Source organism: Prionailurus viverrinus, chromosome A3, assembly GCF_022837055.1.
Source record: "Prionailurus viverrinus isolate Anna chromosome A3, UM_Priviv_1.0, whole genome shotgun sequence".
In the NCBI taxonomy this organism is placed as follows: domain Eukaryota; kingdom Metazoa; phylum Chordata; class Mammalia; order Carnivora; family Felidae; genus Prionailurus; species Prionailurus viverrinus.
In genome coordinates, this window is record NC_062563.1 from 28,764,591 (window position 1) to 28,835,285 (window position 70,695).

At 49.5% G+C, this 70,695-nt stretch overlaps 1 protein-coding gene, 2 long non-coding RNA genes and 1 gene segment (V, D, J or C); all 4 read right to left on the reverse strand.

Moving 5' to 3' along the window:
- Window positions 1-5,007: 5,007 nt before the first annotated feature.
- Window positions 5,008-19,552, reverse strand: LOC125161923 (signal-regulatory protein beta-1-like). 4 transcript variants are annotated; one of them, XM_047852258.1, is made up of 5 exons: window positions 19,250-19,545; window positions 11,720-12,073; window positions 8,223-8,249; window positions 7,909-8,046; window positions 5,008-5,406 (listed from the first exon to the last, which is right to left on the reverse strand). In XM_047852258.1, exons 1-5 carry the CDS (start codon window positions 19,413-19,415, stop codon window positions 5,294-5,296), a joined length of 798 nt encoding a protein of 265 aa, XP_047708214.1. In that variant the 5' UTR covers window positions 19,416-19,545; the 3' UTR covers window positions 5,008-5,293. The 4 variants fall into 4 exon arrangements, with proteins under 4 accessions (XP_047708214.1, XP_047708217.1, XP_047708215.1 ...); XM_047852259.1 differs by having other exon boundaries at window positions 5,292-7,436; window positions 19,250-19,552; XM_047852260.1 differs by having other exon boundaries at window positions 5,323-5,406; window positions 7,888-8,046; window positions 19,250-19,552.
- Window positions 19,553-21,603: 2,051 nt separating this feature from the next.
- On the reverse strand, window positions 21,604-37,430 carry LOC125161918 (Ig gamma-2A chain C region, A allele-like). The segment is given in 7 exon segments: window positions 21,604-21,782; window positions 25,058-25,167; window positions 25,283-25,609; window positions 30,253-30,561; window positions 32,991-33,311; window positions 34,859-35,170; window positions 37,166-37,430. Coding segments are annotated over 6 exon segments (1,500 nt in total).
- A 5,487-nt stretch (window positions 37,431-42,917) lies between these two features.
- Window positions 42,918-53,804, reverse strand: LOC125162697 (uncharacterized). The gene is made up of 3 exons (XR_007151137.1): window positions 53,566-53,804; window positions 44,617-44,738; window positions 42,918-43,049 (listed from the first exon to the last, which is right to left on the reverse strand). It is a non-coding gene; the product is annotated as an uncharacterized LOC125162697 (long non-coding RNA).
- Window positions 53,805-55,887: 2,083 nt separating this feature from the next.
- Window positions 55,888-60,870, reverse strand: LOC125162592 (uncharacterized). Its single transcript, XR_007151091.1, has 3 exons — window positions 60,701-60,870; window positions 56,756-56,830; window positions 55,888-56,614 (listed from the first exon to the last, which is right to left on the reverse strand). It is a non-coding gene; the product is annotated as an uncharacterized LOC125162592 (long non-coding RNA).
- Window positions 60,871-70,695: the final 9,825 nt, after the last annotated feature.

Here is a 70,695-nt window from a genome sequence, read left to right on the forward strand (position 1 = left end):
GGAAAAGCCTGCACACTACGTGATTCCAAGTATATGACATTTTGGAAAAGGCAAAACTATGGACACAGTAAATACATCAGTGATTGTCAGGGGTTAGGGTGGGAAGAGAGAAATAGAACACAGAGGATTTCTAGGGCATCAAGATATAATACTGTATACTCTGTATAATATGTAAAGGAGGATATCGCTATACATTAGTCCAAACCTATAGACTATACAATACCAAGAGTGAACCGTATTGAAAACTATGGACTTTGGACGTTAATGAAATATCAGTACAGGTTCATTGTTTGTAATATATGTACCACTCTGGTGAAGGATATTGATAATAGGAGAGGCTGTGATGTGTGGGGTCAGGGAGCAGTATGAGAAATCAACTGTACCTTCTGCTCCATTCTGATGTGAGCCTAAAACTGCTTTAAAATATGGTATCTATTTATAAGTAAAAGTCATTTCCATATCAAAGATCATCTAGATTTTCTTCTATGATAGCTTCTAAGTATTTTATAATTTTGTATTTTCCATTATATTTATAAAGGCTGTTACATCTGTGTCTAGATTCAGTTTTTTTGCATATGGACGTCCAGATGTCCAACTGTCCCAGCAACATCTGTCGAAAAGGCTACTTTTGCTCCTTTCCCAATGATCATTTTGCTGTATTTATGTGGGTGTTATTTCTGGGCTTTCCATTCTATTACATGGATCTGTGTGACTATTATCTCACCAATGCAGTGTTTCAATAACTGGAGATTTCTAGTAAGTCTTGTAATCAAGTGGTGTCAGTCTTCTGACTTTGCTCTTCTCTAGCATTGTGTGGCTATTCCGTATCTTTAATGCCTCCATATAAACTTTAGAATCTGTTTGTCAATACTCATAAGATAGTTTTCTGGTATTTTTATCTGGATTACAGTTAATTCATAGATGAAATCGTGAAGAACTTGCATTCTAACAATATGGGTCTTTCTATCCATGAACATGGCATGTGTCTTATTTAGTTCTTTTTTGGTTGCTTAGAGTGAGGTGTTTTGTTTTGTTTTGTTTTGTTTTGTTTTGTTTTTAATGTTGGCTTCATCCCCAGCACAGAGCCCAGTTCAGTCTTGAACTCACAACCCTGAGGTCAAGACCAGATCTGAGATCAAGAGTGTAAAATTTAACCAACTGAGCCACCTAGGCACTTCTGAGAGCTGTAGGGTTTTTTGCAGATGTTTTAAATCAAGTTGAGGAAATTCCCTCCTATTTCTAGTTTGCTGAGAGTTTTCATCACTAATGGGTGTTGGATTTGTCAAATACTTTGCATCAATTGTTATCATCATGCAATTTTTCTTCTTCAGCCTGTTGTTGTGAAGGGTTAGAATGATTGATTTTCAAATGTTGGAACAGCTTTGTATGCCCAAGATAAATCCTACTTAGTCACATATACATAGCTTTACACTTTGTGAAATTCTGTTTGCCGACACTCGGTTGAGAATTCTTGCATTTAGATTCATGAGAGATATTGGTTGGTAGTTTTCTTTATGTACAGTCTATGAGGTTTTGCTATTGAAATAATAATGGCCTCATCAAATGAGTACAGAAATGTTTCCTCTTCTGTTTTCTGGAGACGACTGTATAAAATTGGTCTTAATTCATTTTTAAAAGTTTGCTAACTGGGCCTGAGTGTCTCAGATATGTTACTCATTCCTAAAACATCCAAACTTTATTTCTCCTTCCTTCTACTAAGATAATGGTCTTGGTTTCCTCTTTCATCTGATCTAACCCCCTGCAGCCATCTGCTCTATCAGAACTCAAGTCCTCTGCCCAGATAGATCAATGGCCTTAGGGAAGAGACTTCACATGCTTGCTTAGCAAGCAAAGGCAGAACTACTCAGTGTTGCGGAACCTGCAGGGTTCAGCTCCCGTCACTTACCTAGTGAGACCCAGTGACCACTTCCAGCTAACGTTCCCTGAGCACACAGACCTCTGCCATCTTTTAACAGTGATTCTCTTCAGATGAAGCATTTGTGGATCCTTTCCTTGCTTCATAATTTCATGTTTTCCAACATGTTTTTGTCCATTGAGAGGTGGTGTCTGTGTAGTGGTAATAAGTGTAAAACTCAGGTTTTACACTTCCAATATGGTTCACTCTTGGTATTGTATCCTAGGGGTTAAGGGATGAGAGCTCTCAGGTGTGCTGTGTTGAGCACTGTAACCATGGGAGGTGTGTCCATTATCTGAACAAAAAGGTCTGGAACAGACGTGACCACTGGGAGATTTTGTGAGCTAAGGACCATTCCAATTTAGTTCTGTAATTTCTGGCTGGGAAAGAGAAAACCCTCCCCCAAGAAATTCTAGGGAAACAGGTAAGGAGAACAGTAAAGAGGCATGGAAGAACCCCCACCAAACATACCTGAGACCCCACTCACCTGTGAATCCTGCAGCAGAGTCAGCAGCAGGGATGGCAGAGAAGGGCAGCATAGGGAAGAAGGGACAGACATCATGGTGGACCTTGGAGGCTTCTCTGTCTGAGTGTTGTCCTGGAGAGACCTGGGACTCTGTGCTTCGAGAAGAGAAGACACTCCCTGCTTCTATGATGTCAGAGGAAGGGGATTGTGATGAGAGGAAAGACCATGGGACTGTAACACCTTTTCTGTGTTGAGCAGACAAGGTGGTTACAAGCTGAGCAATTGCTACTGGAAATGTGTGGGGTTTCCAGAGTTAAGACCATGACACCCCAGGCTTGCGCTCATTCCGAGCCTTGTCCCATCTGAGGTTCTCGCCAACCCACAGCCCTGCCAGTTTTAGAGGCCTCAGAGACATGGTGTGGGGAAGAGGTTAGAGTTTTGGACATGGCAATGATTTGTGCTGTAAAGGATGGAGGAGACTGCAAGAAGGTGGGGCTCAGGGAACACTCTCCAAGAGGGAAAGCAACATACCTAGAAACACACTCAAGAAGGTGAGGACTGCCTTTGCTGTCTGTGCTGGGTCCTAGGCCAGCTTGGAAGGAAGGGAGTGGAGGGATTCAAGAAATGCTCTCAGAAAGAGAAAGGAACCAGCATGCTGGCCTCCGTCTCTCTCACCTCTGGAATGAGCTATACCCAAGCACCAAGGTTGTGTTTGGAGGCTCTTCTAAGTCCACACTCAGCTGGTGACCCTTTAATGTCCATGAGTCCATAGTCATGCACTGACGGCTAGGGCTATTTTGCTACTGCTTCCTTTGAGCCCTGCCTCCTCTTAGGGATATACAGGATGTTAAGGCCAGGAGGGGTGGTGGAGGAAGAGGCGAATGCCAGGCAGGCCCAAACTGCCTATAGGAGATGCCAAGACTCCCCTCCACCAGTGATGTCACCATTGTATCACATTTTTCTGGAAGGACGAATTCCATGCTGTGAAGCTATCCATGCCCCCTGCTGAGAGTTGGACAGAATCTTTCCCCCAGTCGCCAGCATCTCTGCCTTCCCCCCACCTCCAGGAGACTTCACACCTTCCATCAGACTCTAAACTCTTCAGAGACTGGGATTTTTAGTGCCTTGATGGTCAAGAGCACTGGCTTTGCAGCCAGATGCAGTCAAGCTCCCAATCCTGAATCCACTTCTTGGTGATTGAGCTATATATCCTTTGACTTTGAAATTTTCATTTGTATGGCTCAGACATTCCAAACTGAGTTCATAGTCTGCTCTCAGACATTCTCTTCTCCCCTCCCACCATGTTCAGTATGTGGCACATCCTCTACCCATTTGGTCAAACCAAGAAGGGACCCATGTTCTACACCCTCACTTGTCCACTCTTGTCTGCCTGCTCGAGGCCCTGCTGGTTTTACCTCCTAAACACCTGTGGAATCTGTTTCTCCATCACGATCATCTCTTGCCCGAATGAAAACTATTACTTCCTAAATGGCCACCCCCATCTTGTTTTGCCCAGTGTCAGCTCTGCCTTCTCCTTCATCCAAGGTGGTCTTCTACGACACAGATCTGATTATACCCCTTTCCTGCATAAAGAGTTTTGTGGTTTCTCATTGCTCTTGTAAAGTCAGAGTGCTTGGTATTTTGTAAATGGTAATGGTGTATATTACACCAATATACATATATTACATTGGTAATATACATCCTTTAAAGCACAAATCATTGCCATGTCCAATATACAATGGTATATTGTATATGGCATGAGGTATATGGTATATGGACTATGGCTTATAGTGTATGGTATATGATATGTGGTCCATCCTTCCATGACTGGCTTGGCCCCTAGAGTCAAAAGGCTTCCCACCTTTACTGGTACCAATGACCACACGGGAAACGGTTATTAAGATGAATATTAACAGGCGGGTCTTTTCAGGGAGTACTTTCAGGACCAAACATGTGGAAGGGAGGAGAAGGGAGTAGGAATGTGTAAAAGAAGTTGAGCTGCCGTGAGGTCCCAATGAAGATTCAGCCGATCTCCTATGTGATCTGGTGCTAGGATGTGATTTCAGAGTTGTCCTGAGCTGGGGTGAGCGGGCTGGGCCTCTATATCCCCATGTTGAAGAGCCCCTGGATGTGGCAGGTTACCGGGCATGACCTGGGGCAAGGTGGCTGTCCTCAGCTGAGGCCATCTCAGAGAGGGTCACAGCCCAGGGCCACCTCCTGAGACCTGGTGCATCACAGCATCCACCTTGCTCTGCAGAGCCCCTTCGAACTCTGTTCCTTGACGTCAGCACATGGATTAACCCCCCTTCCCCGCCCCCCATTGAGGTCCTTAGAACTACCCCACTCATCCAGGGGCCTAGAGGTCTCTGAGCACACCTGGACGAACTGGGCTTTACCACTTGGAAAAGTTTAGGATGAATATCATGGGGGACTGAGAAGTAGCTCCTTCTGGGATCTCTGAGTGCCTGGCTCTGGAGTGAGCTGTGGCAGAGGACAGAGGAAGGAGGAGAAGAAACCTCAGACCTGACGGGAGATAAAACCTGGATATAAACACAAACCCCCCCCACCACTCATTTCCTTGCAGTGTCCCCCAGCGGGGTGCAAAAGGAAGATAGAGAGCTGAGGACAAGATGTTAAAGTTTTTTTTATTGGACTCAATTTTGTGAAACAGTTTTACATTTAGAAAAAACTTGGAACAATCCTTCAGAGTTTCAATATACAGCTGCACACAGTTTCCCCTCTTATTAATGTCTTACAGTAATCTGGTATATCTGTTATAACTTAATGAACCAATATTGGTACATTATTATTAAGCAAAGTCCATAATTTTTCTAGATTTTACTTGACTTGGGCTACTAGAAGAAAACACTGTAAACTAGATGCCTTGAACAACAGGAACTTCTTTCCCACTGTTAAGGAGGCTGGAAGTCTGAGATCAGGGTGCCGTGATCATTGGGTTGGGATGTGTGTTTGCCACAATAGCAAAGCAGGTGGTTATGTAGTCTCCTGGTTTCCCGCGATAAACCTGCGTGACATTGTACAAAAGTGAAGAAATGGCAAAAGGGAATGGGCACAAAGCTGAAAGTGCACAGGAGAAAGGAGAAAAGATGAGGTTAGAGGTCAAGTTCAAACTGAATGTAAGAGGGGTTCATGAAGCCATGGCGGCCTTCATGGGAATGCTGCCGGGAATACCGTTGCCCGAGTCTAGATATGCACCCAGAGGAGCAGAGTGAAGATAAACTTACCACGTACCTGAGGAGGTGGGGCTGGGGGTGGGGGCGGGGACAGAGAATGTCCCGGAGGGAGTGACACCAGCATATATTCACATTAATATTGTAAAGATATCGCAGCATTGGAAGTGCAAGGGATGGAATGTTAGAAACTGATCCCAACTGAGAAAGGAGTGACACTGTGGTTAGAAGAAGGCAAGCCCTCTGCAAACTACTCTTGATAAGTCTTTACAAAAGATAAAACACTTCCCTTTTCAACATTTCTAATGTTTGCAATGACCCCATACCAAATGAATAACAGCTTTACTTTTCTTTTTTCATGTCCTTATGTCCTTATACATTCCTAACTGATAGTTGGAGGGCTTCTAATATGTTGAAAGAAGTTTTTAAAGGTCACAGAAAAATTGTTACTTTTCCCCTCTGATTATTGAGATCACTTCGCTTGCTTTCAGTGGCGCTGTCATTGCCTAAGTCCTGCGTCACTGTGCAAAGTGAGCACTGTCTCCGTTTATCGTGTCAGCTGATCTTAAGTTCTAGGGAAACAACTCAGTTTGGGTTTGAGCTGTGAAAGCACACAGTGAGAGACAGGAATTGGCATTTTATGTGGGTGGTTTAAGGAAGGTGCTTTTCATAAAGTGACTGGTCAGCAGAGCTTGAAAGGGGGAGAGACCAAGCCGTGCACATCTGTAGGGGGAAGAAGCACAGAAGGGAGACAATTTGACCTCCATTTCCAAAGGGTCACTGAGGCGGAACCCGGAGAGTCTGTTAGGCACGTGGCAATGGCCCAGGAAGGGATGCTGGTGGCCGGGACCAGGGGCCAGCCCGGGAACGAGCAGTGTGCAGGTACTGGGTGGAGCTCCCTGGTGGGCGGGAGGAGGCTTGCCCTCGCTCCTGAGAGCTTTCCAGGAATTTTGCAAGCTAGTTGTTCCACTGTTGGCAGCTTGAAATTGGCCGCATTGGAAGTGTAGACACTGCAGAAGTGGACAAGCACTACAAATCGGGCTTCTTTTTCCCCCTGAGAAGTGGATTGTTGAACATTTACCATGTCACCACTGGACATAGCATTATGAAGGCAGAATTGAACACGGGGTATGAAGAAGGAAACCAGGGAAGGGTCCAGGTTTCTGGACTGCCAGCACCTATACACGAGCGGGGAGGTCAGGAAAGATGAAGCTGAATGGGGAGCTGGTGTCCCCGTCACAGGGAGAGGAAGGAAACCTCTCTACTTTGAGTAGAAGGACATGTAGGCAAAGCGGAAAGAGAATCATTTCTCTTCTTCCACCCAGGATGGGATTCATTTGCATTCAGGAGGCATTGGAGAACCTCACTGAGGCTGGCGAGTCTGGGGGTTGGCAGGAATGGCCCATGAGAGCACAGCCTTGAGTGTGTACTTAATGGCCACGGTCCCCAGGAAATGGATGAGAGATAGCCTGGTACACGTACACGTGACTTGTTTCTCACATTCTAGGAAGATACCCGTGTGTCAGTTTCCAGAGCACGTTCCCATGGCCCCTGCTCAGGACCAGGTATGAAGACCAGCTCTGGGGGCATCAAGGACTGGGAGAGGAGCAGCAGGAACTGTGGGCAGGTGGGTCTCTGGGGAAGCAGGCATCTGGGGCAGGGTTGTGGAAGCTTCTAGTTGTTCCTTGTCTTAGGCTGGGCCCCTCAGGGAAGGAAGGAGGCAGCAGAGACCGAGGATGGCATGTAGCAGGGGAGGAAGGAAGGAGCCGTGGACCCATGTTCACATTTCATTATCTGCTCATCATTCCAGAAATGTTCTCCCCATGTCTCCTATGTCCTTGGTGCTATTTTCCTCCTGGGTCACCTGTAGTGAGAGGACAGGCAGTCCCTGACATGGACTGTGCCTCCTCAGCCTTCCTCCCTAGGTCCTGATCCCCCTTCCCCATCCTCTCCAGTCTGTCCCACGGAGGGTCAGAGCGGGAGCCGTCCTCAGAGCAGCCAGCGGGCACCTGTCACATTCCTCTAAATGTGGACACCTTGCGCCCAAATAATCTAGAGATGGTCTCCACGGGGTTTCCCACCATCCAGCCCCTCTACCCACTTCCTTCCAAGAAGCCCTAGGACTCTGTGCACATCCTTTGACAGCCCTTGACCCCACCTACTTCCTGCAGGACCCCCACGGTCTTCTTGGGAGTTGGGAACCTCTCGGAACAATCCCTGAGGCTCCAGAGGGTGTGGACGGAGATGCGTCACCTGCTCTTTACTCCAGGTGGGCGCTGACCCTGTATGACCTGTGGGCTGCCCCTTCCACTGACCTGGCTCCTTCTAGGACTGACCTGGCTCTGTCCTCCTTGTCCATGACTCACAGTCAGTCCATCGCTTCCTGTGGCCATAGATGGCAGAGACAAAGACGAGTAGCAGCAGCTTGGGGCCCAGGGAGAGAGCCACCAAGAGTGAAGGAGAGAGTTCTAGGTCTGAAAATGAAGGGACAGGAGGCAGCATCAGAGAGGGATCCAGGAGTCCACTCCCAGGGGCCTCCACTTACCCCAACCTAGGGAACCTGGGCCCATCAATGGTCTGAAGCTCATGAATTTCCCCTGTGAGAGCCTCGAGGCAGAATTCAGGGTAAGAAGTACTTCCTTTCACTCACCTTTTCCCGGGCTGCCAGCTCTCCTTCCTGAGGGAAGACATGGGGACAATGAGAACTCAACAACATGCAAGTGAGCTTTACTGACTTGTTCCCCACACCCCATGGGGCAGGTCTGACACTCTCCTTCTGAGGAGGGAACAGGCTCATAGTTTACGGAGGGTCACAAGATGAGTGGGAAATCACTCACTGCTGTCCCGTAGGGTGAATCTGTGACCTTGTCTTTGGACCAGGACATGTCCAACCTTTCAGGGTCATAGCAACGAATATCAGCCCAGCCTCGAGTACAGTTAAGACAATGTCATGGTGAATGAGGTGCAAGGCTGTCCTGCTTTCTTCCACGCACAGGCCTCGATGACCCCGTGTTCTCACGTGTTGAAGGTGCCCTCAGGGTGACCTGACCTCACAAGACCTGCTGCTTGGACAACACCCTAGAGAGGTAAGAAATGGGGCTTCAAACACCATCCAGCCCACACAGACCCTGGTGCCAACATCAGGGAACATCTTTCTGTTGCACATAGATCACTGTTCTGGATGCATAGCTTCAGATTCTTTGCCTTTTTATGATGATTGCTTTTTGCTCTTAGATTTACATCAAGAAGTCCCAGTAAGTTTTTGAAATATACGGAATAATCTTTGAGGAAGAGGCCGAGACACCATTTTTACCCCTGGCATGTTGGCAGATGGTGGGTCCTAGCTGGGTGGCCGTCTGATCTTATACTCAGTTGAAAGAGGTGCATTGCCCATGTTTGCACCTGCTTCTAGAGGGCAGCCTGCAGCAGAGGCCTGGAGGAAGAGCGGGTACAGAGGTTTCGCCCCTCCGCTCCATTTTAAAAAGTCAAAAATAGCATCCGGCTCGTCCAAGTATGACTCTTCTGTGCTGCCTTGTGTTCACTATCTCCCTTTGCCAGTCTTGCCTCCTTCCCTGTCTCACACGCATGTGAATCGGGCAGCGCTCTACAGTGAGCTGTCCCCTTTCTCGTATATCTTAGAGGCTGCTTCCCAAGGCAGGTGACCTGCGGAGTTTGTCTGGGAGGGGTCTGGAAACCCAGCTCTAAGGTGCAGAGACAGACCTGGGTCTCAGTCAGCTGACTGGCCAAGAGGTCCCCAGCCTGGTAGTGGGGCAGGGGTAGGGCCCAGCCGTCCCTGCTATTGTCACTGCTAAAACCTCACAGTGGTGACCTGGGATGATGTGAGCAGAGAGGATGGGAGTACCCTGGCAATCTGGAAATGAGTTGGGAATTACAGGAACTATGGGATTGGATGGGTGTTGCTGGGCTGATGCCTTTCAGAGAAAGACGATGCAAACTAAGACCAGTGAATCACACCTGAAAGGTCAAGTGTGAAAGAGGACATCCGGGCAACATTGTAGACTCACACCTCCTAGAGCCGGAGGGAAGAAAAAGCTAAGGACCTAATTGGGTCCACCATCACCACAAGAGCGTCGGCACTAGAGAAGATTGGATTCTCAGCTTCAGTGCAGCTGCTTTGCCAGAACAGGGCCATGATGGGGAACGATGGGAGACAGATACTGAGATATGTGGGATAGGGACTTTGGAGACAGGGCATTCAAAGCCCTCAGGGCACTTGTGTCTGCTGAGGACAAGGCAGCACCTTAGTTACTCATCTCTGAATAGAACTTCTAAACCCAAAGGAAAAAGAATAAAAGGACAGTAAATTCTATGGCAATCTGGTTCTCAACAGTCCTCGAAGACAATGCCCAACCTTCAAAATCTCTGGGAGACAAAAGAGAAAATTCACCAAATCCAAAAGCTCAGTCACCTACACTGCTGCCTTCCCACCCTCACCAGCCAAAGGAAAGGGCAGGTGAAGGGGCCAAGGAGGCTGAAAGTTATTTAGAAATCCCACTGCCAATATTAAATCCAACTTAAATTAGAAAATATTGAAATATGTTCCGCACATCAGGACACAGATTATAGGAAACTGTTTCAAAGTATGCCTGACTTGGGACTTGGGATGGTTGGCCAAGATCCCTCAGAGTCTGTGAATAGGGTACATTCCATGGCAAGAGAGACTTGTGTGGTCATTAGGTAGGGTTTTCAGTGGGTCGTTATTTTGGATTATCAGAGTGGAGCCAACTTAATCACAGAGACCTTTACAAGTGAAGGAGGGAGACAGGAGAGTGGGAGCAGGAGGCATATTGACCGCAGCAGAAATAGGTCAGGAACGGGACCCTAGGCGCTGGAACAGCAAGGACACCGACTCTACCCTGGGGCGGCCAGAAGGAACACTTCCTGACAACTCATTTCAGACTTTCTGCCTCTGGAAATGGAAGAAAGGAATGTGTGTCATTTTAAGCCACTGAGAGTGTGCTCATTACTATTGTAGCCATAGGAACCTGAAACAGGGAGGCAGGGATATTTTAAGAGAACCGTGCCAGAGTATCAAGAAGACGGTTGGAGCTTTCTTCCGCTGTGACCAGGACAGTGAGTGTGCAGAGAGAGCAGGGCTGTGCCTCAGGCTGCTTGGCATTTAACCTTGGCTCCTTGTTTTCCTGCTCGGGTCAGATCCCCTGAGCCTCGGTGTCCCCATCAATGAACAGGGAAGACGAGGCCCCTCCCTGTAGCTCTGGTGATACGGAGTAGCTTTCATGATGAAGATACAGTATCTGGCCTGGTGCCCCCCAGGGTCCTCCTTCATCGGTTCTCACCTGAATGGGAAGCTTGGGGAAGAGGAAGAAGCAATCTGCTAGAGGCACAGGTCTTCCTGGTGGTGGAGCCAGGTACTAAGCTGCAGTGCTGAGACAAAGGATGCACCCCTGGGACCTTCCGTAATACCTGCACCATCAGAAAAGCCACCTTCCCTGCCTATGGCCAAGGGATGTGCAAAGACTCAGTTGCTGTTATGTGAGTTAGCGCCTGAATCGCACGAGGGTTTTCTGGACAGACCCACAGCCAATACCCAACCTCTGGCCTCTCCTCCAAACTGGACTGTCTGTGGAAACAGGGAGCCTGGGCTGCTTCTCACTGTGACTTTTCTGAAGGTGAAACAAAGACGTTGTCCTGCATCCCTTCCCTGACGTAAGCTTCATGAGACAAAAGCCGTCGCCTGTTTTGTTTCCTGCGACTTCCACAGCACCCAGAGCAGGGAATGCACCCAGCAGGTGCTAAGTGCTGAGTAAAGGGAGTGCTGGCCACATGAAGCAGAGGTCTCTCCAGAGGCAGGGGTGAGGTGAGGCCTTGTAACTGGGAAAGTTGCTCAGACTTTCGGTCCCTCATCACTGGAACCAGAGGGCTGGTCAGGATTGGAAAAGGGAAGAGCTGGGAGCCTGCAGGCTGAGGTTCCAGATTTTCCACCAATTACCAGCCATGGGGCCTTGAGCAAATAGCACAACCTCTCTAGGCCTCAACGTCCCTGATCCATGGAAGGGGCTGATTCAGGGGCACCCATAACAGCACCTGATCCTTATCTGTTGCTCAAGTGATGGAGGACATTCTTATTGACTTGTTGTCACAACCAGGAGACGGAGTGATACTCACCGCTCACAGTGACCTGGGTGCCTGGTCCAGACTTAAACTCCACCTCACGGGCCCCTTTCTGGAACTTCACACAGTAGTAGGTTCCAGCGTCTGCTGGGGTGATGTTACTGATGCGGATGGAAAAGTCCATGTTGTTTCTTCTTGTGGCGTCTGAAACATTTGTTACGCGGGGAAAGTGGCCTCCTCCGAAACTGAAGATTAACTCCCGGTCTGGCCCCGTCCCCCTGAACCATCTGATTTTCCCAACGGGGACCAGGGAGGTCAGGGTGCAGTGCAGAGTGGCTGTCTCTCCGGCTGTGACAGACACCAGCTTCTCCGGCTGGATCACCTGCAGCTCCGCCTCACCTGCCACACCTGGAAGGAGAACAAAGCAGGTATTTAGCACCCTTGTGCGATCCTGTCCATCTGCTCAAGTGTTTATCCACAACAGCTTTCACTGAGTGCCACCGTGAGCCCAGCCCGCTGCGTGTACACGGCATGTAGCCCTCGCGATGAGCCTGTGACATGGGACCCTGTTACAGACGAGGAAGGAAAACACAGAGAGATTCAGTGATACATATATCACATTTTCTTTATCCATTCATCAATAATGGACATTTGGGCTCTTCCCATACTATTGTTAATAGTGCTGCTATAAACACTGGGGTCCATGTGTCCTCCAATCTGTGTTTTTGTATACTTTGGAGAAATATCCAGTAGTGCAATTGCTGGCTAATGGGGTAGCTCTGTCTCTAACTTTCTGAGGAACCTCCATACTGCTTTCTAGAGTGGTTGCACCAGGTTACATTCCCACCAACAGTTTGAGAAGGTTTCCCTCTGTCCGCATCCTGGCCAACATCCGTTGTTTCCTAAGGCGTTACTTTTGGCCATTCTGACAAGTGTGAGTGGTATCTAATTGTAGTTTTGTTTTGTATTTCCCTGGCGATGAGTGGTATTGAGCATGTTTCTTCCCGTATCTGTTAGTCGTTTGTACGTTTTCTCAGCCATCCAAAGGAATGCAATATTGCCAATAGCAATGACGTGAATGGAACCAGAGTGTGTTATGCGAAGGGAAATAGGTCAGTTGGAAAAAAGATACTGAATGATTTCAGTGATAGGTGGAGTTTAAGAAACAAAACAGATGAACAGAGGGGAGGGGAAGGAAAAGTAAAATAGGATAGAAATAGAAAAGGAGCGAACCATAAGAGACTTTTTAGCTATAGAGAACACTGTGGGTTTCTGGAGGGGAAGTGGGTGGGGGGATGGGCTAATTGAGTGATGGGCATTAAGAAGCAGAATTGTCGTGATGAGCACTGGGTGTTATATGTAAGCAATGAATTATTAAATTCTATTCCTGAAACCAATACTACACTATATGTTAACTAACTTGAATTTATTTTGTTAAATATAATTTATTGTCAAATTGGTTTCCATACAGCATCCAGCGCTCATCCCAACAGACATAAATAAATGGAAAAACTTCCTCTGTGCGTGCATTGGAAGACTTCATATTGTTAAGATGTCAATACTACCTAAAGCGATCTACAGATTCAATACAATTGTTATCAAAACCCCCATGGCATTTTTTTTTTTTTTTTTTGCAGAAATGGAAAAGCCCATTCTAGAATTCATATGCAGTTTCCAGGGACCTAGATCACCAAACAATCCTGGAAAAGAAAATAGTTGGGAAACTCATACTTCTTGATTTAAAAGCCTACTACATAGTATAATAATTAGAGTACTATAGTACTGAAAAGAATAGAGGGATAGAGCAATGAAATTGAATAGAAAGCCTAGAAATAAACCCTCACATATATGGTCAAAAGATTTTCAACAAGAGTGCCAAGACCATTCAGTGAGGGAAAGAGTACTGTTTTCAACATGAGATGCTGGGAAAATGGGATATCTACATGCAAAAAAAGAATTTGAACCCTCATTTTACTCTATATAGAAAAATGAGCTCATTGGATGAAGGGACCTAAATGTAAGAGCTAAATGTATAAAATTCAGAGAAAAAACCGTAGGCAAAACTCATGATATTGGATTTGACAATGATTTCTTGGATAAGAAACCAAAGGGACACATAATAAAATTAAAATATCTGTAAATTAGACTTCATCAAAATTACAAACTTTTGCGTAGCAGGGGACAATATTAAAAGTGAAAGAGGGACACCTTGGTCGCTCAGTCGGTTAGACATCCAACTCTTGATTTCAGCTCAGGTCATGATCTCATGGTTCATGAGTTCAAGCCCCAGGTTGGGCTCTGTGCTAACAGTGCGGAGCCTGCTTGGGATTCTCTCTCTCTCTCTCTCTCTCTCTGCCCCTCCTCCACTTGCACTCTCTCTGTCTCTCTCAAAATAAACAAACTTACAAAAAAAAGTGAAAGAACTCACAGAATGGGAGAAAATATTTGCAAAGCATATGTCTCAGAAAGAATTAATAACCGGCATATATAAAGAATTCCTACAATTCAACAAAAAAATGTCAAATAGCCCTGTTAAAAAATGGACCAAAGACTAGAATAGACATGTCTACAAAGAAGATACTCAAATGGTGAGTAAGCACAAGATATTGAACATCACTAGTCATTAGAAAAATGAAAATCAAAACCACAATGAGATACACTTTCATCCCTGAGAATGGCTTTTATCAAAAACAAAAGAAAGCAAAACCAAAATACAAGAAAATTAAAAATCAAAAAATAAGGATTGAGTAAGCTGTGGAGAAACTGAAACTCTTGTATGTCGATGGTAGAAATATAAAATGGTGCGGCCGTTGTGGAAACAGTTGTGTTATCATTAATCATTAAAATTTAAATGTAGAATTTGTATGATCCAACAATTCCACTCTTAGGTAAATATTCCCCAAATTACAGGTAAGTACTCAAATACTTGTACATCCTTGTTCATAGCAGCATTATTCATGATAACCGAAAGGTAGCAGAAAAAATTCATTTCTATCCATAGATGAATGGATAAACAAAATGTTGCTGTATGTATGTATGTGATATATATATATATACACACACATACACACACATATATATGTATATATATGGAATTTTATTCGGCCTTAATAAGCATTAATAAGCAATGATAGTCTTGGGGTGCCTGGGTGGCTCAGGTGGTTGTGCGTCTGACTTCGGCTCAGTCATGATCTCACAGTTTGTGAGTTCGAGCCCTGCATGGGTCTCGCTGTTGTCAGCAAAGAACCTGCCTCGGGTCCTCTGCGCCTCTCTTTCTGTGTCCCTCCCCAGCTCACACTGTCTTTCTCAAAAATAAACAAACAACAATAACAGCAGCAACAACAAACAAGAGCAGTGATAATCTGATATATACTATAATCTGGATGAACCTCAAAAGTATCATTCTAGGGTGACATATGCCAGACACAAAAGGACAGATATATGGTTCCATGTATATGAAGTACCTAGAAAAGACAGATTCATAGATACTAAAAAGTAGTTGCTGTGGGGGTGGAAGGAATGGAGAATTCTTGCTTAACGGGTACAGCGTCTGCTTAGGATGTTGAAAAAAATCCTGAAATGTGCGGTGGTACCAGCTTCACAACTATGTGAACGTACTTAATGCCACTGAATTGTATCCTGAAAAATGGCTGAAATAGTAGATTTCGTGTTATGTATATTTTAGCACATAAGAAATATCTACTCAAACAAGGTGATCCCCCCCATGTAGAGCCTTTCAATTGGACTAAATGACTCAAGGAGAAAGAAAATGTATCGTTCCAGGGGGTCATGCATTTGAGAAATCTGCCCCCGAAGGGGGAGATAGAACCATGGGAATGTCTAAGCAGGGGAACTAGTAGGCTACAAAATTGTTCATGTTCTGCAAAGAGTTGTGGGACGTTGCCTATGGCTGAACATTGAGTTATGCATTGAAAGGATGCGAGCCGCCTTTGGAGCAATCATTGAGCTGCGTGTGCCAGACTTTGCAGGTGGATTTCACTGCCTCAGTGACTAGCCAGTCTCTGAAGACACAGAGAAATACAAAATTATTCCTTATTACTGGAAGTGTCCTAAAAACTAGGCAGGGATATAAATCAGAGAAACGGGCTGTTCTGGCACCACACACACACCTGTGTTCTTTTCTATTGTTCAGCTACTCCTCGGGGAGAAAATTTGTGGTTCACTCTTGCAGAGTGTGAGCTGGTAAAACCCATGCACTTAGCACGATTTGCGACCGAGCATGTCTCCTCAGGAGGGCACGTGTTACCACAGCCAGGTCTTGGGTGTGCCAAGAACATCAAGTGGTTTGGTTTATGAGTTTGGACGAGGAGATTGGGGTGAGGAAACTGAGCTGCTAAGACAAAAATGGGAAGACACAGGAATGCATTTTTGGAGGAAGACATGGAGGGACCAGGAGAGGGAGGAGGTAAGAGGGATCAGAGCATCAAGAGGAACCAGGGTGGGGCGCCTGGGTGGCTCAGTCGGTTAAGCGTCGGACTTTAGCTCAGGTCATGATCTCACGGTTTGTGAGTCTGAGCAGTGCGTTGGGCTCTGGGCTGACAGCCCAGAGCCTGGAGACTGTTTGGATCCTGTGTCTCCCTCTCTCTCTCTCCCTGCCCCTCTCCTGCTTACACTCTGTCTCTCTCTCTTTCTCTCTCTCAAAAATAAATACTTTTTAAAAAACCTTCAAACAAACAAACAAACAACAGGAACCAAGGAAAGGTGTAAACTCTGCCATCTGTGAAATCTATATTCCTCATAGATTTCCATCTCTGGCCCAGGTCTCGTCTCTGAACTCTGGATTTGTATGTGCAATGAGCCACTCAACAATTTGCATAGATAGAAGCAAACCTCTCACTGTTCACACTGCCCCAACTGAACTCCTCGGTTTCCCCCACATCCTTGTACATCTCAGATGAGGCACCTTTATTCTCCAAGATGCTCAGGTCCAAGCCCTTGGGAACCTCTCTTTCCACTCCAAATCCTATGTATCAGGAGATCCTGTTGTCTCCCCTTCTGCATGCACCCACAATCCGACCTCTTTCCCCTTCCTCTCCTGGCTGCTGTCTGGGTGCAAAATGCTTTTCCTTGTTTGCACGTACACGACGAACTCTTGAATGCTCTAGTCGCTTCTGTCTGTGCCCTATGGTGTCTAATCTCAACCAAATGCTAGCATAAGTTAAAACTCATGGTGGATCATGTCATTTCTGTCTTCAGAACCTTGCAGTGACAACCATTTTACTCAAGAGTGAAAGCCCAAACCCTTGAACAGAACAGGAGGATTCTACTCTCCTGCTGTTCCCGTGCTGTTCGGGAAGGCTCTTTCCCCAGAAGATCACATGGCTCACACCCCAAATTCTTGTAGTCTTTGCTCTAATCTCCCTGTTCAGTGATGCCCACCCAGGCTACCTCTTTAAATACATCCCACCCTGAAGAGTCTCTCATTGTCTTCTCCAGCTGTACTGTCATGTTTTTCCTTAACACTCATCACTTTCTAAATTGTTTTTTCAATATATGAAATTTATTGTCAAATTGGTTTCCATACAACACCCAGTGCTCATCCCAAAAGGTGCCCTCCTCTATACCCATCACCCAGCAGCCCTCCCACCCCCCATCAACCCTCAGTTTGTTCTCAGTTTTTTAGAGTCTCTTATGCTTTGGCTCTCTTCCACTCTAACCTCTTTTTTTTTTTTCTCTCCTTCCCCTCCCCCATGGGTTTCTGTTAAGTTTCTTAGAATCCACCTAAGAGTGAAAACATAACACTCATCACTTTCTAACATACTATGTTATTTCCTTATTTGGTATGTCTGTTGTTTCTTTTCCTTTTCTCCACTATGATATAACTTCCACGAGGGCATCTACTTTTTCTCTTTTAATAACCAGTATGCCCAAAGCTCATATAACAGTTCTTGGCACCTAGTAGTTACCCAGTAAATATTGGTGTAATGTGTGAATTGCCCAGTGTGATCCCTGTCTGAGACCCTGCCCTCTATTTTCAGTGGAGAATTTCTCAGGAAAATATAATGAGAAGCTGAATTTCCCATGAAGATGACTGTGGGGGAAAAAACTAGTTGCATATACTCAGAAAACGGAAGAGCCCAAAAGAAACAAACCACAAATGCTCTTCCTCCCCACCTTACCCTTCCCCCCCACCCTACCCTTCCTACCCTTCTGCAGATTTGCAGAAATCTCATGGGATGGATGTGGGGCCATAGGGTTCGAGAAGAGCAATGGTTAGACCCGTGAGATCTAGAATCAGACTGCCTGAGTTCAAATCATAGCCCTGCCTTCACCACTGAGTGACCTTGGGCTTTTCTGTGCCTTCTTTGCTTATCTGTAAGGTAGGGGGACAGAAATGTCTACCTTGGGTACAAAGATCACAGGACATAACAGACACATGCATTTCCAAGTGGGTGTAGCACATGGTGAGTGCTCAGGAAATTGGAAAGTGATTACGCATGAGATTTCCTGAGGCCTGGAGGCATCAGCTGACACTAGATGGTTGGGATCAGGATATGATTACAGGTGCAGATCATACAGGCAGGATCCTCGGTATCTTGTACCCCCTTTTATCCTCCCCACTCCGGTCCAGCATGGAGGACCTCCAAGGTAGTAACGCACAAAGTTCTACTCCTTCTACCCAGAGAGAAGTTTGCTTGTCTTAAGAGCTTGGTGGATAGTGAGCAGTACTTTAGAGAAATAGAAAAAGTGGGTGAGGAGCTGAGAGACAGGGAACCAAACATCTGTTCACTGTGCATTTCACGTAGAGTGGACGTGGCGTGAAGAAACCAATAAGAAAGCGTTTTCAGATATCCCATACCCACGTGTGCACCCTTCCTCATGCCCAAACATGTACACACACACATACACAAGTGCATTCCCAAGTATACATGAAGTGTGGCCCAGCATGCTAGCATACAGATCACTTTGAGGATTCCATGAAATTGTCATACATGTTAAAAGCCGAGTAAAAGATTCGGCGTGTAGGAATCACCCAACACATCGTTAACCAAAGTCTGGGAGGATACACAGCAGAACTGGAACTCTGGAGACCTCGGAGTGTGCAAAATGATGCCTCTTCTTCTGTTTCCCTCCCTGTATTTTCTGATGTTTGTTTAGTTAGCCTCCACCGAGAAGCCGAGCAGCATAACACGGTGAAAAGAATGAACCGTGGAGCTGGGTGGCCTGGACGTGAATCCCGGCAGATGCACTGACTTAGGTAGCTGACATTGGGCCATTAACTCTCTCTGCCTGAAATTCCCCATCTGCTGATCAGCAGTACAGTCCTAGCTATCAGGCAGGGGTGTTGTGAGAATTAGATCATTTAATACCTACAAACTTGTCCTTGTGACAGATTGAAGCCTCCACTGTCTGGATGCCTCTGGTAACAAGCTGTAGGTGATGGATGCATAGAGGAAATGCTCAGATCCCCGACTTCCTGCTCTCAGATGACACCCAGTCCTTGGTCTTCTGTGGCAGCCCTGGGTAGCACACCTCTGGTTACCTGGAAGCCCTTGATGTCCAGGGACATGGGAAGTGTTGTAGGATCAGGAAGAGGGGATTGTACCCCAAGGCAGTGCTTACCTGTGAGTCCCAACAGCAGAGCCAGCAGCAGGTAAGGAGGCAGGTGGGGCCCGGAGGCAGGGGCCAACATTGTGGAGGCCTGGGGGCCCTGCTCTGTGCAAATTTGTATGCTGGGTAGAATGGGCCTCTGTTCTGTAGAGAGGAAAAGCCTTCCTTCTCCTGTCATTAGGGGAAGTGCCTATGATGGGGTGACATGGGTGTGGGGCAACAGTCTGCTTCTAGATTGTGAAAGAGAAGTCAGGCAGAGAAGACCTCACTTGGTGAGGGGTCCTCTTCTCTTTTTCAGAGAGTGGAGAGGCCCAGGAGAGATAATGCTTCCTGCCTGCATGGGGTCTCAGCCCCCCCAGTGGGCCCTCCCCCCATCTTGAGGTCTTCATGGTGATTCCCCACTTGGGAGCCCCAGACCAAGGTGGATCTGCAGTTGGGGGCTGTGTCCCAAGCTCCTGAGCCCAGAACACTTAAGGGTGGCTGGCTTGTGGCCTCAGGCTCCACCAGCCTGCCAAACGACAGGGGAGATGTCTAGAAGTGAAGTAACTCCATGCTTTGGAGTTACTCAGCAGGAAGAAAAGTGGTTCACCAGAGCCTGCCCAACTTTGTGATTGAACGAGGTCTATTCCAGAACTGACTCCGCATTCCAACCCTGTATGTTGCAACTGGTAAAATTTCACCCAAAGGCATAGTACAGTGTGGACCTCTGAAGTTGTCTGTGTTTGGGGCACCTGGCTGGCGCAGTCCGCGGAACGTGTGACTCTTGATTCGGGGACTGTGGGTTTGGGCCACACCCGTGTAGATTACCTAAAAAAAAAATATCTGAGAATAAAAAAAAGCAGTTGTATGTGCTTACATCATTTTCGCTCCTCTTTCAGGAGAGGCAGTGGGTTATAGGTCCTAGAAATCATCACACTCCCAGGCATTTATCTGAGTGAAATGAAAACCAGGACCTCACAAAAACCCAAGTGGGAATGTTTACAACATTCTGTAATGACAAAAAGCTGGAAACATCCCGAACGTCCAGTAATAAGGGAAGGCTTGAACGAACTATAGTGCATTCATAGCAGGAACTACTTCTCAGCAGTAAGAAGGAATAAATTATTTACATGTGCACAACTTGTAAGTTTCCGAAGGCATTATGTTGAGTGAACAAAATCAATCTCAAAATGCCACGTACTGTGGGAATCCACTTACACAACATTGTCGAAGTTATAGAGAACAGATGGGCATGTGCCAGAGGTTTGGTGTGGTGGGGCAGGTGGGCACTATGAAAGGGTAGCACAAGGCAAACCTTTGCGGCCACGGAGTTGTTCTGTACCCTGAATATGGTGGTGTTTACACCAAATACACATGAGCGGAAAGACGCAAACAAAAGCTGGGAATGTTACAAGACTGAGCTATAAAACACAGTGCCGTTGTCATTCTAAGGTGGACACCCACTATGCCGTTATCTAAAATTAACATATTAAGATGATGGGATAGAAATGTGCACGCAGGGTGTGGGGTCCGGAATACCAGAGCATTGTATCCCCATCATTCATAGTGGGATGTCAGTGAACAATGCCTATGGGGGAGATGTCTAGAAGTGACAGTGTAAGCATGCTATATGAGATCTGGCTATGACATCTAGAATAAGCAGTTAAAGATAATCAATTAAAAGAGTGGAAAATGGTTGCCTCTGACGGGTGGAAAATAGTGGAAAGTAGGGAGATTCCGGTTTTAATATGTAGAACATACCGAACTCTTTGCCTCTTAAACCACGTGCATATGTAACTTTAATAAAGGTAAAATCTAATCTAGGTGAGTAGATCGATAAGAGCTACTCATAAAAGAATGTCCACACGATAAGCGGTAATACAGGCTTGATAAGCTTTCTGAATATAAGATCGATGTTCAAAACTCAATTACCATCCTACACAGAGGCCCAAAACCCAGTGCAAACAATAATAAGAATTTTTAAGGATTCCATAAACTAGAAAGTTAATACTCTAGTTAATAGCTCTAACTAGGGATGCATAAGAACCATAACGGAACAAAAAGCCCTATAAAATGGTGAATTAAAAGTCATCAAAGAAAACCGAACTTGAGGTGTCTCATGTCCATGAGTGGCAAAACTCATTGGAAGATGTCAGTGCGCCCAAATGAGTACATAAAGTCAGTGTAACCAAATCATAATCATAAAGGTGTTTATAATGAAAGTTGACAAAGTGATTCTCAAATGCGTGTGGGTCAAGGAGAGCCTGGCCGTTCTGAGAAACCAGGACCAGGTGGGAACGTTTGCCCAAAAGAGGTATCGAAACATGTTCTACAGCTATTCTAATGAAGACAGTTTTTTGTTTTTGTTTTTTAACGCATTTTATTTTTTGTTCTTTGGCGGAGCGGCTCGTCAAATCTTTCATGCACTTATAAAATGGGATTGTTTGTCTTTAAATATTGTCTCTCAGGCGTTGGCGAGCTTTGTCTTAGATGGCCGGACAGTAAATGCTTTATGCTTGTGGACCGTCAGGTCCGGATGGCAATTACTTCTCTCTGACGTTTCAGCCTAAAAGAAGCCACAGAATAAAACTTCACTCGCACAAACAGGGGGTTGTACCTAGCCCACCTGTGTCCCAGATACAAGTCCTTGAGTAGATTCGTTTGACAAATACTTTCTCATCGGTCACCTTCCTTTTCTTTTTATCAACAGTATCTTCTGAAGAACAAGGTTTAAATTTTTATAAAGTCAAATGGATCAATGTTTTCCTTTCTAGATTGTGCTTCCCATGTCTTACCTAAAAGAGTCTCTGCTTACCCAAGATTATAAAGATTTACTTTTGTTTGTTTGTTTGTTTTCCTCCAGTTCCGTCCAGAAGCTTTATAATTTTAGGTTTCAAATTTAGGTCTAGAAAAAAAATTTAGGTCTGTGATCCCACTGACCACATTCATTTGTTCCGAGTATTTTTGTGTGTATTGTACGATAATCTTTCTATAAGGTAATATTCTTTAAGACCGTATTAAATGTTGTGTATGTTCTAAGGAAATGGTCACATCAAAAGTTGGGGCGCCTGGGTGGCTCAGTCGGCTAAGCGTCTGACTTTGGCTCAGGTCACGACCTCACGGCTTGTGAGTTTGAGCCCCACCTCGGGCTTTCTGGTGTCAGTGCAGAGCCCGCTTCGGTTCCTGACTGCCTCTCTCTCTGCCCCTCCCCAGCTCGTGTTTTCTCTCTGTCTCAAAAATAAATGAGAGCATCGAAAACTTTTTGAAAAAAAAAAAGTCATCAAAAATGAAGAGCTTTGGGGTGCCTGGGTGGCTCAGACGGTGAAGCGTCCGGCTTCGGCTCAGGTCATGATCTCGAGGTCTGTGAGTTCAAGCCCCGCATCGGGCTCTGTGTTGATGGCTCAGAGCCTGGAGCCTGCTTCGGATTCTGTGTCTCCCTCTCTCTCTGCCCCTCCCCCGTTCATGCTCTGTCTCTCTCTGTCTCAAAAATAAACGTTAAAAAAAAAAAAACGAAAAGCTTTTTTTTTTTTTTTTTTTTTTGTACTAGAAAAGCTCCCAAATGACACTAATACAGCTGCTGTGTGGACCACAGCAGGGGAACAAGAGGGACTCTCCCGCTTGTGCCCACAGAAACAGAGAGAAAAATGCTCATTGCAAAGTTGTATTACCCAAACAGCAGATAGAGCTTTAATACTATCCTGAGAGCCAGCCCTAAGTTGTAGAATGTTCTTATAATATTTTTTTAATGTTTATTTATTTTTGAGAGAGAGACAGACAGACAGACCATGAGTCGGGAAGGGGCAGAGAGAGAGAGAGGGAGACACAGAATCTGAAGCAAGTTCCAGGCTCTCAGTTGTCAGCATAGAGCCTGATGCGGGACTCAAACTCATGAGCCGTGAGATCATGACCTGTGCTAAAGTCGGATGCTCAACCAACTGAGTCCCCCAGGCCTCCCAGAGTATTCTTAGAATAGAGAGCCATGGAGCTGTGCAAAGTTAAGAAAATGGAGCTACATATACCAACGTGAAGAAATCCCACATGCTACGCTGAGCCCAAAAAATAAAAGTTCCAGAGTGCTGTATACCGTATAACAGCATTTATATAAAACTTACAACATGCAAACTAAAATTGTGTATTCCTTAAGGATTTATAACACGTTGTAAAATTTTAAAATCCACTTTGAGAAGGATAAACATGAAATTCAAGACCGTGTTTTTAAAAGAAACACGAGACCGTATCAGCAATATGTTACTATTTCGCAAAGACAGGATGGGTAGGACCAAGGATTTCTTACATATTTCCTATATGTTTCGGAACCAAAACAGGCTCATTACATGCAGTAACCTCAAAACATACAGGCGTCAAATGAAATCGTACTTGCAGAAGGTGTGTGTGAAAGTAAAATGCGTTCCTCCAAAATAAGGAAGCAGCTCAAGTGTCTACCAAGAGATGAATGGATAAAGAAGATGTGGGTATATGTCCACATATACACTGCACATATACACACATTACTCAGCCATAAAAAGGAATGAAGTCTTGCCACTTGCAGCAACATGGATGGGTCTAGAGAATATAATGCCAGCTGAAAGAAGTCAGGGAAAGACAAATACCATATGATTTCACTCACATGTGGAATTGAAAACAAAACAAACGAACGATTTAAAAAAAGGAGGCAAACCGAAAAACAGATTCTTACCTGTCGAGAACAACCCGATGGTTACCAGAGGGGAAGGTGGGGGGTGGGGGGTGGGGAGGGGGATGGGAGAAATAGGTGAAGGCAGTAACAGTACACTTAATCGTCATCAGCCGTGATGAATGCATAAAATTGTTGAATTCCTATGTTGTGCACTTGAAACTGATATAACACTCTATGCTAACTGCACTGCAATTCACATTTTAAAAAGAAAAAAGGAAAGTAAAATGTGCTCTGAAAATGAAGGGCTGTTCCTCATCACAGACAGAATAGGAACCTTCTTTTCTTGACCCTCTTGATTGTCTTTGGGGCAGAGTCAGGGCCAGTGTGAAGCTCAGTGCATCAGGGTCTCTGGGTCCCTGAGACCAGGGTCCATCCTTGACTCTGCTCTGAAGAGAGCGGAACATCAGGACTTGGCTCCGAGAGAAGGAACATCAGGAGGGTGTGGGGAAGGGGGCATGTCCAGGATGGAAATGGGGGCGGGGGGCAGCTTCTCCCACCATGTGAGCCTCCTGGACGGGGTGGGAGGAAATTCACTGCAGAGCATGCAAGAGCGATCGTGGAAAAATCATTCATTCATTCATTCATTCATTCTTGTATTAATTCCCCCAATACTGCCTGGATTCATGGTACAGATCAGAAATAAGACCCCTAGTCACTACACCCCAGCCCCCTCTGTCTGGTATTCTGAACTCCCCCAACCCCACATTCATGTTTGCCAGTAGTCTGAGCCTCCCTGTGCCTCGATGGGCTCCATTATAGATTTTAGCAATACTTTTCTAATTCATTCCAAAATAAGTCCTACGAAAACTGGCGTATATAACAGTATATGGGGGCACTCTTTGGAGCTTGAGGCTCAAAGCTTTGACCTTCATCCCACCTCCACTCCTTGGATCCCCACCCAGGGTTCCAGGGACTTCATTTAAAAGCCTCCAAACCCAGGGCACTGCTGGATGGGTGAGAGTTGGAAGCCTCTGAGATTTCCAACAGAACTTTGGAGAAAACAAGTGTTTCCAGCCTTTTCTTGAGCCTGGATCTCCCTGGGAGGCACAGTGTGAAACAGTGGCCTTACCCTGGACTCCTCTTGCCAGCCCATGATGGTGACCATGACCTCTCTCCTTATGTACTAAGACCTGCCCCCAACTCACCTGTTACCGGCTCCGCCACCTGCAGATGTAGGTGACTATGAAACTCATCGCCAGCAGCACCTTGAAGCCCAGAAGGAATGCCACAAAGATGAGCGCAGGCATCTTGGGACCTAAGTACCAATGGGCAGAAGGAGACAGCAAAGGGGACACTGTGAGTTTAAATACTTCACTCCACTCAGGAGACAAAGGTGACCTAGTTGCTCAGAGCAGTGGAGGTGGGCTTACCTGAGCTTCCGATGGGCTTGTATGTGCCGTGTGCTTCCGCAGACAGTATGAGGCTGGCCTGGATGGGAGGTTGGGTCTCGTGCTGCACCTTACAGGTGAGCACCTGTTCGGACCCCGGCCCTGACATGTTCACCAAATGCAAGCTTTCCAGGGTGTAGGTCCCATCGCTATTCTGCTTGGATTTGAGCTGCTCAGCTCCCTTGATCGTATGGCAGTTCTCCGTCCAGGTGAGATGCACACTCTGTGGATAGAATCTCTGCACGCGGCAGGTGACAGCCACCAAGTCCAAGGAGCGTGAAGACTGGGACACTGTCACTGTAGGGGGAACTGACACAGCCCAGAGAAAGCAGACAATCACTAGAGGAAGGCCACTGTGGGAGCGTGGGAGCTGCCTGAAGATGGGTCATCTGCCCAGGGTCTGCCCCAGAGGAGGATCCAGGTACTTGTGAACAGATTCTTGCATAGGTAAATGCATGGCTGAATGAGAGTGTGCTTTGAGTGAATGCATGCTTGGTGCGTGGTCGGATCGAGGAACGCATGAAGAAAAGAATGAGTGGGATTGATGAAAACCTCCAAATCTTGCTCTCTCTTTTTCCGCTTTGGCCATGAAAGATGCAAAGATGAACATTAAATGCCATTTAAGAACCTACAAGGCAGGTGACCCACTCCATGACTTGATGATTCTACGAGATGAAGATTCACGGACTCTACATCTTTACGACTCCAAGGTCCTGAGATTTTACATTGGAAGGAACTAGGATTTGGAGAGGTTCAGTAACCTGCCCGAGGTCACAAGTGGCAAAGCTGGGGTTACACCAGACACAGCGTGTTTTACTGTTGTGCTAGTCGGACACCCCAACTTTCAGGCTCTATGCATTTATGATTCCCGGCTTCTGAAATCATGATCCAACGACTTCTAGACCTCTTTGCAACTGGGTTTTCAGCTGGGCAGTAGAATGTATTCACAATGAGGAGACTTTGGAATATGTTTCAATAGGACACAACCTTGTATATTTCAGTGGAATTCGTATGACGGCCCAGCGTCTAACACTAAACAAAGGGCATCTGTCCCCTAAATGTCCTCCCTTCATACTCAGCCCATCCAGATGGATCATTTCTGTCAGTGCTGCTTAAGAAATGGGTGGGACAGGGGCACCTGGGTGGCTCAGTTGGTCAAGCATCCGACTTTGGCTCAGGTCATGATGTCGCGGTCCGTGAGTTCAAGCCCTGCGTCGGGCTCTGTGCTGACAGCTCAGAGCCTGGAGCCTGCTTCGGATTCTGTGTCTCCCTGTCTCTCTCTCTCTCTCTCTCTCTCTCTCTGTGCCCCTCCCTCCTCATGCTCTCTGTCTCTCAAAAATAAGTAAATGTTAAAGTTTTTTTAACATTTAAAAGATGAGTGGGACAGCCAAGGCAGGACGCCGTCTCCAGAAGTCATTATCTGTACTCAGCCTTTCCCCCCTCAGCACACAGGCAAGGATTACTCCCAAGCAAAGAGGAAGAACTGGAGAAGGGAGCATTCAGGATGGAGGAAGCCTGGGGTCCAGGAAGGATTGGCCAGGGTAAGTAAGAGGGCGTTAGAGGATGCCAAAGACCACAGAAAGGAGGGACAGGCTCAGATGCCCTTTCTAGCCACCAGGGAGCTCTCCTGGCTGTGTGGTATCCAGGCAGCGTCCGGAGGACAGAGACCCAGGCCCAGCAGATGATCACTGTTTCGACACACAGAATGGCAGCGCATGTGTGGTCCCCTCTAATCCTCACAAAACCACAAGAGCTGAACAGGGCATATGCTACCTAGTATCAGAAAACAACAACAAAAAGCCACTTAGAAGGAACCTGTACCAAACAGGCCCCGATCTCATAAAAATTCTCAAGGAAGAACTGGTTGAAACTTCATCTGGTAAAACGTTTCAGTGATGAAACTAATTTTGTTTAATTTACATCTTAATTCAATATAAAATATAACCACAGCGATGCGCCGACTCTTGGAAGCAGCGAGTGCTGCAAGTCTAAGGAAGTAGAGATAATTTCCCCCCAAACCTGACTCTACGTCCTACCAGTGAAGCCATATGGTACCTGCACATTTCACATTTGCGGCACCATCATTAAAAGGTCGTTGAAAAATTATTTGAATGTCCTGTCGATTTTCACAGGGGCCTCTTTCAATCAATGCGTTCTCTCTTTAAGTTTTTAATGCTTATTTATTTTTGAGACAGAGAGAGACAGAGCACGAGCAGGGGAGGGGCAGAGAGAGAGGGAGACACAGAATCCGAAGCAGGCTCTGGGCTCTGAGCTGTCAGCACAGAGCCCGACGCGCGGCTCGAACTCACGAACCTCGAGATCATGGCCTGAGCCAAAGTTGGATGCTCGACCGGCTGAGCCACCCAGGCGTCCCAACAATGTGTTCTCTTTTGAAGTGCCCACGGAATGATGAGTATCACGGATCTTCTTCGTTTTCCATCTGGAAGCACTCAGAGGCTTTGCCTGTGATGCCTGCGGTCCCCCCCATCATTGGCATCAACTTCTCGAAATACAACTTTTGCAAGATCTCTGATTTCATTTCACAATGGATGCAGATTCCTTCTGCATAGCGCGGTCTCTTGCTTGCCACGCTTCAATCAAGGCAAGACTGATCTAGAGCAGAGGGTTTCTAGACTACGCACCGCCTCCCCCAGCTGCTGGTTCAGAGCGGCCGTGCTGGGAGACTTGTCCCTCCTCGAACTCCCATGACACTTCCCGCATTCTCCGCCTTGGGATTTCTCCATAACCACAAAATGTCACCCAGACCATGCAAGCACATCCCAGTTTCCTTCTCCCCACCACCCCCCAAGGAAGAATCCCCAGGAATGGTCTACCCAGTTCCTGAGAGGGTCCCAGTGGGGCTGAGCCTCATTTGCCCACAAGGGCAACCATTCAATAACTCACCCTTTCTTGAGTGTCCTGCCTTCCCTGTCTGACCCTCCCCACCCCTTATCCCAACCTCTGTGCCTCTGTGGATCTCTTCCCAAACACCTGCACCTGGTCCTGGTTTCAGGCTCTGCCGTCAGGGGAATCCAGATAAAGACACCCACAGTGGCATTTCTGGGACGGGAAACCCAGCAGAGGTGCAGCCAGTGTTGAGCAGCGAGGGGTTTGAGTGGGGGCTAGTTTTACAAGTAATTCATTTGTGAATATCTGTATTTTCTAGGATTTTTGCTTTCCTACACAATTGTCCTAACTCCAGGGAGTTATATAATAAATACTCAGGTAATGAAGAACCCTCTGAATTATCATTTTCCTACTTTACGCTCAAATATACTGAGTCTGGGAGAGCCTAAGTAACTAAGCAGGCAATCCCATAGATGGTAAAGAGTGGACAGAAGCCTGAGTTTACCTCTTGCACTGCCGGTGGGAATGCAAACTGGTGCAGCCCCTCTGGAAAACAGTGTGGAGGTGCCTCAAAAAATTAAAAATAGAACTACCCTACGACTCAGCAATTGCACTACTAGGCATTTATCCAAGGGATACAGGTGTACTATTTCGAAGGGTCACATGCACCCCCATGTTTATAGCAGCACTATCCACAATAGCCAAAGTATGGAAAGAGCCCAAATGTCCATCGATAGATGAATGGATAAAGAAGATGTGGTATATATATACAATGGAGTATTACTCACCAATCAAAAAGAATGAACTCTTGCCATTTGCAACAACGTGGATGGAGCTAGAATGTACAATGCTAAGTGAAATAAGTCAGTCGGAGAAAGACAAATATCATATGATGTCACTCATGTGCAGATTTAAGATACAAAACAGCTGAATGTGAGGGAAGGGAAGTAAAAATAAGACAGAAACAGAGAGGGAGACAAACCACAAGAGACTCAAATACAGAGAACAAACTGAGGGCTGCTGGCGGGGTGTTGGGTGGGGGGGAAGGGCTAAAGGAGTGAGGGGCACTAAGGAGGGCACTCGTTGGGATGAGCACTGGCTGTTACATGTAAGTGATGAATCACTGAATTCTATTCGTGAAATTATTATTACACTATATGTTAACTAAGTTGGATTTAAATTTAAAATAATAATAATAATAATAATAATAATAAAAGAAGCCTGAGTTCATATGAAAAATCTCTCACTCACTGGCTTTGCAACCTGGGGCTGACTTTACTTCTTTGAACCCGAGTTTCCTTCTGTAAATCCTCAAGGGCACAAAGAACACGAGGCAGTGGCACACCTTTAATTCGTCAACCCACATGAGTGTGCTTTACTGACTGTGTGGTGTGCTCATTTGAGGTGTTAATGTCAGTATTTTTATTCATGTAAAATGATGTCTTTCCTGCCACAATAATAGCGAAAATATTGAGGAAAATATTTTGTAGACTTTAAAATCCGATGCACATTTAAGGAATTAAATATTACTGCTGTGCAACTTTAGACCACTCACTTGCCTTCTCTGGGGGTTAGACTCGTCATAAACAACGGGATGCTTGCTATAATTCTTCCTAGGCATGATGCCCATGACCTCACCAAATTCATAGACCTGCCAAGCATGGGTCCAGGCCAGGAAAATCGACAACAACAAAAAAAATCAGATGACACATTGGGCCCTTACCTAAGTATGAGTAATCGTCCAAAGACGACACAGTCCCTAAAATTTAGAAGCTGCAAACACTTACATCCTCTTCATATAAAACAGCAATAATAAAAACATGAACTTCCTGGAAGATACTGTTCCCCATTTTACAGATGAGGAGACTGAGTTCAGAGAGGTGACGTGAATGGTACAAATAATAATTCGTAGCCACCCCAGCGACTGCCACCCTGAACGGTTAGTATGAGCAAGGCACTGTGTTGTGCGCCTTACAGGTGTCATTTCACTGCACCTGTGCCACCACCAAGTGAGGGCTGTGCCATTTTCAGAGGAGGAAACGGAGGCAGAGACATCCACAGCCCAACTCTGCACGGACCCACCTGAGCAGTGAGAACGCCCTTACCACGGAGGTACTGGTCCAGGCTGATGGCTTTCTGGAAGACCAGTGTGGATTTATGACTGACGTGGCATTGGACGAAGGAGAGCACATCGTCCGCTTGCAGCGGGACGAGCACTCGGCTGGTCACATTGTGTGTGTCCCCACTGGGGTGGACGTAGGTCTGCGTCTTTGGGAGCTCGTGGTTCTTTTTAAACCAGGTCACGGTAATGTGGCGCGACGGGAATCCGGAGGACACGTAGGTCAGCTGGATGCTCTTCCCCGGCTCAGATCGCTGAAGGGGGCCTTGCAAGGAGTAGGAATAGGTGCTCCGGCCTGCAGGGAGAGACCACCCCTCCCATGAGAGGCACGGAGGTGCCCAGAGACCACGGCTCCATGAGAAGCCCCATCGCGTCCCCCCCCTTAGGGTGTAAAGGTAAATTCCAACAGGAGTCGGATTCTGAAGCCGACATCGGAGGCCCGGCAGTGACTAGACAGGGAGCACAGCAGTGTGTATGGGGCCGACTCCCACCCACACCCCCTGGCCAACACCCGCATCGCTGGATTCATCTCCATTTCACAGATGAGGAAACTGAGGCCCAGACAGGCAAGGTAACTTGCCCACGGTGCCCAGCCAGTCAGTGGCAGAGCCGGGGTTCTTAGCCAGACAGTCTGGCCCCAGGGTCTTTGCGGTCTCAGCTCAGGCATGTCCTCTATCCCTGACAAGGGAATATCACGTCCATGCGCAAAACTCCCGGGTCATAGAAAAGCAGGTGGCACAGAGAAGACCTTAAGAGCACAGGCGTTGGGGGGTCACACTGGGCTGGGCGCCCCGGCGACTGCAAACAGTCCGGATGCCAAGCAAAGGTCAAGGAAAGGAATCCCCAGCAGGCCAGGCGAGCCCCACAGGTGTCAGGACACAGATGAGGAACTGAGCTCTGGGCAGGCGATGCTTTGCCCGAGGGCTCAGATGGTTGGTGGCAGCCTTGTGATGGGACACCGATCTGCTCAGCTCCAGAGTCTGGCCACCTCTAAACACAAGATCCAGAGTCCGCTTCAAAGGAGCGAGGGTCCCGTCAGCAAGCAGACGGAGCCCCGTAGCAGGAGGCCCCACGGGAAAGTGCCACTGTGATGACTGAACCATGGTGCACAGCGGGGCCGTTCAGGGACAAGGACAAATCAGAAACAGAGCACGTAAGCCTGAGTTTGAGAAGAGACGTGAGGTAACACTGAGGTCTATCTTCTCCGGCAGGATGGGGGAGAAAAATACAAAAGAGCACAGTGAATTTGAGACAGACTGCCCTGCCTTTTGACCCCAGCTCAGACCTCTCAGACCTCGGCCCCTCCGCTGCCTGTCCTGTCCTATGTCAGCCAAGCTACGCGAGCACGACTGGGACACGGTAAGTGTCCTACAGACGTCAGCCAGATGCAAACGGAGGGCCGAGGTGGGGATACCGAAGAAGGGCTCTGTGGGCCAGACCGGGGAGGTGCTGCTGTGCAGGGGCACTCACACCGAACGGAAGGGGCCCTGGACGCCAGAAAAGGAAGAAAGATAAGACAGAGAGAGGAAAAAACTCGGGAGTGAGTAAAGAAGTGATTCAGAATGAAATAACGATACTTGCTTTTCCGAGGACAAAAGACCAGTTTGGAGTTTTCTATCCAGATCTGTGTATCCCACTGGGGGGTGGGGGGGGCACTTCTCTTATTTCTGCTGGACGTGGACAAAAAAGAACCTGGAGAAACTGAATGGTGAGTAGGATCATTCCCCAAGAATTCTTACAGCAGGCAGATCAAGGCCGGATCTGTCCGGGAGAGACAGGATGCAGGGTTGAAGCCCTTGCTGGGAAGACGGGCTGTTTTGCCGGCTCGGCCTCCATCCACCCTTTGCTGGGAGCGGCAGGGACCCTGAGACATGTGCACAGACGCAGCCGTTCACACCTGCGCACACCTCCTGTAGGGAGCTGTCCTCTCCCACTTAGGGCGGTTCTGGAGAGCTGTCAGTCCTCACTGGGGCTCCCCTAGGCCAGGCCAATCACGATACTCTCTTCTCTTCCCATCCCCACATCCCCTCCTGGCCCGTCATTCATTCTCCCGAGCTGATCCAAGCTGGTCCAGGAGAAGCAGCTTGCGTGGCTGGTGTGGGTCTGAACTGCGAGCAGGCAGCTCCCCCTAGTGGACACAGTCACGCGCGGCCACAAAGGGCGAGAGAAGGGGAGCTTGGAGAGGATTAGGATGGGCGGAGGGAGGCGAGGAGGAGAGAGAAAGGAGGCAGAGAGAGAGAGAGAGAGAGAGAGAGATTGAGAGAGAACAGAATAGGAGAGAGGAGAATCTTGCTCCGGCACCCACTCTGTTTCCCAGCTAAGGGAGTTGAGAATTCTGGCCTCTTTGAAATTGACTCTCAGAAACTTCCAGCTGAACCAGTCTTGATTAAAAACCTTTGGTGCCCAGCAGTCCATCATCTCTGCCATTTCCTGCACTCAAGTGTGAAGGCAGCAAACTTCCTACCAGAAGAGTGCATGGGACTGGGGAAGGGAAGTCCTGCTCCTTGTTGGGGGGGGGGGGAAGGAGGGAGGGAGGGAACTTAGGGGTGAATGGCTCCGAGTTTTATCGCCAGCCCAGGGAACCCTCCCTTCCGTCACCTTCATCCAGTGCCACCCCGAGCCCGTGACCTAATACAGCCTGCACCCCAGGCCCATGCTTGGTGTTTTCATGCCTGGCTCTCCCAGCCATGCCGCCCAGAGGGGCCAGCAAGAGACTGCACCCACCTTTCCCCAGCCTGGGTGCCTGGGCCCGCAGGGTGATGTTGGCCCGGACGGGTGGCTGCTCATCCTGGACCACCCAGCAAGCAAACTCGCTCCCGTCCAGTGTGGCCTCCGCCTGCCACGTGTGCTTCAGAGAGTAGGTGCCATCTGGGTTTCTTGTGACCTGTGGGGACTCCACCGTGTGGACCTGGTGTCTGTTTTCCATCCAGGTGAGACGTAGGTGGGAGGGGTAGAAGTGGCTCGCGTGGCAGGTGAGATTCACTCTCTGTTGCATGTGGATGTACGTCCCGGAGGTCTTGGTGGTGATCTTCAGGGTGGGGACAACTAGACAACCAGAAAGAAACATCTGTTGAGATTACCCCTGCCCATCTGGCCTCTTTCCTTCTCCCAAGAACCAGACACGAGACCTGTCACTCTCATCCGTTACTTTTCTTGTATGCTTAATGTAAGGCAAATAAAGTGAAGTGTTAACATCCATTAAATATGAGTAGGGGTACCTAGGTGTCTGGTGTGTTATTTTTTGTATGTTTGAAATATTCACTACCATGAAATACAATTTTAAGAATCACTGGGGCACCTGGGTGGCTCAGTCGGTGAAGCGTCCGGCTCTTGATTTCAGCTCAGGTCATGATCTCACTAGTTCGAGCCCCGCATCAAGCTCTGTGCTGACAGTGCAGAGCCTGCTTGGGATTCTCTCTGCCCACCCCCTGCTTTGACTCTCTCTCTCAAATTAAACAAACAGTTAACAAATCAAATTAAATTAAGTTAATAAAAAGAATTACTGGGGCACCTGGGTGGCTCAGTTGGTTAAGCTTCCAACTTCAGCTCAGGTCATGATCTCACGGTTCGTGGGTTCGAGCCCCGTGTCGGGCTCTGTGCTGGCAGCTCAGAGCCTGGAGCCTGCTTCTTCCTCTCTGCCCCTCCCTTGTTCGTTCTCTCTCTCTCTCTCTCTCTCAAAAACAAACATTAAAATTTTAAAAAATATATTAAAAAAAAGAATTGCTAAAATATGATGCCCACAAGGACAAGGATTTAATTTTACTCGTTGCTGTATCTTCAGCACCCAGAACAGTGCCTGGCACGCAGTCGATATTCATTATTTATTGAATGAATAAGACATTTAAAAAATTTTCTTTAAATTTACATTTATTTATTTTTGAGAGACAGAGAGAGAGGGCACAAGGGGGGGAGGGGCAGAGAGAATGAGACACAGAATCCGAAGCAGGCTCCAGGCTCCAAGCTGTCAGCACAGAGCCCGACGCGGGGCTCGAACCCACGAACCGCAAGATCATGACTTGAGCCGAAGTCAGACGCTTATCTGACTGAGCCACCCAGGTGCTCCAGGACATTTTTTAAATTTAAAAATAATAACAATGATATTAATAGAGCAATGATATTAATAGATGCAATGATAGTAGCAGTGATATTAATCGCAATGATATTAATAAATATTAATAGAGGTGTTTAGGATGGAAAGTTGAGACAAGATCATGAGATAATAGTAAGATTATCATCATTATAATGATGATGATGATAAATGGAAAGTTGGGGCCAAACATTCATCAACAACTTCCTGTGTGCCAGGCACTGTTCTAGGTACTTCATAAGGAATGACTCATGTAATCCTCACATGAAACCTACAAGGGCTTATTTTTATTCCCACTCTAGGAGGGGACTGAGGCCCAAAGAAGTTAGGGGACTTACCCAAGATCACACACGTCGTAAAGTGATACAGCCAGGATTAAACCCAGACGGCCGCCCCCGGTCTCCCGGGGGGGTTGGGGGGGAGAATGGGACTTTGGGCAGAAGACGCTGAAAGCCGATGCTGCTGGGAGATGACACCCCTCCCCCCACACTTCCTGCCCACCCACCTTGGAGCACTTGGGAGAGGTTCATGGTCTTTCGCAGAGGTTCTCCCAGCGCCCTGTGGGTGACTTCGCAGGTGATCTCCAGTAAGAGATCCTGGAGGGTCAGTGTCACCCACACCTTACTGGTAACGAAGTAGTTGCCTTGGTTGTTGGTCACCAGGTGCTGGGCTGAGGCTGGATGCTCATCGCTGCCCTTCATCCAGGTGACATTGAAATCCCAGGAGCTGAAGGGGCCGGCCGTACAGTTGAAAGGCACTGGGTTTCCCGGGGTCGTCCTCCGAGATGGGCCCGTCAGAGAGATGAAGGGCCGCCCGGCTGTGAAAGAGAGCTTGTGACCATACAAGGCGCATCCGACACTCAACAGCCTGTAAGGGCTGCCGGTGGCACGTCAGGCCTTGGGGACTGACTGTGTGCTGTGTCTTGTTCCGGCCTTGGGGAGCATAGGATGGATGATGACAAGTAAACAGACAAACATAGCATTCTAACTGGGGCTCAACCTCAGGGAAACAGAGTGCTGAGGTTAAAAAAAAAAAAATGCCAGAAGGCTTATTCTAGAAGAAAATAGTAGTCTATGGCCATACCACCCTGAACGCGCCTGATCTCGTCTAGAAGAAAATGAGAGAAGGCTTCCTGGAGGAGGTGACATTTTGAGCTGAAGCTGAGAGATGGATAGGAGCCAGCCATGAGAAGGGGCATGGGAAGAACATTCTAGAAAGTGGGAATGGCAGGTGAGAATATGTTGAGAGGCTGAGAGATCTGTAGGACTCCAGCATCATGGGCAAAGAGGTCCAGATGGGGAAAAGCCTGTGGTTCAAGGTAATGCTGCTGACTCTATTCTGAGTGCGACCGGAAGCCATTGGAGACCGTGAACACAGGACCAGGTGGCCTCGCCGACGTGGTTTAAAAGGATACTGTGGTCGCCGTGTGGAGGATGGAAAGCAGGTGGCAGGATGGGAGCAGCGACAGCAGTGTGGAGGGGACCCAGGACTGCCTGGGCCAGGCCGGTGAGCGATGGGGGGGACCTGAGACCCGTTCGGCAGAAACAGCCAGCAGGACTCGGTCACAGACTGGACACAGCGGGCTATGGGGAAATGTGTCCCAGGCTTTTCTGTCGGGCATCCGGGCGGACGGTTCTAGGTTCGGGGAGAGGTGTGGCGAAGACACAAAGATCTCCCTTTTGGACACCAGTGTGACATCGAGAGCCACTGCGGGCAGGGATGGCCGGCCCTCCCAATCCGGTCCTTCCCGTCCACATCTCTGCTTGCTCAGCTCTGGGGACGCGGCACTCTCTCCACCTGAGGCAGCATCCCCCTTCCTCTTCTAGCCTCCAGTCTGTGCCCTAGAGTCATCCCAGGGCACCTGCAGGACCGGGCTCCCTTCCCCCTCATGACAGCTTGCAGGGGTGTGACAGCCGTGACCTCTGCAAGTCTTCACTGCCCCCAGGCTCCCCCCCCCCCCCCCCCGCGCCCCTGCGCTGAGCCGGTCTGTGAGCTGGGTGCTGGGGACACAGACAAGTGTCAGACAGGACCCCTGTGCTGGAGGAGCATCTGGTCAGGTGTGTGGGTGTGGGGAGGATAGATAAACCAGCACTGACAACGCAGGGTTCTGGGTGACGGAGGGCAGCTCGGGCGGCTGTGGAGCGTATCCTCTCAGCACCCAGCTCCGGAACCTTCTGCATCATGCTCTCTTCTCAGTAGACCCTCCTGATCATCATCACCCCACTGCACCGGACACCCTGTGGCTCATAGAACGTTTCCAGGTGTGTGTTTATTCTCATCCGCATCCCACTGCGGGAGGCTGGTACTGTTGTCCCCGCTTTCCAGAAGAGGAGACAGCCACAGAGAGGTTTAGTGACTTGTACGAGGTCACACAGCCTGCGGGGGGGGGACGCTAAGGAGGGAGGTTAAGCAGTCTGACTGAGAACCCTGCAATCTTCCTTCAAGGCCAGAGGCGCCATCACTCGGGGGGGGGGGTCCTCCCTTTCTGTCCCTCCCACCTCACACCCTCTCTGACCTAGATGTGTTAGCCACTCGGACCAGAGCTGACATCAGGGAGACCGGGTGGGAGGTGGGCTCCCCCTTCACCCCCTGCCCTCCCCCAGTCTGTCGTCCTTGTGGCCTCCTGGCCCCAACCCCCCATCACCTTTGTTTCTCACAGGTGAGGACAGGACACGCCCTGGCAGGTAGGCAAAGGGCCCCGCTAGGTCCTGTGGGCCCCAGACCCCTGCAACCCAAGGCAGCTGCATGTAGTAATCCCCGAGGGCCTCCCTGCCAGGTCTGAGGGTGTCTCGGGGCAGCACCCAGGACTTACCTGTGAGTCCCAGCAGGAGGGCAGGCAGGACGGAGGTCAGGACCTGCCCACACTTAGCAGCCATGGCGAGGAGGCTCCGGGTCCCTGGTCGTGCTGGGCACCAACCCCGGATGAGCCTCTGCATGAGCCCAGGAGCCACTGCCTGGTCTCCCGACAGCCGAAGGCGGGCCACACGCTTCCTGGACACTCTCCCACCCCGGGCCTGAAGCAGTGGCTTGAGCCACAGGGACAGAAGTGGTCACTGTGGCCCAGGCCTCTTTCCAAACCCCAAACCATCAGGCCTGGGGTGTGTAGCTGGGGAGGCGTCTATTGCCTCTGGCCTGGGTGCTGACTGTCCCCAAGGCCCCACGAAGGGGACCCAGAAGGGGCTGGGCTCCCCCCACCCTCACCCCAAGCTGGGAGCCACACAGCTCCCTGTGATGTGGTGAGAGCCTCCTCCGTGCTGAGCAGATGTGACTGACAGCCTGCTGTGGCCAGCCCATGGTGGCTCCTGGGTCTACAGAACGGGTTGGCTGGTAAAGTGAGCTGGGACATCCATGACCGAATAAAACCAAGTAAGTGTACAGACTTGGAAACCCAGCCCCCCACCCCACCCCCGCCCCGGGGCTGGCACAACGTGGCTGGGCTTCTCTTGTTGCCCAGAATCCTCTAGGAGCCCCTGGGGTGGGGGTGGGGGGAGCTGAATGCTACCAATGCCCTGACCTCTCCCCTGGGTCACGCCCGGTCCCCTTACGCTGCTAGATTTGGCTTCTCAGTGCTAGCCCTGACATGTTTACTTACTTATTCCTGATCCCTTTCCCCCATTAATAACGATTGGCCGTGGGGTGCCTGAGTGGCTCAGTCGGTTAGGCGACCGACTTCGGCTCAGGTCATGATCTCCTGGCTGGTGAGTTCCAGCCCCACGTCGGGCTCTGTGCTGACCGCTCGGAGACTGGAGCCCATTTCGGATTCTGTGTTTCCCCCCTCCCCCTCTCTCTCTGCCCCTCCCCTACTCACACTCTGTCTCTCTCCCTCCTTCAAAAAATAAATAAAATGATGATTGGCCGTGACGATTGCTGTCTTTCATTCATTGCTGTGACCAGCACCTCACGCTGTGCTGGGCACATAGTAGGTACTCAACAGTAACAAACGGGACCGGGTATGTTCTCCGGCCTAATAAACAGCCGAAAAGTCTGGCTGGGCCCCAGCCCTCCCACCTCCCCCATGCTCTGTTCACCCAGCTAACTGTGGGAGGGGAGATGTCAGCCTGGGGGAGACAGATTTGGAATCTGTCCCCTCACTGCCTCCACCGAGCAAGGCGCTCCCCAAAAACAACTCCTCGGGACTGGGGTGCCTGCGGGAAGAGGAAGCCGGTTTTCTCCCCTCCAGATGTCTCCTGTGGCTGGCCACGCTGGCAAGAGAAAAAGGAACTGAAACCAGACAGGATGGTGGAGGTGCGGCCTGAACTTCCCCCATGGGGAGTGGCGGCGGGGGGCGGGCGGTGGGGGGTGGGGGTGGAGGGGGCGGAGCCTAGTCCTCGCCCCTCACCCCCACCAGGGAGGACGATGGCGAAGCTTAGAGCATGAGGTTAGCAACCTACTCAAGAAGGCCCCAGAAGCTGCGGGATGGAGTCTGGGGACGCGGGCTGCAGAGCGGGAGCAGACCATGCAGAGGGGGCTGTGCCGTGGGTCCCCCGCCACCACGCACACGTGCACGCTTGCCCACGCATGCACGCACACGAGGCCCACGCCTGGGACCCGATGCAGGGGGCGGGAGGAGAAACCGAGGAGCCCCTTTGCCTCCGCGCCTTCCAGATCCCGAAGCAGAGACGGGGGGGGGGGGGGGGGGGTGCCGGGCCGTAGTGAGGGAAGGTGTGATATCCCTACACTGGACGTAGTGTTGGCATCTGGAAACGGCTCTGGTTGGGCTTGGCTATAAAATAGGGCCTGCCTGACACAGGAGAGCTTTTTCATAAAAGTTTGATGAAACAGTTGGTCCATGATCATCCATTCGTTCAACTATGGCAGAGCATCTTTCAACACGTGTCCAGAAATGTGGGCGCTGCCTAAGAGACAGAGGGGCCGGCAGAAGAAATATGATAGAGCCAAGCTGGAAGCAGGGAAGAGATAAATCAAACCGGTTCAGGCTGGCGCCCCTGAAACGTTCAGGCTGTTCAATGAGGGCGTTGCACCAACCACAGGACCTTGGTCAAACCCGGGCCTCGGTTTCCTCGTCTGTAGCAAGAGGCCAGTGATACCTGCCTGTGAGTGAGTCTTATGCATGTAACGTCTGAAGTCCTGAGCATAAAACAAAAGCTAAGTAAACGTGAGTTTCCATCCTGAGAAACGAGACCCCATCCTGATAGCTCTGATGAGTCTTCTACCTGTTAACCCCTCCTACTCACCTTTCTTCTCTGAGCTCAGCTGTCTCCATGGAAATACAGCAGGAGCCACAGGGAGTTTTAGATTTCTAGTATCCACGTTGAAAAAGTAAAAAGAAACATGAAATTAATTTTAGCTAACACATTTTAACCCAACATCTGAAATAGTATCATTAACACATGTAAACACTAGAAAAATGCTACGATATTTTACATGAGTTTTTCTTCTAGTGTTTGAAAGTTTCAAGTGAAATGTAGCCCTATTAAGGCAATAAAGCTGTGTTAATATAATAGACATATTTTTACACTGCTTCAGTTTTTAAATTTAAATTTAAATTAATTAAAATGAAATACAATCAGGGGCGCCTGGGTGGCTCAGTCGGTTAAGCGTCAGACTTCAGCTCAAGTCATGGTCTCACCGTTTGTGGGTTTGAGCCCCGCATCGGGCTCTGTGCTGACAGCTCAGAGCCTGGAGCCTGCTTTGCATTCTGTGTCTCATTCTCTCTCTGCCCTTCCCCCACTTGGGCTCTGTCTCTCTCATCTCTCAAAAATAAATAAAAATGTAAAAAAAAATTTTTTTTAATATTTAAAGCAATACAACTAGAAATTCAGTTTCTCCACCAACCGCATTTTTCACAGAACTAGAACAAATACTAAAATTTGTATGGGACCACCAAAGACCCCAAATAGCCAAAGCAGTCTTGAGAAAGAAAAACAAAGCTGGAGGTATCACAATCCCAGACTTTAAGATATACTACAAAGCTCTAGGAATCAAAACAGTATGGTACTGGCACAAAAACAGACACATTGATCCATGGAAGAGGACAGAAAGCCCAGAAATAAATCCACGCTTATATGGTCAATTAATCTACAACAAAAGAGGCAAGAATATGCGAGGGGAAAAAGACGGTCTCTTCAACAAGTGGTGTTGGGAAACTGGACGTCTACGGGCACAAGAATGAAACTGGACCACTTTCTTACACCATACACAAAAATAAACTCAAATGGATTAAACACCTAAATGTGAGACCTGAAATCATGAAACTCCTTAAAGAAAACATAGGCAGTAATCTCTCGGACATCAGCCTTAGCAACATTTTTCTAGATCTGTCTCCTGAGGCAAGGGAAACAGAAGCAGAAGTAAACTCTTGGGGCTACATCAAAATAAAAAGCTTTTGCGCAGAAAAGGAAACCACCCACAAAATGACAAGACAACCTACTGAATGGGAGAAGATATTTGCAAATGATATATCCGATAGGGGGTTAATATCCCAAACATATCAAGAACTTCTACAACTCAGTATGAAACCCTCCCCCCACCCCCCGTTAAACACTCTGATTTTAAAATGTTTGGAAACATTTTTTTCCAAAGAAAACACCCAGATGGCCAACAGACACATTGAAAAGATGCTCAAATCACTCATCATCAGAGAGAAGCGAATCAAAATAAAATGAGATATCACCCACACCTGTCAGAATAGCTAGCTAGTATCGACAGGACAAGACTAGTATCAACAGGACAAGACGTAACAAGTGTTTGTGAGGATATGGAAGAATAAGAACCCTTGCTCGCTGTTGGTGGGGATGCAAACTGGTGCAGCCACTGTGGAAAACACTGCGGGAGTTCCTCAAAAGATTAAAAATAGAACTATCACACCATCCAGTGATTCTACCATTGGGCATTTACCCAAAGGAAATGAAAACACTAATTTGAAAAGATAACTGCACCCTTATATTTATTGCCTTATTTACAATAGCCAAGATATGGAAATAACCCAAGTATCCATCCACAGATGAAGAGACCAAGAAGATGTAATGTATATACACAATGGAATGTTACTCAGCTGTAAAACAGCATGAGATCTGGCCATTTGCAACAACATGGACAGGCCTAGAGAGTATGGCGCTAAGTGAGATAAATCCGACAGAGGAAGACAAATACGATACGATTTCACTCGTATGTGGACTTGAAGAAAGAAAGCACATGAACGAGTTAAGGAAAAAAAGACAAACCAACCAACCCCAGACTCTTGAACACAAAGAACAAAATGGTGGTTGCCGGAGGGGAGGTGGGTGAAATCCGATGGGTGAAATCGTTAAAGAGGATAAGAGGACGCTTGTCATGATGAGCACTGAGTAACGTGTGGAATTGTTGAATCATGACATTGCACACTTGAAACTAGTATAACGTTATGTTTGCTTCAAGATATATATACATATACATTTAATTTCATTTCCTTTGTGGCACTGGCCACATTTCAAGTACTCAGTAGCCCCATGCAGCTACCGGCTGCCATTGTGGGCAGTGTCGTGTTGGGTGAAACATTCCTTCCTCGGGAAAGCCGTCCCTACACTGACGCCCACGCCCACCCCCGCCCACCACATAGGTTCAGGTACATGTTTCGCATAGCATTTATCACAGCTGTGATTCGTTTTTAAATTTGCAACTAGCCGCACAATTCCCCTTTTTAGACTGTAAGCTCTGTGAAGGCAGCGGCCATGTTTTTGGTCACCACTGTGAACACGTGCTGGGAGCTTAGTAAGTGCTCAGTGAATGTTTGTTGGTTGGATGGATGGACGTTTGGATAAACAAACAAACAAGAGAGGATGTGCACTCTGGGCGTAAGGAAAAGGAGGAGGCACTAGTAATGAGAAAGCACAGAAGGCTTCCCGGAGGAAGTGATTTTGTCTTCAAGGGCCCTGCTCTGCCCTTAGGCTTCAATCATGCCATCTACAAGAAAGGGAGGGACTGGCAACACCAGGCTGGGGCTGTAGGGGGTGGGTAGACATGGGCAGGGTGTCATGTGGAGCTGGAAGGCTTGAGGAGAAGTGGGAGATTGGAATCCTTTCGGGGGTGGTCTGAGGAGTGCCAAGGTACCCACAAGGTTCACCCAGGCTGGGCCTCATGCCCACCGGGCGAGGCTGGGTTTCCTGAGTGGAGCACGCCAGTCTTCTTCCTGATTCCAGCGGCAGCAGGAAGCGGGTCTCAAACAATGTGCAAGCACGTCTTATGGGTGGAGGGCCCCAAAGGAGCTCATCATACGGGTGGACCCCAGCTTCGGCCTAATGGGCTGAGGAACCCGGGAGACAGAGCCTTCCTAGTTCCTCAGAAAAGGGACGATGGTCCCCCAAATCCACCCCCTAACTGCGAGGACCCATTCCCACTCCCCTTCACCTCATCTTCTTAGACACGGCTTAGGCTCGGCTTTGCCAAGCCACCCCTGTCGCCCTACTGCTCCTCCAAAGATCTGTGTTGCCCCAAGACGGTGAGCCAACTCCTTGAGGGCAGGCACCATTGTCCGCTTGCTTCACATCTGAGTCCTCTGTGCCCGGCACAACACCTGGCCCAGAATAACCTGCGAATACGCTTGCTAAATGAATTCATTTCATTATGAGTCTGTTCATCCCTTCAACAGCTCTTCGTAGGGCGCCAGTGACGTGCGGGGGGCCAGCAAGGCACCATGCAAGCGAGCAGGGTGCAAGACAGGTCTCCACCCTCCGGCAAGCCGTGTTCTACAGGGGATCCTGAAAATAAAGGAACAAATAGGTACCATCAGTTCAGGGAGGGTTAACTGGTATGAAGGACCGCACGGGAAAACCTCCTGGGGGCTGAGACCTGAATGAAGGGAAGCCAGGGGGCCATCGTGGGGAAGAATGCTCTAGAGAAGGAATCGGCATGCAGGGTGGGCTTGAGCTGGGTGCAGCTGGACCATAGCAAGGTCACCGTGTGGGAGCAGAGGGCAGGGGGCAGACGGTCATGGGAGAAGCCACGGGGCCTGATCTTGTGGGCTGCGGCAAGGAGGGGGATCGCAATCTGTATGCAGTGCGTCGATAGGCTGAGGGCAGAGGTGCCACAGGACCTGATCTGTAAGTTAAAAACTCACACTCAGGTGGCTCAGGGAGTGGGGCGGGAGGAGGGTCAGAGAGGAAGCGTAGGGAGTGGTAGGAAGAGGAAGCAAGAGGCTACTGCAGCGGTGGAGTCTGGAGCTTGGGGAAAAGACGGCGGAGAGGGGAGAGAGACATTTGCAAGGTGCCGTCAGCATGTGACGGGTTTCGGTACAGCACGGGGCAGGGGTGACTGGAAACAAATGGAGAGGAGCGGCAGGGGTGGGGGGAGGGGGAAGGATCCCAGGGCTGGGGTTGTGATTCAGCTCTGGAACCAATTTGCAGGATGACCTCGGGCCATCTCTCTGGGCCTCAGATTCTGTAACTGGATATGGAGGGGTTTGGGCCAGGTGACCTCAAAGGTCCCCCTTGCCTGAACTTTCATGAGCCGGGTTCATTTCCTGCAGTCTGGGGTCCCAGCCCCACCCAGGCCTCCCTCACACAATGTCTGCTGAGCCTGCTTCCCCAAAGGGCAGGGTCGGCATCACGGGTACCAGATCCCTGCAGCTGGGCCGGGCCCACACTGGGACAGACTCACATTCATTGCTCTGCCCTCACTGGCTTGAAACACTTCGTTTTTGAACACTTTTGAACAAGGGGCCCTGCATTTTCAGCCCGCACCGGGCTCTGTTCGGTGTGTGGCCTGAGCCGCCACAGGCCCTTGGCCTCCTCACTGAGAGGAGGTGAGCTTCCCCAGAGGTTGCAGGCATCCTGCAGCGGGGTGGCGACAGGGAGGAGAGGAGGCCGCTCAGGACCGGCGACCCTGGCTGGGCCCCTCTGTGGGGCCTGAGTCCCTGCCGTCGCCGGCCCCTCTCCACCCCTCCAGACTCTCTGATATCCCCCACAGTGCCAACAGCTTCCCTGTTCCGGGACCAAAGACTTTGACCACTTGGATGGATGGACTCCAGTGACCCCACTCCCATAAAGCAAAAGAAAATAAAAGCAAGTAACAGGAGATGACAGGTGAAGATCAAGGCCCAAAGAGTGGCTTTGATGATGGACTCGCGGGCTCCATGCACTTAGGGAGGGGGGCACGTGCGTGGGAGCAGGAGGAAGAAAGTGAAGCCCGGGGAGGAGTGATCGCCTTCATAGAGACCCGCAGCCCCACAGGAGCCAACGGGGAAGTTCCAGGGAGGTGAATTTCACCTTCGGAGGAAGAAGGGCTTTCTAACATCGAAGGCTGCTGTCCAATAGTGAAACCTCTTACCTTCTGAGGGGGGACTTCCCTTCACCAGGGGCGCTGGATGCATGTCACGGATGCTGGAGGGAGGTTCTGGCAGAGCCGTGGGACGAGGAAAGGGCTTTTCAAACCATGGGCCACGATGCAACCTTGGGACATGAAATCAGTTGAATGGACCCAAAGCAGTAGTTTTTTTGGTTTTTTTTTTTTGTTTTTTTTTTTTTAATGGAAAAGATAGGAGATCTTTTAATGGAAAAGATAGGAGCCTGGGTGGCGCAGCCGGGTAAGCGTCCCACTTTTGGTGTCGGCTCAGATCATGATCTCACGGTTTGTGAGTTCGAGCCCCCCTGTCGGGCTCTGTGCTGACAGCTCGGAGCCTGGAGCCTGCTTCGGATTCTGTGTCTCCCTCTCTCTCTGCCCCTACCTGGCTCTCTCTCTCTCTCTCTCTCAAAAATAAATAAACATAAAAAAATTTTTTTAATCAAATAAAAGAATGGAAAAGATAGGAGACGACATAAGAGAAGACAAGAGGAAATGTCTGGGTTTATCCCACATAGTTAGGAAAAACGCCGTTTCATGAAACTTTCTGTGCGTGTGTATGTGTGTCTAGGCGTGTGTGTGTGTGTGTGTGTGTGTTCACACTGGACAGCGACATAAAGTGCATTACTAACGGTGGATGCTAGTCAGAAAGATCAACAGCCTCAGAAAGTTCTTCTCCAAGAACCTCCCATCTTTGCGGTCATGTGAGGCAAGGGTCTTCGATTTTATGTGTGGAATTATGAGACTAGAATTCTGAGACTCATTTATTTCTTTTTCATTCATTTACTTCACATTTATTTAACAGCTCTTGTAACCGCGCTGGGTGCCGGAGGCACAGAGATAGATCAGAATCAGTCCCTGCCCTCAAGTCAAGTGAGGGAGACAGACATTTAAGCAGATCATTATATACAGCGTCGTATATAATGACACTGCGCTTCAGTAAGCATTTGGGCAAGGCGTGTGCATATTTCATCCAAACCCATGAGGGGGGTGCTTTTTTCAGCACCTGTTCTGCAGGTGAGAAAAAAAAATCAAGGCTAAGTTGGTCACACAAAGGATTAATCAAGGACACTCAGCAGAGCCCTGATTTTCCCCCAAGACCACCTGCGGGTACAGGTCAGGGGTATGGGGGCTCGAGGAGGAAGGGTCAGATTGGGGCGGCTGGGGTGGTGAGGGAGAGCCCAGGAAAGCATCACAGCAGAAGGGACTCTTGAACTACCTCTCGAAGGAAGAGTGGGAGTCTGATGGCTTGGCAAGGTGGCAAAGGCTTTCCTTCCCTCAAGAGACAGCCAGGAGCCATGCTGAGAATAGGAAAGGGTAGGATTTGAGAGGAAACAGACCCGGCTTGAACTTTAGTTCCAGCTTTTACTAGCTGTGTGACCCTGGGCAAGCCACTTAACCTCTCTGGTTCTCCATTCTTTTCATGGAAGGTTATCATGAGAGTAGAGATCCCGTACGTATGTAACACATCTAGCATTAGCACAATAGCAGAAGCTTCATGCTGATTACAATCCAGTGACGCACTTCCCCTGAGTTCAAATCCCAGCTTTGGCACTTACCATCTGGGTGACCTGGGGTAAGGTGCTCACCTCTCTGTGCCTCATCTTTAAAAGGGGAATAATGAAGAGTACCTGCCACGTAAGGCTATGAAAATAGAATAAATCACTATATGTGAAGGTTCAAGGCGCACGGTAGAGACTGGCCACTGACAATACTTGCTCGAGCTACGGGCTGTGATAAGAGCTTTATAATTGTATTCATTCATTAGAATAACAAATGACTGTTGAGGGATCGCCGAGTTGCAGGCAACGAACGTTCCAGGTGCATCAGAGAATCTCACTTAGTTCAGAAGCACAAGCTGGACCCCTGAGTGTGACATTGAGTTCGTCTTGTGGGGGGAGTGGCAGCGGGGACAGGATTTGGGTGGTGACAGAGGAGGCTGGAGGGATGGGGCGGGCCATACTGAAAAACATTTTATGTCACATTTACAATCATTTCATGAGCACCCTGTAAGCAGTGGAGAGCCCACGGTGATTTTCAATCTGGGGAATTTTTATTCTTGGAGTTTATGATTCCCCAGTTGCAAAACTCTATGTGCCAATGTCTTTATGATCCCAACATTATAGCCCTATGATTTTGTGACCCTTCATAATTTCGTACTTGCAGTGGTAGATTGATATAAAAAATGGCCACAACAGGGGCTTCTGGTGTCAAGTCTGACATGTAAAGTGCTGAAAAGCCATTGCTTCTGTCTTAACCATAAGCAAAAGCTAGGTGAGCTGAAAAACAATGACTACTCTTGAATCCACCCGAGAACTGAGGTTGCAAGGCACACTGGGACCCCAGAATCTGAGCAGTCAGGCACATCCAGAAAGATACGGCACCCAAGACTGGCTTCCAACTGCTGAAGGCGATTTGGGCACCAGCATAAGAGACAGAAGTCCCCGGGGACCCTGGTCATGGGCGGTGGGGAAGACCTCTTACTTTTGCAGCTTTTTCCTCCAGGAACCTCACCAGGTTCCAATGGGGGAGGGTCTGAGAGAGCTCCCCATGTGGCTCTGGCGGGGAGAGGCAAAGAGAGGCCATGGTAAAGTCCTCCCGGGACCTTCCCCCTCAGCTCTGGTGGATAGGACTTTGCCAGAAGGCAGTTCAGAGACTTTATCACAGCTAAGGCAAAAAGAACTCTGTGCCTCCTCAGTCCTCTCCAGACTTCCTGTTTCACTCAAGGTGGGGGGGGGGGGGGATACCCTAGACAACAGAGTGAATAGGCTGGGCTGTTTTAGCCAGAGAAGATACCAGAAGCGGGGGGGGGGGGGAGCGTTACCGCGGGAGGAGGAATAGAAACACTCCCAAAAGGCCATGCTCCTGAGATAAGAGGAACCCACTAAAAGCCTGAAACTTCATTAGAAGGTCAGGGATGCCCCCACCCCCCAGCTTTACCATCACACCTGTAAGGCTCCAGAATCATAATAGTGCATGACGGCTGAAATTACGGCAAACCACAGGGAAGCTCCAGAAATGAAAAAGAAAGAGAGAACAAGGACACAGAGGAACTTGAAACCTATACTTGTGCCTAGAGCTACAAGTATTGAGTGCAGCTCAGCTCCTAGAAAGATTAGCGCCAGTCCTCAGTATTTATCATTCTATACAACGTGTCCAGCTTTCAACAAAAATTTACAAGGCAGGCTTGCGTTAGTTTCCCGAGGCTGCTATAATGAATTACCACGAATCCAGTGGCTTAAGACAACAGAACTTGGGGCACCTGGGTGGATCAGGCTGATGAGCGCCGGCCGACTCTTGGTTTAGGCTCGGGTCACACGGGATCCCAGGGTCGTGCGATCAAGCCCCGGGTCAGGCTCTGCGCTGAGTGTGCTGCCTGTTTAAGATTCTCTGTCTCTCTCCCTCTGCCCCCCCTCCCCCATTCGTGCCGGATCTCTCTCCCTCATAAGTAAATAAGTAAATAACAAAAACAGAAATGTTATTTCCTTACTGTCCTGGAGGCCAGAAATCCATAATCAGTGTCACTGGGCTAAAATGGCAGCTGGACTGCCACCGTCTGAGGGCTCGAGAGGAGAAGTGCTTCCTTGCATCTGGCGGCGGCTGCCATTCTCTGGCTTACGGTGGAGAGTCTATTTGTCTTCTCCATGGTCCCATCGCCTTCTCCTCTTCTGTGTGATTACACGATGGCTGTGATTGCATTTACCCTGGACAATCCAGGATGATCTTCCCGTCTCCAGATCTGGTTCTTCAGCCTCCCCCAGGGAAAGGAACAAAAGGCAAGGAAAAATGCAGACTTCGGAGACAAAACAGACATCAGAAGCAGACTCAGATATCACACTGATGTTGGAATGATCAGACAGGGAATTTAGAATACCTGCGACTATAACGTTAAAGATTCTAATGGAAAAACATTCTCCAGAGTTCCGTAGGTTAGGCCACAGAAAAAAAGTCTTACTACGCTTTAGAAGATTGAAGTTATATGGAGAACAGATAGTCTCTTGACTGCTGCTGGAACCATATGCAGAAGAAAAAGATCCTTCGTATAGACCTTAGACTTTACATAAAAGTAACTAAAGTGAACTCAGATCACAGACCTAAAGGCAAAACACAAAACAATAAAAGTCTAGAAGAAAACAGGAGAAAATCTGCTTGACTCTGGGTTTGGTGGTGAGTTTTTAGATGCAAAACTAAATATGCAATCCATGAGAGAAAAAAGTTGCTAAGTTGGACACCTGTTAAGCCTTTGCTCTGTAAAATGCACTGTTGTTTATAAATGTTTTTATTTATTTTGAGAGAGAGGGAGAGAGAGAGAGCAGGGGAGGGAAAGAGAGAGAGGGAGACAGAGGATCTGAAGTAGGCTCTGTGCTGAGAGCAGGGAGCCCTATGTGGGGCTCAAACTCATGAACGGCAAGATCGTGACCTGAGCTGAAGTTGGATGCTTAACCGACTGAGCCACCCAGGTGCCCTTGTAAAGTGCACTGTTAAGAGGATGAAAAGACCCCAGCCACAGGATGGGAGTAAATATTTACAAATCATGTATCAGATAAAAGATCATATCCAGAATATGCACAGAACGTCGCAAACTCACCAGGAGGAAGAAAACAAACAACCCAATTTTAAAATGGGCAAAAGGTATGAACAGACACCTCAGCAAAGAAGACACACAGGTGGCAAACAAGCCTACAAAAAGATTCCCAGCCTCATTTATTTTTGGGGAAATGCAAATTAAAATAAAGTGCAAATGTAAACAACAACTACACGCCTATTCAAACGGACAAATCCCTCCCCCCCAAACTGACAAAAGCAAGTGCAGATGCAGATGCGAAGCAGCGGCAACTCTTACTCGTTGCTGCTGGGAGTGAAAAATGGCACAGTTACTTTGGAAGACAGTTTGGCAGTTTCTTACAAAGCTACTTCTCAACTTACCATATGACTCAGAAGTTTACCCAGCTGATTAGAAATACTACGCTTGCACAAAAGCCCGCACACAAATATTTATAGCAGCCTTATATTCCCGACAAAGCTGGAAGCGGCTAAGAGTTCCTTTCATAGGTGAATGGATAACAGTGGTACATCCATCCATACGATAGAATACTATTCAATGATCAAAAGGAAGCCGCTGTTAAGCCGTACAACAGTACGGATGCGTCTTAAATGCATATTTGCTAAGTGAACGAAGCCCGTCTCAAAAGCTATACACTGTTTGATTCCATTTATATGAATAACAAAAAGGTTAAACTATAGAGAGCAAAGACAGACCAGTGGCTGCTGCAGGTTTGAAGAGAGCGGGATAGCCGATTAGGTGAAGCACCATTCCAGAGCCGTGAAACCATCCTGCCTGGCCCTGTAGCAGTGGGCACGTGACTATCCACTTGTCAGGACTCGGAGATCTTTACGAACAAGAATCGAAGCGAATCGTAATGCAGGCAGATTTGAAGAAAGAGTTTAACTGTATCATAAACGTATGACATAGTCTCACCGAGTGATGTGGGCAATAGGTGTGCCGACCTAAACAACTTTGGGAATATCTGGAGACAACACTAGAGGCCAAAGAACCGTCCGTCCATAAGCACTGTACTCTAGTTGGTAAAGTTATTTCTCATGGGAGCACGGGTTGAGAATTCTGAAACTCCCATGCATGTGTGCTGGAATTGCCCAATTAAATAAATTAGGACGCCAGATGGTGGGAGCAGGTGTCTCGCTGTTGAAGTGGGGGATTCTAGATAAGCAAGAGGAGAGAGATAGGATGAACGCTATGAATGGGGTTGAGTGGGAGGCATTAGCATGAAGTCATGTTTCGCTTAATATAGATGCTAATGAACAGATATAGAAATACAGTTATGTGTATATACGTGTGTGTGTGTGTGTTACACATAGTACCCCCTGAGAATGGACTCCAGTCACAACAACCACACCCAGGGTACAGACCTTGATTAAAAAAAATTTTTTTTAATGTTTATTCATTTTTGAGAGACAGAGTGTGAGGGGGGAGGGGCAGAAAGAGAGAGAGACAGATAGACAGAATCCAGAGCAGACTCCAGGCTCTGAGCCGTCAGGAGAGAGCCCGATGTGGGGCTCGAGCCCACGAATTGTGAGACCATGACCCGAGCCGAAGTCGGACGCTTCACCGACTGAGCCACCCAGGCGCCCCAAGGTCCTGATTTGCAATACCACTCTCCAGTGAAAGGAAACAGGCTCCGTGGAGAAATGGCTGATTGTAGGGCTGGGGCCAAAAACAAAGGAGATGAACTTGGAGGTAGTTACAGTGCCAGAAAGTAAGCAAGTGCTCAAAAATAAAAATAAAACCAAAAACAAATGATGAGGGTATGTCCCAAGGGCACGGGGGCCACTTATCTTAGTAGCCCAAACAGGAAAAATGTGAGCAACAAAACATATAACATAGTGTTAGATGACGCAAAGTAAAGAAGAAATACCCATGAGTCCACGCTGATATGATACATGACATAAACAAGTTTAACAGTAGAGTTCCGAACACTTTGTGTAGACCCTGCCCCCTCAAGGAAGCGGGGAGTAACTCTTCCTCTCTTAAGGGTGGGCTATGCACAGTGACTTCCCTTTACAGGGAACAATATGGAAAAGGGGAGAAAAGAGAAACCTAAGGAGCTAAGATGATTAAGTGTAATATGGTACTCTGGATGGGATCCTGGAATGGAAACAAGACATTAAGGAAAACTAATGAAATCTGAATAGAGTACGGAGTTTAGCTAATGGAGATGCATCGCTGATTGGTTCTTTTTTTTTTTTCTTTTTTTTTTTTTCAACGTTTATTTATTTTTGGGACAGAGAGAGACAGAGCATGAACGGGGGAGGGGCAGAGAGAGAGGGAGACACAGAATCGGAAACAGGCTCCAGGCTCCGAGCCATCAGCCCAGAGCCTGACGCGGGGCTCGAACTCACGGACCGCGAGATCGTGACCTGGCTGAAGTCGGACGCTTAACTGACTGCGCCACCCAGGCGCCCCACTGATTTGTTCTTTAGTGGTGACAAGTGTCCTATGGTGATATAAGATATTAGCAATGGGGGAACCTGGGTACAGGGGTATATAGGAACTCCCTGTATTAGCTTTGCAACTTTTTTGTAAATCTAACTATTGTAAAATAGAAACATTATTTAAACATATTGTTCAATGGCCGCAACAGTTCACGTCCCCTGCATCATCCCTTTTGCAATGTGACTTTGCCACCCTTCCCTTGGAAAGCTGGTTTCTATCTCCCCATTGAATCTGGGCTAGCCCGTGACTTGCTTGGGCTGAAAGAATGGGGACAGAATGTGGCACCAGTCATGGAGTTTCAAAGGCCTTGCACTATGGATTGAGACATTGCCCAAGCACCCTTCGTAGCCCAGCCAGGAGCCAACCAAACACCAGATATGTGATTGAGTCCCTTCCTCCTAGACAACGACCTGCAGACCTGCCCTCTGCTCCGGCCACAGAGAGCCAAGGCAAAATTAGCTCAGCCCTACCCAGATCAGCAGGGCCACAAGTGATTCATATGAACCATAAGAAAAGCTTTTGATTATACAGCAATAGCTAAGTAATGCATTCATGCTCGAGCACACTGGTGTGTGTACGAGGTTATTTTGTTGCAACAATATGATTATAAAAGATTACGAGCAACCTAAAGGCTCATCCGTGGAAAACTGATCAAATAATTATGAGATCTGTACCACGGAATATTATGCAGCTGTTCAAAAGAATGAGGCCGCTCCGTACGAATCGCCATGGAACAAATCCCATGATACATCTTCTAAGTGAAGCTTCGAGATGCCGAGGAGCATACAGAGGCAGCGACCCATCCTGTGAAATATTTATATTTGCACAGACTTTCTGCTGGGGGATATACACAAGGCGGGTGACAATCGCCGCCTCTCAGAAGGGGAACTGGCTGCTGGGAACAGCCGTGGAAAGGACACTCCCTTTTCACTCTACTATCTTTTTTTGTCTTTTGAGACGTGGAAACGTGTTGTCTATTCAAAAATAAATAAAAGCAGAATGAAAGAAAAGAACCCCAACAACCTGTGCCTTTCCATTTCGGCCTGTTATTCTCCACTCGCAAGATTCCCCAGATCCGCGGGGTTGCAAAGAGCAGCGGGGGAGCCAGGCTGCATTTTCTCCCGCCCTCCCCGAGGACAGCCTCCACCACGCGCTAAGGGAAGCCTGTTTCTGCGGTTCCCTTGTTTGCGAGCCCGGCCAGGCCGCCACGACCGCGCCTGCCACTAGGGGGCAGCAGGAGGCTACCTTCCCGGGCTGGAACTGCGGAGAGGTGGAGGTCGGCCCGAGTAGCATAGCAGGCTGGCTGGCTCCTCCCGAAACGGCTCGGGCTTTACGTATGAAATATAATAATAACAATAACGATAGAGAAAATAAATGGTTTCGATCTGGGACCAAAACTCATCCCCAAACCCCCTCCAGGCACTGGATCATCCAGCCAGTTCCCATAGCGTCCCCAGGGGAAGCCTGTGCCTCTGTAGGGGTTGGGGGGCAGGGTTGAGGGTGCGCGGCCGAGAGGCAGGCGGGGGGGGGGGGGGGGGGGAGGGAGATGACCTTGCCCTCCACCTGCACCCAGCTGTATAAAACCTGCCTGAGAACTCGCCCTTCAGGCTACCGAGACCAACAATCCTTACACTCAGGAGATCTGGAGGGTTTGCCATTGACCCCCCCCCCCCCCGCGCGACCCTGAAAAAGCCCCTTTCAACCTTGAACCTGCTCCACCTCTGTAAACTGAAGACGTGGCTGTAAGAACGAATGAAGGGATTCATTTGTGCCCTTGACCTAAGGACCTTCTGGGCTGTCTTATCCCCATTTTAGAGAAGCTGTGGCTTCAGGGGGCAGAGCAACTTGCACCTGGCTGCACACCTGGCAAGTGGCGAGCTGGGTTCGAATCCAGATTTCCCTGGCTCCTGACTCCCAGCTCTTACCGCTTAACTTATCCTGCCTCCGCGGGCCGCCGAGAGGGATTGCACCGGAGAGGTGGCCGCGAAAGAGCGTTGGAAAGGGGCACGAGGCCGCGTTCCCGAGTCCCGTCTGCGTGCCCGGCGCGCACCCCTCAGGGAGGTGCTTTCCCCTGGAGATGGGCCGTGTGACCTTCGCGCCCCCTTGGGACAGGCGAGGAGCGGGAGGCGCCCTGCGTCTCCGCCCTCCCCCCTCATCCCCTCCCCGAGAATAGTCTAGATGAGCCGGCCGCGGCTTGCTCCCCGCCAGCGGCGCCCGCGGCCCCGCCGCCCCCAGCGGGCCCGAGGAGGGCGCGCGGCTGCTGGGGGCCGGGGCGCACGCTGCACTCCGCAAACCAGGCCCTTCAGCAAGCGCGCGGTTCTTGTTTGCGTGCACAGGCCTTTGTTCGCGCACCGGGACGGAGACCTCTTTTCCTCGGTCGCTTGGGTCGCGTCTTGAAACACACACGCGCCAGGAACAGAAACGCCGCGCTGCGGCAACCCGCGCTCAGAGCGCGTCTCTGTGCCTGCCCGGCGGGCGGCGGGCGGCGGGGCTGGTCCCTGCGGCCCTTCGCTCCCAGGCGCTACACCCCTGCCTCAGTTTCCCCATCTGCACCGGGAGGTGGCGTGCATCAGGGCCCAGCCGCCGGCTGGAATTCGGTCTTTGCGAGCGCCGCGCGCGGGAGGCGGTGGGGAGCGGGGCAGACAGGGCTGCCTGTGGGTCGTCTGTGTTTCCAAGACCGTAAACAAGTAAAGGAGAAAACAGACAAGATCATTTGAAATAACACCAAGTGGTAACATAATAGAAGCACAGGTAAGTGTACAGCCTGTGCCAGGCTCCCTTCTGAATGCTGTCGTGTCTGTGTCGGCCCCAAGCTCACAGCAAACCTGAGGGAGAGCATGACCCCCTTTCACAGATGGGAAAATGGAGGCTGAATCGCCTGTGGGAGGGAAATGAGAAGTTGAAGGAGTTGAACGATTTCCCCATTTCCTCGAGGGTCCAGTACGTGGTGGAGACCAGATTTGGACTGCAGGTGACAGCTGGGCTCCAAGTGTGGCCGCGTAATCACTCCCACTGTGGCTGTGGGAGGAGGGATGATGACTTCAGAAAGAGAGTGCTGAGGCTAGAGGAGGGCTCTTCGCACAGGGAGGACGGGGAGCGTAAGTTGGTCACTTAGCTCTTAAACCCGCCCCCTAGCCTTCTGATCTCCTGGCCTCTAAGAGATTGCTGGTGACATTCACCAGCCCTTGGTCTCCGACCAAGGTATGAGATCAGCTAAGTCCTCCTTTTATAGACAAGGTGACACCGAGGCCCAGACTGAAGGAATGGGTCAGGTGGCTTGTTGTTACCAGTTTCATTCGCTGATGAGCCCCACCAGCATAGGCCTGACCTGGCCCTTAGATCCAGGCAAGAGGGACCCTACCCTTGTCCTCACGCATTAAAGGGCCTCTCTCTGGCCCTCTTCCAGCTGTGTATGACCCCCCCCAGGGCCAAGGGGAGATAGCCACCCCAGCCTTTGTCTCTTTTCTAGACATACTCTGGGTTCCCAGGATTCCTGAAATCCAAAGGTTCCAAGCTGGCTTCCAGGGCCTGTGCAAGCCTCTTGCTGGTATGTTCTCTGGAGGCAGAACACTAGGCCTGGGGGGTAGGCAAAGGGCAGTGTGGAGCATGGGGGTGGAGGGAGCTTGTAAAGGCATGGGATGTCTACACACATGCATGTGGGGTCTGCACAGCGTGGCCTGGGGCTGGGGATGGCAAGGGAAGGGGCCAGCCCTCCCCACTGCCACCATTCTGCACGTCTGGGGGTCTGAGGTTTCCAAACTGAACCTGGCCTTCCAGGTTGTTGTGAGGTTACTTACATTCATCGAGGAGAGGGATAGAACATGTTAAAAACAATATATTAGCTTGATGTATAATGTTTAAACATTTAGATTTGGGGGGATGGGGGGGGAGCCCAGACCTCACCAATATCAGGAGTGGGTCTGGCCTAACACATAGGAGATATTCAGCATTTATCAGCCAGATGGATTCATCTCATTTAATTTAATCCTCACACAGACTCTACAAGGGAAGTAGGCATCGTCTGTTTTTTATTGATGAGGAAACAAAGCTCAGAGAGATTCAGTGGCTGGTCCGATTTTTCACATTAGAAAGTAGCAGAGTTGAGCCTCCAGTCCCAACATATCTGATTCCAAAACCCATAGCAGTTGGCCTCCTGACAAGTTCGTATCTGATTACCGACACATGAAATGTATCATAACGACTTGGGCACACCCCATGGTCTTTTTGGATACGCACTGTTTGTATTACATGCAAAAGGAGGCAACAGGGCAGGCGTTAATGCTCCAATGAATAATTGTGGGGAAACTGAGGCCATGAGCCACGACCCAAGGTATCATCAAAGCTTAAACAAACAGAGTCTACTTTTCGTGTAGGACAAAATATCCGGAGGCGGCCAGACCTCCAGATGGTGTAATTGTTACAGCATCCTCAACAAATACCTTCTATCTCATGGTCTGTTCTGGTTATGTATTGGTACCCAACAGACACTCCCCAAACAATAATCATGTTTATTATTTTCTACAGTTTTGCGGGTCTGAAATTCAGCCAGGGCTCAGCTGGGCGGTCCTTCTGATCCATGGGCGTTGACTAGTCACTTGGCCGCGTTCAGCTGATGATTGGTTTCATCTGGAGGACCAAGATGGTTTGGGAAGACCGCAGTGCTGAGCTCAGCTGGGTCCCTAATTCCTTTCCGTGAGGTCTTAGGGCTTCTCCAGGGGGGTCTCTCCAGCAGAGTGGTTTGACCTTTTCCTTGGCAGCCATGGATCCAAGAGACCATGGCAGAATCTGCCAGTTTCCTTAAGGGCAAAGTCCGGAATTGGCAGAGCATCATTTCCACTGTATTCTGTTGGTCCAATAAGTCACAGGCCAGCCCAGATTTAAGAGGAGGGGAAGTCCAAACAAACTCTTCCTCTTGAAGGAAGAAGGACCAAAGAATCAGTAGCCATCTTTAACTCATCACATGGTCCAGCACGGCTGTTTGAGAGGCAGTCGTCACATTTCAGATTCCAGCCAGCAAAGAGAAAGAGAGGAGTGAGATATCTATTCTCCTGTTTAAGACATTTTCTAGAAGCCACACAAAACATTTCTCACTGGTAAGAACTCACATGGACATACCTAGGATTTGGGAAGAAAGCAGGGAAGTGTAATCTTCATTCTGGGCTGCCACATGTCCTGCTGAAATTAGGGATTCTGTTGACAAAAGGAGAGAGTGGATATTGAGGAAAAACTAGAAATCTGTCGCACTGTTGGATTTTTTTTTGCTATCAGTAGCCAAACACATACTTAGCGGACATGTTTCAATTCCATTCTTGTCCCTCCTGCAACATCCTCCACGCTGTCACCAAAATAATAACCTTTCCTTCTTAATTATTTTTTTTACGTTCCTAAAAGGTAAATCTTTTAATCATTCCCATGCCAACAGCAAGTTCTGAAGTTTTTTGTGGGGGGGAACCAGGGGATTTTAATGCCTAAAATAACAATAAACGCGTAGGCACTTTAACAAGCACCATATGAATATATCTTACTCTGTCCTCACAGTAACCCGATGAGAAAGGATCATATATGAGGAAAGAGAAGCCCCGAGAGGTTAAGTGGCTTGCTCCAGGCCACACAGTGAGTAGGTGCAAGGTGGAGATTCAAATCCTCGTCCGTCAGATTCCAGGGAGGTGCTGAGGCACCCACACATGTGCAGCCCGGGACCATTTATTGGAAATTACCCTGGAGCACGGACAAGGCCCATGCTTGGAACGTAAGTGCCACAAGAGGTGAACATAAGCCGTGAGCCTGCAGATGCCCCCTCCTTCCTGCGATCCTTTGGCCGGGGTAGTGGGCATATTTCATTAAACTAAGCTGGCGCCAGAAATTCGTGTCATTCCACTTTCTTTATACCCTGAATGAACTCCGGACCATGAGTATGAGTAGGAGACTGTAGAACTAGCTACATTGCTAAGCAGTGGTCAGGATACAGGCCCAGTGACTTCCTGGCCTCTGTGGGCCCAGTGCAAGGAGGCGCCTTCCAGCTCTAATCCCAGTTTCTTCTCGCCTTAATTTTACCCAGCTCCAGAACATCCAGTGGTTCCCAAATTCCCTTCAGTTTTGCCCTGCAGGGCGTGGGGAGGACGGAGGAAGGGAAAGGGACAGACAAGCCTGGGTTCAAATCCTGATTCCCTTTTGGTGAGTCTCAGTCTTTGCATCCGTTAAATGGGAGGAATAATCCCTGCTCTGCTGACTTACTCAGGCGTTAAGGACCACGCAGGACAAGGGATAGGAACGGCCTTTGCAGATCAGAGCTGGTGACCTGTGCAGAACGTACTTCAGCAGATTGCATTGTCTCTTTGGAGGGCAGGGAGAGCTGGGGTGGGGCTGGGGGCAGTTTCAGGTAGAGTGCTGCCCCTTCTGGGGGAGCTCCTACCCGCAGCCTCACGGAAGAAGTGGGCCACAGTGGGCAGTTACACATAGATGCGCCCGTCAGGAGACATGATGATTCAGAGCAATGGTTCTGAGTCAAGGGCCAGTCAAACCTCGGTTATAAACCCGGCTCTACCCCTCACTAGCTGAGGGACCCTTGGACAACTCACATAACTCCTTTGTACCTCCATTTTCACGTCCGTCAGGTGGGATTAAAAACACAGCCTGTTGCATTGGCATTTTTGTGAAGAGTGAGAACTTGCCTTTAAAACACTTAAGGGCAGAAGAACTGTCTGACCAGTAGTAATGACAACGGTGATTACATTTTTAATTACATTTTTGAATGCAACCCTAATTAAATATGTCCTGTAGATGTTTCATTGCCTAGTTTAGTAATCCTCACCGTAACCCTAAGACGTAGTTAAAGTTATTATTCTCCACTTAAAGAGGAGGAGATGGGGGCACGGTTAGGTTGAAAGCTGCCCAAGGTCACCGTAAGTGGTAGGGGCAGGGTTTGAACCTGAACCCAAACTGCCTGATCCAGAGTCCACCCTGATCAATACCTCACGCGGCTGTTTTTACTATTGCCATTGCCACGGTGGCTCTTAGAGTCTGCATCCACTTCCGTAAGTGCCCCAACAGCCGATTGGAGCAGGGGAAGTCACCTGACCCAAAGGCCAACAGCCAATGATATAGCCTGGGGCAAAAGCTCCACCCAGCACAGCTGAGGGTAGTTCGACTGAACCAATCAGCATTAACCAAACCAATCGGCACCCCTCCGGGCTGCCGGTTGGGGTTTGGGTCGAAGAGAGTTGGGTCAAATGCACAAAAGCTGGAAGACCAGGCCAGGTCGGATGGTGCCAAGACCGTATGAAGGCGCAGGGTTAATGAGGAAGCCCAAACCTCCGGAGAGAGGAGGGAAGAGGGGAGACGGTAGGGGAGATGGAGGCCCGCAGACACCTGCTGCTTAGGAGGCCCAGAGTGAGCTCTGTCCTGGGTCCTGAGCCCTGGGTCCTGAATGGTCTCCCGGCGGCTAAACCACCTTCTGCGAGGCGCGCTCAGAATTCCTGCCTTCCAATCCCTGCACGTAGTTTGACAACAGCTCCCGCGGCTCCAGTTAACTTGAGAGTTTCAGCCCTTTTCATCCTAAATGAGGCTGGATCAGCCTTCCTCTTCAACCTCAGGGTAAATGCTAATAATGGGAAGTGGCCAATGGAGAGGGGGCAGTAACCCCCTCCGTGTAAGCCCCAGGCGTGATTCTGGCCTGAGGAGGCCAGAAGACACAGCCTGGCCCGGTGCCTGGCTCACGAGAGGCCCAGGTCTGTGCTTGGCCCACTCCCCTGCCTATGATCAGGCTATCACACACCATCTGGGCGGCGGGATGCCAGGGCAGGCTGCTCCCTGCACCCCAGGTTCATACATCCATATGCATTTTGTGTTGCCTACGCACCTCAATTTTAACCTGTTCCAAACACAACTTCCCGCCATGCCTCCCCAAAGCATCCCTCCTTGCAGGACTTCCATTTCAGGAAATGCCAAACCTCCCTGTCTAGTTGCTGAGATTAAACACCTTGGCGTCATCCTGACCCCCCTGCTGGTCTCCTACCCCAACATTCTTTCAGCCAACAAATCCCGTTGGCTCTACCCGGCAGACATTTCCAGAAACCGACCACCTCTGTGGTTCCAGAGACATGCTCACCTTGACCACCCCGGTCTGGTGGGTGAAAACAAAAGCCGGATCTTCCAATCCCTTTTCTCAAAACCCACCAATTACTCCCCCTCTCACTTGGGAAAAACAAAGGTCTTTACAGGCCTTCATGGTCTGCCACTCTGGCCTCACCGGTTTCCCATGGCTGCCTCCCTGGCATCACCTGCCAGCCCTGTCCCCCACTCTCCCTCTGCTCCAGCCACACAACGTGCTCGCTGTTCTTGGAAGGAATGTTCCCACCACTGGGCCATTCCCTCTGCCTCGAATGCTTCTCCCTCTTGGCTCCTCCCTGACCTTCTTTGGGTCACCTTGGCAGAGAGCCCTTCCCTGGGCATCTTACTAATGATTGCCAGCCACCCTCATCCACTTCCCTGCTTAATTTTTTTTCTGTAGCACGAGTGCTACATGTCACAATCCGACTTGCTGCCCGTTGTCCTTTCTGTTGACCATCCATCTCCTGCACTCGACTGTGTGAGCTGCGTGAACGCACAACTTAGAACACGACCCCTGGCATGAAGGAGGTGCTCCGTGAATCTTTGTCGGAAGAACAAAGGAGCACACAAAGTAGGACTTTCTGGAGACACCCTGGCCCAGCTGTCACCCTCCAGGTGTTCCCAGGCTACTCACTCACCTCCTTGATCCTTTTAAGGGGTAAGCCCCAAGGCCCTATCCCCAAACAAGAGAACCAAGGAGACAAGTCAAGGAGGGATTAGGACAAATGCGTGGCAATTTCTTTTTGAATATAACTGTTTTTGCCTTAATACAAAAGTCCTGTGTCCCAGCTGTTGGCTCTCCTGTCAAATCACGTTCCAGCCCAAGAACTCGGCGCTGGAGTTCTGTGTTCCAGCCAAGGATCTGCTGTCACGGAATCACTGATGAGCCGCGTGGGCTTTCCAGGAGGCTCCCAGGGAAGCTGGGGCGCACCACCTGCCTGCAGCACGCACCTTAAACCCCCTCACACTGAAGGGACTCCGTGTTGCTGATTGATGAGGCTGGTACCAGGTGGTGGGGTCGTCGTACGATTCTCTGCACTTTTCTGTAGTTTGAACATTTCCCTAGGAGCAGAAACAAAAACGAGGGTGTCTTCTCTGAAGCTCCTCTTCCCGGACACATCCCCAGAGGACTTGCGATCGCCCTTCCCTCTCCACTGTCACCACCCACAACTTCTCTCTTCCCCTCCCCTCTGGTTTGACAAGAGATCAGTTCAGCTCTACTTACTAGCTGCTGCTTGGCCTACCGGAGTCATCTGAGGACACTTAGAAACCTTTGATGCCTTCTGGTCTCCCCACTTCCCAGGATTTGGAGCCAAATGGTCTGATGTGGGGGCGCTGGGCACTGGGTGTAGTAAATGCTCCCCAGGCAATTCTGGAATTTTCTCAAGTTGAACAACCATCTTGTCAACCAAGGCCAATCCCTGATTTTTTTTTTTTTTTTTTTTTTTCTGCACCCAGGGGCCTCCCGTTAACAGGGGCCAGCTTTCTTGGAAGGCCGTTTAGCAACACCTTTTGTTACCTGAGCCCATCCCTGGGGTCCCAGCACAAGTGACTTAAAGAGTTATTTCTTTCAAACCCAGACAATGTACTTCATTCACCACCAGGGTGCCTGGTGGATGGCGTTCTTTCCATTACCTTATGCAACATGGGTTCACTGTCATCATTTGAAAAGCACAGAAAAGCACACAGGAGCCGACCGCAGCTTCACTCTGGCCCAGTGATTCCTGAACAGAAAGGATCCATTGTCACCAAGTCAACTTTAAGGGAGCAGCTAAAAAACACATTCAAAGGGCCCTGATGATAATGAGTATGCTAATATGATTTCCATTGGGTGCCCATGTTACCTCCAAAAACACTGTCTGACCTTCCTCGTGGATTCAAAGCTTCCATTGAAGTCAACGGGGGATTTGGGTTAAAATAACATCAAAGTTTTCACTTAAATGGACGAAACTGGGGAGTTGTGCATTAAGGGTGAGTTTCACATCGGCCCTGACACTGCTGACCTTGAGGGGGAAATGCCTTCCCTGGTAGGGTGTGAGTGGAGCTTTCGGCCAAGCAGCTGTTGCCTTTGGGTGGGTCGAACCAGGAAGCGTTAAATGGGGGTCCCCTTCTCCATGACCAATGAGCTCAGGAGGCCTGGGTTCAAATCCCAGCTCTCTATTCATTAGCCAGTTGACCTTAAGCAAGGCAAATCACTTCTCTGGTTGAGCCTCAATGTCCCCATGTGTAAAATAGCACAGAGGAAACATACTTTGCAGGATTGCTTGCGAGAATGAAGTGTCGCTCGGTGTATATTTATGAGCTGCTTCCTGGGTGCTGGGGAGCGCTGTCTGGGTGCTGGGGAGACAACTATGAGCAAAACACATGAACTCTGTTCTCACTGGAGCCCCCATTCCGGTGGGAGAGGAGAGAGACGCCAAACACAGGCCCAGAAATAATACAGAGTGGTGATAAGTGCTACGGAGAAGGAAAAGTCCCAAGGAAAGGGACAGACCCAAACTCAAATCCCAACTCACCCCTTGCCGGCTGTGTAACTCTTGGGAGAGTAATTTTGTCTCCCTGACCATCTTTTTATATGTTCGGTGAGATCCATTGATCATTTCTCTACCCATTGAACAAATATTTATAGGATTCTGTCTTGAGTCAGGCATTCTTGTGCATATTGGAGAGCTGGCAAGGAATAAAACAGACAAAAATCCTTGCCCTTGGAAATTTAAACTCTAGAGGAGAGAAACAGACACAGGATATATATATATATATATATATATATATATATATATATATATGATAATGAAGGAAAAGGAAAAGCAAGTAAGGTTAAGGGGTGGAGACTTATGGAGAAGGGTGCCTTTTATGTAGGCTGGTCAGGGAAGGACTCTATGGGGAGGCGACATTTATTGTGAGGCCTGAAGGTCTTTGGGGAATTAGCTTTGTGGGCCTCTGAAAGAAGAGTGTTCCTCGGCCAGGGGAGAAAGCAAGGGCAAAGGCCCTGAGGTAGGACAGAGCGTGGCTGTTGGGAGGATTAGAGAGGCAGAGACAAGGTACGTGTAAGCACCTGGCACAGCGCCTGGCTCCTGAGTTAGAGTTCAATAGATCGTGGTTACCGATTGTGCCCCTTTCGCGCAAGATGAGGATAAGTCTCTGCTTCCCAACGTTCTTGGGGGTTCTGCAGATTGGTGACCTTTTCCTTCGCTTTTCTTCTCTTGTTCTCTGAGTGAGAACCAGCAAATCACCCTCCCCGGGGGCCTGCCTCTGTCTCCAGTCTGAGCCAACAGGAATGGTGGCCATGTGGCTGTGGTGCTGGGGGGCGGGGGGGGGGGGTGTCATGAACGATGGCCATTAAATAATAATGGCCGCATCTTGAATTTCTTTCCTCTCCGCAGCCTTACAAATTAGGCGCCCTGGAAACGCTGTGCCCGTTGCCAAGATGTGCCTCCATCTGGGGTGAAAGGCAACATCTGCTAAACAGCTGCATCTTGTTTAAGGGCTGGTACTTAATTAAATTACTCCGCTCCGGTAGGGGCAGGCGGAGCTGAGCAGGAAGTCACAGGCATGTGTCCCCACCCCTCCCCAAGCTGGCCCAGAACCCCTTTCCCGTGGTGTCCCTCCACGCACCTGGTCGTTGATCCCACCAACCTGGACAGCCACATATTTGCAGGACACTCACTCGTGCTGCCTCCTCACCCTTCCCCGAGCCGCCCCTCCAACATCTCAGACCTTCCAACATCTCAAACAGCAACATGTCCTCCATGAGGCCTTTTCCAACATCCCAGCCTCAGTGAATCACGTCCCATGAGCCCGCGGGGTACTTTGCACCGGGACATTCATTACCGTTACATTGCAGGGTCAGGGACCTGCCGTTCTGTGAGCTCCTTGCGGTCGGAAACCACGTTTAATTCGTCTTTATAAGCCCAGCATTGTGCCTGGCTCCCCATAGACACTTAATAAGTGTTCGGTTAATGAATGGATGGGTGAAGGGATGAGGAAGGGAGGGCAGAAAGAAGGGATGGGTGAACAGATGGATCCACCTGCTACCATGTAGATCCAAGCCGCTGCCACTCCTTCCGGGGACAAACACCGCAGTCTCTTACTGGCCTTCCAGCTTCCACACGTGCCCCACTCCCCCATAGTCCACTGTACTTAGAGCACCCAGGATCTTTTAAATATGGAATTACATTACATCACTCACTGTTTAAAACCTTCCAGTAGCTTCCACGTTCCCAATCCTAGCCGACAAACCCCTGTAGGATCCAGCCCCTTCCTGCCCTTCTGATCTCATCTCATTTTCCTGTCCTCCAATTGCTTTGGGAACCAGCCAAGCTCTCTCGCCCTTTGAATCTGCTGTTCTCTCTACCTGGGACTGTTCTCCCCCCCGGCTGTGAACCTGGCATCCTATCAGTCCTCAGGTGCGGCTTTCATGCTACCTCCTCAGAGAGGCCTCTCTTGACACTCCTCGTCAAAATGTCCACCATCTTGATCCCCAAAGCCAAAGGGGCCAGAGCGAGACATCCAGAGTGTTGGCCGCTGGTACAGGCCTGCCCCACCCCAGGGCCGGCCGCAAGCCACCCCTTCTCCCAAGGGGCTCACTCCTCCTCTCCATCAACTGATGATCCCTCATGAATGGGCTTGTCTGGAGCTGCTGCAATTAAACCATCGGAGCAACATTGGACCATTTGTTTACTATGGCACTTAGAGCTGGAATGGCTTGTTGTTTTGACGGTTTCTATTTTCAGCTCCATTTCCTGGGGGTAGCGGGGAGAGGGTAGGCAATGAATCCTGGTCTATTCAAGCAAAAAGATGCTTCAGTGAATCCTAACATTTCAGAATCACAAAATTCTAGAATCATTTTCATGGGAAGCGAGAACAGTAGAAATGTGTAATTTTAGTTAGAGGTTCTTAGAGTCGTGGAATTCTAGAATCGTACACAACGCAGATTAGTATCTTAGTGTCAAACCAGTTTAGCCTCAAAGCCTCAGAGGGATGGGCTCTCAGAGATTCTCTCGCTTCGCCGAGGTCTCTGCTCCAGTGTCGCGCTCCAGAAGCCCTCCTCCGATGACCTTACCTACGAGGAGCGCCTACGCCCACACCCTGTCACTCTCCATTGTTTTATGCGGCTTCATATTTCTTCATCGCTCTGCTCATCACCTGACATCCGATGTAGTTCTCTCTGCTTATTTGCTTATTGTCTGTCTCCCCCACATGTTGGATAGAGGTCAGGAACTCTGCTTTGTTCACAGCCTAGCAAGTGCTTCGAAAATAGTGGCTGACGTGCCGTAAAGATTTAAAAAAGAGAGAGAGAGAGAGAGAGAGAGAAAAGAAAAGGAAAGTCTATTTATCCAACAAATATTTATCGAGTGCCTACTTTGGGTTGGCCTCTCAGAGATAACCATGTCCCGGGATGGAAGGTAGGTCTGTTTGCAAGCCAAATCCTATTGGTGTTTAGACACCCAGAGAGAGCACTGCGCTGAAAAGGATTCTCAGGGCTCATCCAAGCTCCGTGGGGGAGGGCGATTGATCAGCGATGTCTGGCATGGACCCAGCAAGGGAGAGAGGCAGCTGTCTCCACGATGGGCTCTTATCTTACCCTCGACAAACTGAAGTCCCGAAGCCGGTGGGAGGGCACCAGTGTGGGCCCTTCCGGGCTGGTTCCCGAACCTGAGTCTCTCTGGGGCACGGGTTGCATGCCCTGCCTCCTCACCCGGCCCTTTGGCTTTCCCTCCGCCCAGGCCTTCCCGGGAGCGAGGGGCTGCTGGAGTGCCTGGCCTTGAACCCCAGCCTGGGAACCCAATTCTGGAATGCTGCCTGCACACACAAGCCGGTTATTTTTAAAAATCCAAAAAGGAAAGGAAGAAAGAGCAAACTCACTGCTTCGGTCTGTGCACCAGCCCCAGCTGAGAGAATAGAGGCTTGAAAGGAACAAAGAGTTTCCTCAAACACAGCAGATCAAGGGCTTGGCTTATGTGGTAACCGGTGACCGACCACCGCGCTTTGTGACCGAGCCTTCAGAAGGCGCTTGGGCCTTGGTTCCTGCTGCAGTCTGTGGGGGAGGGGGAGCCGGGAACACCCTCCCCACCCCCACCCCACCCCAGGTCAGGCTGCTTACAATTACGGGCTCCTAGAACCCTAAGGGTCAGGGTCTCAAAGGCCCTCTCAGAGCCTGTCGTCTGCTACCCTTGGTCACACGGGCAGACGAAGCCCTGGAGGGGCTCCAGGTCACGCAGGGAGCCGTGGGCCAGGGCACTCCCCTTCTTCCCGCGTCCCCTTTCAGGGAGGTGGAGGCCAGTTAGGTGAATCCAACTGCCCTTGCCTCTTGTACCCAGCAGGGCTGCCTGGGAAAGCCTTTTCAGAATCTCTCCCAGCCACTAAAACTTCCTGTTCCCTTCCCTCCGCAGATTTCCCCTTTTGGGGTGCCTGTGGGGGAGGGGTTTTACACCTAGGTCCCCAGGGTCAGCCCTGACTGGTGAGTTCTGAGGTCTACAGAAGGATCGCAGTTGAGCCCTAGACTCCACCATGGGTGACGTCTACCCCCGTTCCCGTGAGGGTAGCGATCTGGGCGCTGTGCCAAGGCCTTTACGGGCGGGTGTCTCACAGCGGGCGGCCCGACAGCCCGCGATTGGGTATCACCGTCCCCCACCGTGTAGGCGAGAAAACCAAGACGTGCATGACATGCCCAGGGTGACGTGGCGGTGATTGGCAGAGCCATGCTTGAACTCGGGTCCTTCTGTTGACCTCTGCCCTCTGCCCCCATTCCCCCCGGATGTCAAAGGTCAGCAGGGTTTAACGGGAATCACGGGCCTGAGGCAGGTGCCAGAGGGCCCGGGCTGGGGACGAGGAACTTCCCTCCATCAGATGCCATCCTGCACACGAGTCACGCGTTTGTCCCCAGCACACGCTGGCCTTCAGCCTGAGGGTGGCACAGGCCCATCCGGTCTCCTTGTTCCCACCGCCCCCCCCCCCCCCGCCCCGCCCCGTGTGTCACCATCCGCCTGTGTCTCTCTCCCATGGTTCTTCCCTACCCCACCTGTCAGTCTGTGTCAACTCCATTCTGTGGGCCTCTGGCCTCATGGCCTCCTCCCACTCTGCCAATGTCCCGCTCCCGTGTCTCCTTTCCCCGCCCCCCACCCCGCTTACATCTGTGTGCTGCTTTCTGCCCCCGTATTCTGTGTCCCCCCTGATCTTCTGCCCGAGCTCGTGTCTCTGTCACCAGCCTGTCTCTGTAGGGGACACATGTCTCTCCCTTTCTCCCCAGAGCGATGTCTCTCCCTCCCTCCCTGTCTCTGTCTCTCTTCTTCTCTCTGTCTCTGTCTGCCTCCATCTTTGCAGCCTTCCTCCCCTCCTCCCCTCTCCCCTCCCCTCCAGAGCCTGCGCCTTCTCTCTCACACCCTTCACGCTGACGTGTAATATTCCAGTAAAGCCCAGTTTCGCTGTAAGGGGACAAGGAGGGATTGGTCAGGGATACTCCGAAAGGTGGATCTGGGGCAGGGTCATGTAAAAGGGAACTGAGCCAGCCTTCCTTTCTTCCTCGGAAATGACTGGCTGCTTTCCTGAGAGGCAGACAAGAAAGTCCCTGAATAGGGATTTAAAGCACTAAGCTCTGATTCCTTCTTTTTAATATTTATAAAGAGAGAAAGGGGATAATTTCAGGAAGATCATTTCAAGGCGAAAACCCACATATTTTCAATAGAATTATTCCAAAAGCCCCTTTCCGGCTCATTGGAGTGTATAATTTTGTAAGTTAAAGACACGAGGCCTGGTTTCCAAGTTCCCTAAAATGACGCAGCTAAGTGAGGGCCAGAAAGGAAGTGTAAGATGAGAAGGGGGGGGATGGCGCAGAGGAGAGGGACAGGCTTGTTCCAGGGCCCGACGGGCCACACGTGGGCCAAGGGACAGCGGCAGCCCAGCGTCCTGCCTGACCCTTCTCTCCTCTGCCCGTGCTCCTCAACCAACCAGTAGAACTCAAGGTATCACCACCGTCAAATACAATTGTGCCCCCAATCCTGAGACCTCTCCCGCAGTCCAGACCCACAGAACCAACTGCCCCTAGGGCAGAGGGCTCACAGGCCCAGAGCCACCACTGTCTTCCTTCCTGCATCTCTGCTGTCCTTGTCTTTCCTCTCAGCCACCCGGTGTCCTGAGCTGGCAAGCCGGGAGTCCTCCCTGGGTCCTCCCTCACCCCTGCCACCTCTAGGTGGTTGACAAGGCTGTTGACCACCCCTTCCCTCTGGAGTCTCCTTCCTTCCACACTCCCATTGACTAAGCTTGGGCCTCAGCATCCCTGGCCTAGACCACCGACCTGGCTCCGGGGCGAGGGCCAGGGCCGTGGGCCTGTGTACAGGCAGACAGAGCGGCCTTCCTGAAGGTCAGCTGTAAGGACAGTCCTCTCTTCCCCAGGAACAGTCACAGCCCCCCACCACGTCCAGAGTGCAGACAAAGCCTCCCACTTCTGCATCCATGGTCTAGCGACGATCCAACAACTTGATTTCCTCATGTTCACGCTCCCACCACAAACTTTCACTGCAGCGTGGCCCAAATGAACCTCTCTTTCGTGTCTGCCCCAAAGGAATAAGAAGCGTTTTCCTACGTCCAAGCCTTGGCTGAGTCTCCTCTCTCCCCCCGGAAGGCCGCCCTGCGGTCTTCACATGTGTAGCTCCAACCCCCCCTCAAAGTTCGTCTCCAATGGCACCCACCTGTGAGGCACGGATCTAATTGCTCATTGCCCTTCTCTGTGCAGTTTCTTTTTCTTTCTCTTTGACCCACGACATTTCACTTTGACCTTGAGGTGGGCTGCGAGGCCTGAGGGCAGGTGAACTCTGGGGCTCAGACGTTTCCCCAAACCAAACCAAGCTGGATTCTGTGGCTCTGATGGGTTCCTCAAAATTATTACCCTGCTGATAATGACTGTTGCCATTGCAAAGATCAATTACTGAGTACTTACTCAGTACTGTGCGCTAGTGTCGCAGTACTGATAATGACTGTTGCCATTGCAAAGATCAATTACTGAGTACTTAGTACTGTGCGCTAGTGCTCAGTACTGTGGCTGGTGTCGACAGACACCTACTAAGTGCTTCGTACACGTGATCTCACATAGTTCGTGATGACCCAGTGTTGTGGGGACTTTTGTCACCTCGGTGGTCCACACGAGGGAACTGAGGTTGGGAGAGGGGCAGCAGCCCGTGCAACGTCACACTGTGAGTCAGAGGATCAGGACTCTGGCAAGGCCAGCCCAACGCTGGAATCTTTGTGTTTCACCTCAGGCACACTGAGAATCCTGACATCTCGGTACCAGCAGGAACCGAGCCATGTGGTACCTGACTCAGCCCCACTAGAGAAGACCTACTCACCGTGAGGCCAAAGCCACATTCCCCTCCCTTGGGCCCTCGCTTCCCCATCTTCTCGATGGTCAAGTTCCTGTTTGAAAAGCATGGACCTTTTCACTGCCACCTCCGCCACCCTCAGGGATCACAGCTTGCCCTCTTTTCCCCAGAGAAAAGCACGGCTGGGAGAGGTGGAGCCCAGAACTTCAAAAGAAGCCCACGGGAGCCAAAGCAGCGCCCTTCCACTATCTTGCCCCAGCACCAGACTGGGTTTGGCTTGGCCGGAGCTCTTCCCAAGTCCACCTGTGAAAGCCCTCAGGAACGCTGCCATAGTGACTCTTGCCCAGGGCTGCCTCCTCATTTGCAGACTCTAGCTTCATTTCTCACCAGGGCGTCTACACCAGCCTCCTCACCGGTCTCTCTGCTTCTACTCTAGGCCTCACCCACACAGCAGCCTTGTCTGTTTTAAACAAATGCACAAAGTCTTTCTAGTTCTTAAAGCCCTCCATGGGTTTCCATTACAATTAGAGTAAAGCCCAAACTGCTCATCCTGGCCCCCCAGGCCCTGTCTTCTCTGGCTCCCTGGGCTTCAGGCACATTAGCCTTCTAACAGTGCCTGGGACAAACCAGGTTCTTTCCTGCCTTGGGGCCTTTGTTCTTGCTCTTTTCCTAGTTCCTTTCTTGGATTCTTCCTTCCCCTTCTTCAGTTCAAAAATCATCCCTTTTCCAAGGCTTTTCCTCATTCCAATGATCCATAGTAGCTTCTGCCCTGCACACATTCACTCTAGCAATGCAGTTCACTTCCCTGTATTGTGCAGTTGGATATTTGGGCCGTCCCTAGTGTATTGTCCATCAGAGTCAGCAAAATGGCAAACTGGGAAGCTCTAAGCCCCCGTCCCTCTCATGGAAGCATCAAAAACAAACACAAAAATCTAGAAACTGGGCTGAACCAATATAATAGCTCTGGAAAAGAGTCAAAGGTTTACAGCAACCAGCTGACCATCCAGTCAAGAAAAGGCCACCCTCAAAACAGCGTAGAAGGTTCGTGGTAGTTACTCTAGCCCTTGTCCCCTCCCCTCCCTGGAAAAACAGTGTTCTTGGGCTGGACAAGGCAGCAGTCTAGTTCCCGACTGCCTCCCTCAAATCAGAGTTTGGGAAGCAGATCTTATTTGCAGCATTCTAACCTGATGAGTGCTTCCTGAAGGGATGGTACCTTTTTCATCCAACTTGGATCTCAGGCAGGAAGAAGCAGCAGGCATTGCTTATGAAAACTGCAGGGAGATTATAGACCCACAGATGCCTGGGTCCGTGGATGGTCTATGGTATGTGCCCACCCATAAGACCTTGTGCCAGGCATTTTGATTGGATGTTCAATTGGTTACTATGAGCCTCTGTTTTCCAGGGCCCCTATATTAGTTCGGTGCAGTTTCTAGTTTTTATTTTTGTTTTGTTTTGATGTTTCCGTGGGAGGGATGAGAGCTTGGAGCTCCTAGTCTGCCATCTTGCTGCCTATGATGATGAGCAATGGATTTGAGCTGAAGGAAGAAGACAAGACAATTGAAATTATCGAGTCTGGGGGCGCCTGGGTGGGTTAGTCGGTTGAGCGTCCGACTTCGGCTCAGGTCATGATCT

Excerpts from the sequence above, each read along its gene's own strand:
- LOC125161923 (XM_047852258.1), bottom strand. The coding sequence starts at position 19,415 with ATGACAGGAGAAGGAAGGCTTTTCCTCTCTACAGAACAGAGGCCCATT. Across the intron at positions 8,250-11,719 it reads CACCCAGGTCACTGTGAGCG|GAAGGAGAGCTGGCAGCCCG; the intron begins GTGAGTATCACT and ends GTCTTCCCTCAG. Across the intron at positions 5,407-7,908 it reads GACAAGGAGGACAGAGCCAG|GTTTATCGCGGGAAACCAGG; the intron begins GTCAGTCCTAGA and ends AATGTCACGCAG.